Below are 72,089 nucleotides of genomic sequence, written 5' to 3' on the forward strand. Positions count from 1 at the left end.
TACCAAAAAAATTTGTTTTACTTTTACATTTTCTGTAAATCTACCAGTTTTGTAATTCTTTTTCTTATCGATCTCAATTTTTTCTTTTTGACAGGTTAATTTTGTAAAAATTCTTCTCCTAGCAATGATGACTTTCCATATGTTCATTTGGTGGATGATAAATTTTGTCAATCTTCTGTCTCAGGTACTAAACTCATACGCAAATCATACAAATATACAATTTCAACATTATAAAATGTATTATTTTTCTCTTTTTCATGTAAATAGAAAAGAATCCAGCATCACTATCACTATTAAGTTTAAATGATTTTTTTAATCATATGAAAAAAAGGGAAGAGGTATTGTGCACGGCCGTGCACAAACATACAGATAGCCTTCAGATGGTGAAAGGGTGCACATACCATAGTCCATCATCCCAATACATCATTGTGTGCACAATGATGTATGACCATGCATAAAATCTTTTTCTAAAAACGAAGCTACAAAATTTGTTGAAAATAAGCCTTTTGAAGAAGAAGAAAGTTTAATGGCTGAATATGAAATGGAACGAATGACAATTATATGATGAATTGAATCATAATTCGGCTCCTCTTCAACTACTACTCACTCCAATTAGCCTTCATCCAGAGACATGCACGCGTTCCAACACTTGGGTGTATGCAACCCTAGGTAGATGGTATGCAGTCTCAGGTGTGCTTGTTTCTGATTCGAGGCTAGTTAAAGCGTCAGTCATTGGAGAAGATCCGGATCCTAGTTTTAATGGGACATCAAGTTTGAGCATGTAGTCAGCCAAAGATCGTCTACTATCTTGTGGGTAGAATAAATAAAACCCACTTAAAAGCATTTCCTTTGGAAAATACAAACCGCATAGATTATGTGAACTTTCACAGGCCTTATAACTCAATCAACTATCAGAAAAATAGTTTTTACTTTTCATTTCCTATTTTATTTATAGGGAGAAAATCACTTTCCTGATATTTGTGATTCCCTTTTATTATTAGGTTGGTCTTAATTTTGAGATGGATATGTCTACATGCATGATTATTTATGTTAATTTTAACAGTTATAATATAATCAATTGCAACACTATAATTCAGTATATAAACAAAAAAAAACAAGAAGAAAATTGGTTTTTATTATTTTTCACTTCAATCTATTTGGTTAGTTTTGGCCCATCTCATTGGTTCAATCGGATAAACAAGACCAATATAGGATTAGGTCGATCCGGTTTCAATTTTTCTGATTGGGCTTTTTTGGTTCAGCCTCTAAATTGACACTCCTACATGAAATGAACCTAGGGTTGTTGTGTCAATTTCAACTGTTACGTATGAAGGGACAATGGATTGGGCATTTGTCATATATTGAGATCAAAATCTCATATAGCTCAAGGTGCATGCATTAATAATGATTTTTTTTCATAGCCTTTCGTTTTTTTTCGTAGAATTTTCATAACCTTTTCAATATTAATCAAAATGGACTTGTTGATTGTGTCATATTTTCATGTGATGTTTTGAAATTGTATTTTTTCCACAAGAGCCAAAGGTGATGTTTATAGTTTGTCTACAAAATTTTAAGAACAAACTACGCATGCTACATGGCAAGAGATCCAAAAGCTCCTAAAGGTTATCATCAGTCAACACAATACCAAATGATTGGGTGAGTGAATGGAATCAATACGATATCGATAAAAGGTATGATTGTCAAAACAATAGTAAGATATCGATAACCATTTAATATGACCAATAGAGACCAATATCAATACCTAAAATCATAGAACACCGTCAAGAAACATCTGAGTCTTATTGTTTCACATATTACATGAATTCTTATTGCAATAATCTTCGTCACCACCACCGCCTTTACTATCATAGGAAGTCGATCGACATGATCATGGCTGTGGTTATCATCACCATCTTATTTGAAGTGATTTCCATCATATAATTAATTTCAATAAATAGATTACCATATCACACAATCACAATGACTCTTTTTTTTTTTTTTTTGGGGGGGGGGGGTAAGTAACTATGATTACCAACTTATAACAACTTGTACCTAGAGTCAACATATCATCAAAACAGCTGGAGCTTAGCTAAAACCCTCATGCATGTATATTTGCATGGTTCATATATATAAATTGTCACATGATTCAATTCATGGACCCACTGATCAGTGATCACCCAACCCATGCACCCCATTCATGCATGCATGCATGGACTACGAAAGGTAACTACATCTTTTTCCCTTTTTCTTTCATAATTAGTGCAAGTTGAGGAAAGGAATTAATGGTGCAAATTAAAGGTAAAATATGTTTAGCCCAAACTCCTATCTCGTCCCCCAGGCCAGTGTGGGTTCTTAATATAGGTTGCAATAAAGATTAGAGCTATATAGGTTTCAGGCAAATATTCTTTTTGATGGTGATGTTCTGTTGAGCCATATATGCTTGTATTGTCTTAATCTATATCTATTTAACCCATTTATCCAATTATTGTAATGTCATAGTCATCACCCAAAAAATATGTTTTAATTTTACAGCTGCACTCAATTTAGTAAGTGCGAGAAAGCGTCTCTTGACATGGTGATGGCTCAATAGACTGTTGGCCTAAGTCCAAGGGAGAGGTCGTTCGACTCTTTCCCCATCAGATGCTTGATATGCTTGATGTAAGGCAGAAATGATTTAGATTGTCCTATTGGTAAAATCGATCATTCAAAAATAATGGAAGGGAGAAGAAGGTTACCTTCAAACTCATTGTCACAAGGTCTCCATGTGGGCTTAACCCTTCAATGATTTGTTCTTCCCTTCACGACAACAATTGGTGCTGCTCTGTCGATTGTTTGCATAGCGACGGAATCACCTTCTTCACAGATGAATTATAGAAAATGAGGTATAAAAATTTTCCTTTTTGGGGAGAGAGAGAAACGGAGAAGGAGAGGGAGTTCTCTCTTCTAACGAGAGAGTTCCTTGATTAAAATCACAAAAAAAATGAGATTAATCGTAACAATAAGAAAGAGAGGTGAAAGCTTCCCAAACTGGACCAACCATTCCCTTCCCTTATCATGACTAGGTTCATTTTGTTACCAAAAACATTTTAGAATCATTTCAACCAATCAAAAGTGGTTGGGAATAAGACAAATGGGAGTTTGAATTTAAAATTTAAACTCGAACGTCCATAACTAGTCAATAAGGTGGGCCTACTTTGATGGACAAATATCCACCAACACTTTATGGCCCCTCCCCCTCTCACAGCCACCCCCCCCCCCACCCCATGCTTGCCCTTTTTTGAGTTGGGACAGTAACCCCTAATGGCCTATGACATCCGCTAAGCAAGGATTGACCTAAAAAACAAGAAAAAATTAAGTGCATAAGTGTTTGTATGCCTGAACTCTTGAGACATTTGTAACAAGATTGGAGAAAACTTGCTCTTACAACATGTAAATATCCAACCCAATAGCCCAAGCTATTTGATGGAGAGTCATAGGAAAATGGGGGTACAAAAGGTCTCTAGGTAACCAATGTGCGATTATTCTCTCAATACATCTTATATCGTCTATATTTTTAGCTGGGCATTCAAGACTTGTGTCACTCTCTCTCCCTCTCCTTTGGAAATGACCCCATGCCCTTTGCATCCCAGTCCTCCCCCCCCCCCCCCACCGGATGAACTAGTAACTCTAGAAAAAGCTAGCGGTATGCCCAACCCTATCCCATTTTCTATATATATATATATATATATATCTCTGAAGGTGAGAGATAATTAATATATATATATATATATTTTTTCCAATATTTGAGATAGAGAAAGTGTGTTCAATGGTTGTTAGCAGATTAAGATAGATACACAAAATATATATGAAACTTCAAAATGCCTAAGACTACGCAATCTCAAGTAGAAAATTAACTATGCAATTCCACAAAGTTTACAAAAAGAAAACTCTAAATTATATGAATCATGTTTGCCGTTGGACAGATATTAATATTAATGGGGCTTGTGAAAGAAGTCCTTTGATGAATCAAATATGTAGTAAGAAATAATTTTATAAAGAATTTACTATCATTCCCCTACACTTGGCTTATATTTACTAAAACTTTCCTACCTTTTACTTTTTTTTCTAACTCGCTTGTAGCTAGTCTACTTGAAACCGGAGACTAAGAGTTTGAGTAGCCGATCCGGAATGAGAGGGCACATCCACCATTAATACTCTCCTACTTTTGAATTTTTACATTTCTTTCTCCCCTGCTCTTTTTAAATAGCCATATTGCCCCTCTTTTACAGTTGTAATGTATCAAACTTTTTTCAAATTGATTGATTCAAATATGTTTTTACTAATTCAAGAAAACAGCCAACTGGCTTGTCCTTCCATTATATTATTTTTTATTTTTTGATAACAATAACTATTGTCCTTCCATTATTACTTGGTTCAAATGTTGCTTTGTTGGTTGAAACTCAAGTTCCTCCTTGACTCCAATATCGTTCTTTTTTATTTTATTTTTTTGATTTCTTTTGAATTTTCTGTAAATGCATTAGCATTAAGTCACTTAAAGATATTGTTTATTTATTTTAATTATTTTTCTTTTTTATTTTGACTCATCCATCATCAAGAATATTGTTGAAAAATAATAAAAATATTGAATATGTATCATTCTCAATCAATACCAATAAAGATCACTTAATTTGGACAATCCAGTACTAATTACCTGAACCATACCCTTAATTCGTTTGCGTCATCTTTCCACAACGTCATTTCTTATCCAATCAATCTGGAAAAAGTTTAATAAGATACAGATGAAAAGGAAGAGTAATTTAGGTATTTAAAAAGAATAGAAAAGAAAAAAAAAATGTAAAAATAAAAAAATAGAGGAGAAAAAAAAATAGAAGAATTTATAAATAGAGGCCAAGAGGAGTAATAGTAAATTTCCCATCTTTTATTTCTTTGAACACCTCTTATTTAGACTAGTGATCAATGCACCAATCTTTATCAAAAAAAAATAAAAAATCAATGCACCAATATGTATGTGATGATATTACCTTAGTGACCCTCCATGAAGTTCAAATGACGATAGAAAAACCCTATCAAGAAATGTAAAGAGAGAAATAGGAGGGGTATGCAGAGTACACTCTGTACAACTTAGGAAGAAAGTTTTCTGGTCTATTGACCAGCTAACTGACATCATGATCTGAAGCATTAGACTACTCAAATGATATAAAATCCCAATCCAATTGGGAATTGCTTTGAAACTACCCTTTTCTTTTCCCTGTTTTGCCCTTGAATCTTCATGGTCTGTTGATCAGCGAGCCTATTCACTAAAACTAACTATGACATAAAATCATGAAACCTGAAACTTGAAACTCTGCTTGAAAGCTTGAATCTTAAGCCATGAAGCATGAACTTTACAACCTCATTAAAACATGTAAAATAATAAATCTTAAGATTTTTTTTTTCCGCTAAATATCATTTGTATTTAAAAAATAAATGGAAAGAATATACAGAACCAAACTAAAACAAAAGAAAAAAACCAATACTCAAATAATGCGATTTGTCCCTTCCTACTTCGGCATTGCCATCACCAAGATAAGGAAGCTCGCCAAAAAAAACTTAGAAAGAAACCCCAAACTGACGGGTGTTACATAATACAGAATCTAGATTTGCTCAAGTAATCAGACTCAAGGTCTCCCCACACCAAGACAGGGAAGAAACTATTAAACTGTGAACTAATGGACTTTGACGCTAGCTTTGCCAAGGAGTCTGCAAGTGGATTTCCTTCCCTGAAACAATGGGAAAAATTTTCACTTGATCGAACCTAAGTACTGAAGCATGGATGTCCATTGTTAGCAAACAAACCATGGAACCAACCTCCACTAAAGAAAAATTGTGATCACAATCGAATCACATTCCACCCACAGGCCATAGTTTCTTGAACTCCTTTTCCCTAGCCAATTATAATCCAACAATTAAAGCCATCCACTCGGCTTCAAAGTTAGTTTTGACACCGACCAAATTGCACTAATGCTAGTATGATCGCACCACATTGACCCACTCCATGAACTAGGAACAAATGAAAGATTGAGGAAACATGGACACTTGACACCGAGCAAATTGCACTAATGCTAGTATGATCGCACCACATTGACCCACTCCATGAACTAGGAACAAATGAAAGATTGAGGAAACATGGACACTACCGTTGGGGTACAATGTCTTGTATTTCGTCGCATTTTAATCCAGGGAGTATTGATACAGGCCTCTCAAATAACAACATTAGGGTTTTTCGCTATATTTTTATATTAAGGTTCTCTTTCTCTGTAAGCAATCTGAGAGAGGCGTGAAGACGAGTACTATAACTCTATTCTCCATTGATAATGAAGTAGACTTTTATCTTACCGAGGATGTAAACAATCTTGTCGAACATCATAAATCTATGTGTATTATTTATTTTTGTTTTTTCCATTATTTTCTTACATCGTTTTAGGATTGTGTCTCAATGACTACAATTGAAGATAGAGGACTAATTAATTTTAAGGGGGAAAAGAAGAGTAGAAAAATCCATGAACAACAAGATTGTCCTCGATGGCTAATTATGATAAACCTAAACCACTTAATTAATTTTAAGTGAGAGGGAGAGAGAGAGACGTTACTATATATCAGCTGTACCATGGGATTAACACCCATAAAAAAAAGAAAGCAAGAAAATTATTAGGATATGATATCCGATTTATCATTTAGAACAACTAAAAAAATCACTTAATAAATCATTTATAATATTTATTAGCTACCTATGACTTATCACATCTAAAAATAGAGCTCTATATTATAAAATCTGTCCTATCTTGTTCTGTCCCATTTATCTGAGACAAAGATTAACCATCCAACAATTAAGGTTCTTAATTTTTAATCTTAGCAGTCAAAAACATTGAATCTTATACATTACAATTCAACCAGGTGGGACCTCCATTGGAAGATTATGAAACAATCAGCAACCGACAGTCGGTCTAGTCAGCCACCTTTTAAGATCTTGGGATTAGGAATTCTAAATGGGATTAGATTAATTACCCCATGGTCAATTAAGCTTATCAATTTGTCTCTCTTTATGAAAAGGGTTCTCTTCTCAAGAGTAAGAGAGATTCTACTTTGGACCTTCCAAACAATCTAATGAGATGACCCATTACACCTACAAATTGTTAATCCATCTTGAATATATAGATATCAAAACCAACCAAGTCTGTCCGGTTGAACCACAAAATTAACCCCTAAACTTGTCTATAAGAAAAGGTTAAGTCGGGTTGCACAATGACCCACCTTTTGATTAATTGAGTGAGTTAGTAGGTATGTACAACCTTCACCAAATATTTGACAAAATCTATTTAGGGTGTCATGCATGTTGCACGATCGTGTACAAAATCTTTTGCCTGATTATAATCTAGTTGTAAGTTGTAACCCACCTAGATTGTAATCTTTGTTTCTTGCCCTTTTAGTGTAACATACTAATTTATTTTAACTTTTTCCAATAAAGATAAATCCGATTATTTCAAATAAAAACTGTATTAAATACCTATCAATTTTTTGAAAAGCCTTTTACCCCTGCATGAAATACTGCACAAGTACTAACATTAAGAGTGCGGACCTTAGCACAACCGTAAGGTTGCTTCATGGAGACCTAGTGGTGGTTGCAGTTTCGAATCGTAGAAACAACTTCTCCATGCAATGGCATGAGCCTTGTGCATTGGGTTTTTTTTTTTTATTTACTAACAACGGGTATCCATGCCTTTGGCCTGATTAGTCCCGCAAGTCCATACTGACCCCACAACAGCATGGACCGGGTCATACCGGGGTTGAATGCGAACCATTCAACTTTCACTGAAAACAATGAAGAGCACTAAACACCCCCGTGTCAGTGGTCCAATGTGTGGCCTTATGCATTGGGTAATTCTTTTTATAATTAGCACATATAGCTTTTGGGAATAAATCAAAAGACAATTAAAAGAAGATTACAACTCCTTAATTCACCACTATGGTGACAATAAATTGATCCCTAAAAAAGGAGAAACTAAATTGAACTCCATGCTCCATATATAAGATAGATATAGTGTGGATTTTTTTTCTTTTTTTCTTCCTTTTTATAGTGTGGATTCAACAATGATATAACCTCACTAACCAAAACAAAATAAGTGTAGGAATGAGTTGTGACCTCAAGATTTTCTTCAACTTTGATTGTTTTCCCTCCATTTATTCAAAATGAGCTTCAGGCATATGTGCTTGGTAGACCAAGATATCACTTTTCGTATGATAGTTTTTCTTTTAATGTTTGAGAATTTGATTCTTCTTTTTGTTTCAGTTTTTGGTTATTTCCTAAATTTGTATCTATTCATTATTTTTTAATAAAAATGTTTCTTTAGCGAAAAAAAAAGTGTAGGAAAGAGTTTCACTCTCCACTCCTTCAATTGTTCTCATCCATTTGGCTTTCCAAGAATGAATTCGTTTTCAAAAAAGTTAGTTGGACTCGACTGAAGTTATTCACATAGCTCAAACTTATTATCAAGAGTACTATTGAAGAGTGTGTGGTTCTGAGTTCGAGTCCTATTTCCTTCTTACGATCACTCATGTGGGGGTGTTTAGTGCTCTTCACTGCTTTCGATGAAAGTTAAATGGTTCTCATTTAGCTTCAGTATTACTCGATCCATGCAGTGTCAATATAATGCTACAAGACTAGTCAGACCGAAGGTTTACCCGTCGTTGGCAGAGAGAGAGAGAAAGAGAGACGATTCAGCCCCAACCCCAACCCTGCCCAATTTCAACATTTGTTCTCCACCTCCTCAATGTTTCGTTAAGATCAACTCTAATGCATCTTTCAACAAGTGAGACCTTTGTAGTTTGGGTTATATCATAAGAGATCACTTCAGATGCACTATTTTGCGAGTCCTAAAATGGTCTTCATGCTCTCTATCTTGATTTATTGTGGAAAACTCGGAAGTGATACAAATTCTCTTAAATCGTACCAACAGAGTCCCATTGGAGATCTCCACAATCATTGATGATATTCGTTATATTAGTGCTACCCCTATTGAGTGCTCTATTAATCAAATTCTTAGGGCAATTAATGGCATTATTAACTCCCTTGCAAGGATAGGCTTGTTATAGGGAAATTAGTGTCAGAATATTGAGAGAGCAAACCTAAGTGTCGCATTTGTATAGGAGAAACTTTCAATCTAGCTATCACCTACATAGAATCATCATAAACTTGTAATAGAAATTATTAGAAAATTGGTGGGTTGAGTCGTGTCACTTGACACTGTTCTTAAGATCATAGATGCCCCTTATGGTGCAACCGGGAATAATGCAAATCAGCCTCCAAGATAAAATAGCCCAATAGCTCCCCCAATAATCGTGCACTCGACTACTGGACCCATTCAAATGCTATAGAGTTGTGCTCAAACTAGAAAACAAAACACTCACACAATGGACATGTTAAAAAATCTAACAAATATTTAAAAGAAGTAAAATTAGGAACACACACTTGAATGACTCTCAAGGACTTGTTCCTTGTCTTGCAAATGCTAAATCTCCTCTTTATTTATAAGACATTTGAGAAAATGAATTAAAGGAATTTAAGAAGATGAATTAAGAAGATACTTTATTATAAGAAGACTTTAAAACTAAAGGAAAAAACTGTGACCATATAAATCTTTAACAATTGAAGAGATAATGAGCCTTAAAGAAGAGAATAAAATGTCTCCAAAACTGAATTTACAAGCATAAAATGAGGAATAAAACTTGTAAAAGTTATTTTGTATTTAAACAACTATTTAAAGCTATTTTAAATCTTCAATTGTTTTAAATACTTGTTTTAAAACCAACACTTATCCATCTGGAGGAGGACAATTTGGCCTAAATGCATTCCTTGACTTCTCCAACTCTGTAAAATTGAAACCTTAGTTTATAATTAATCTTCTTTGCAATTAAATCGTTCCTTATCAAAAAAATTAAAAATAAATAAATATATAAAAGATTTAGTCAATAAAATGCACATTGTCGTAAACATTAAAAGAAAAATTATCAATACAAAAAGTGATATCTTGGTCTACCAAGCACATATTCCTGAAGCTCATTTTGAATAAATGAAGGGAAAGTAATCGAAATTGAAGAAAATCCTGATGTCACAACTCTTTCCTACACTTATTTTGTTTTGGTTACAGAGGTTGCATCATTGTTGAATCCACACTATATCTATCTTATATATGGAGCACGGAGTTCAATTCAGTTTTGCCTTTTTAGGGAATAATTTATTATCACCATAGTGGTGAATTAAGGAGTTGTAACCTTCTTTTAATTGTCTCTTAATTTATTCCTAAAAGCTATTTAATGTACTATTTAATAAAAGAACTACCTAGTGCAGAAGCTAGAAGCTGTGATTTGAAACTACAACCACCATTAGGTCACTATGGAGCAACCTTACTTTTGTGTTGAGGTCCACCTTCTGAATGTTAGTACATATTGCAGTATTTAATGTAGGGGTAAAAGGCTTTTCAAAAAGTTGATAGTTATTTAATGCAGCTTTTATGTGAAATGATAGGATTTACACTTACTTTAATTAAAAAAAATATATATATATATGTTACACTAAGAGGGCAAGAAATAAAGATTACAATCAAAGTGGGTTACTTCTTACAACTAGATTAGGCAAAAGATTTTGTGCATTCCACAATCTTGATGATATTCGTTATATTAGAGCTACCCCTATTGAGGGTTCTATTAATCATATTCCTAGGGCAGTTAAGGGCATTATTGACCCCCTACAAGGAGAGGCTTGTCCATCTAGTATTAGACAGTTTGGCCTCAATCCATTTCTTGGTTTATAATTAATCTTCTTTGCAATTAAATCATTCCTTATCAATAATAATAACAATAATAATAATAATAATAATAATAATAATAATAATAATAAAATGCACATTGTCATAAACTTTGAACAAAATTAACAACTAATAGGGAAACAAACTTCCCATGTTGCATAGTGTGCGTCAAACATTTTTGGGTTGTTGAGTCTTTTTACAAGAGAAGAGAATAATTAAAAGGAAAAATGTTGCACTTTTATTTTTTATTTTTATTATGGGTAAATCCACTGGTTGATTTCCATTCAATTGTGTGTTTGACCTGTACTTGGCTTGGAAGGGAATACATTTGGTCAACCATCAAATGTGAATATCTACTGGTTGATTTCCATTCAATACTGGTTGATTTCCATTCAATTAAATCATTCCTTATGGGCTTTGATCCGTAGGGCCTATTAATTTAGAGAATATCTACTGCTAAAGGCTTGACTTTGTCCAAATGGGACTTATGATACCAACCATCAAATATTACCTACTTAAATTATTTTCCTTTTTTTCTAAAGATAGATGTGAATTTTTTTTTTTTTAATTAATGCTTTAGAGAGGCTAGGTGACCTCAGCTCAGATCAATTAATGGAACAATAATAATTCAAGAGAATCTTTATATTGAAACTAGTCTGAAGAAATAAGATCTCATCAACTTTTATTAATTAATTATAGTTTTTTTTTAAAACATTTAATATTCGAAATGTGGGAAGAGCATTGAATGCCATTTCTCTACATGGAAAGGACACCCAAAGTTTCGCCATGAATGATGCAAACTCATAAGGGAAGACCTTCCCAATGGTATTATTTAATTCCTCTTAATCTCTTATGGCTAAGGTTTGGAGTAAAGCATCTCATCAAGCAATAAATTTAAAAGAAATTATTTGCCAATTTGTAATGGGCTTGGTTTTTATTAATATTTTTTCTTTTAAATATGAGCAAAAAATGCTATCTGCTTGCATAGTTATGACATAGTCATTGTATCAATACATAGACCAATGAAAGATCGTACAAAAATATCTTTAATATATAAAATAATAGATAATGCAGTCATTTTGCATTCATCTATGCATAGATGTAGACACAGGCAAATGGGTAGCTTTACTTTTCATTAAATATAGATCAAAGCAAGCAAGCTGAGTTAAGCCTCGCCGAGGTCATAGAGTCGAAAGAATTCAAAGCTGAGTTCATCCTGATAATAATAAACAAAGTGGCATGGGTGGGCTGAGTGGAGCTAGGCAGAGCCCAACCCAAAGTAATTTGGTTTCCAAGTCAAATTGTCGGCAACCCCTCAACTTGATGAAAGTCAAATCGTAATCTACCTATCTATTTACATTTTTACCTAAGAAGACCTATTCAATATATACATATCCTTTTAGGGTTCCAATGTGATCTCTTTGATTGTTAAAAATAAATTTCCACCAAAAAATTGTTTGAAAAAGTTTAGCTTTTCAACCATTTCGCAATCACATGAAAGTGTAATTATTTATGGGGAGATGTTTCCCTGAAAGGAGGCATGGCTTCTACATTGACATGGGGTCAATGAAAATGTATGTAGAAATATTAATAAGGTAAGATCTTTCATTTTTCATGAGAGGTGGCACGATAATTTTACCTGCCTTTGCATCTAGTTATAGAGGTCACGTTGCCTTCTAGGCTTCTGTCCTTTTATTTCTATTAATTTTTTTCAAGGCAAGAAAACGCTACCTCCTACCATAGGTACACGCGAGTGGACATGTACGAGCATCTTTAGTGAGATCTTTTTGCATCCCCTGAGTCTAGGCATAGGCGCGTAGACACAAATCAAGAGGTAGTGTTTTTTCTTCATTTTTCTAAACTGTCACATCAATATTTAATATGAAAAGTTTCAATGACTGAAATATATTCTGTAAATGTAAAAATAGATAAAACACTTCTAATTCCTTTTCTTTTTTCACCAATAGAGGGAAATAGTTAGGTGTCAAATTTAGGTGATCCACCTAAACCATATGACATACCATATATTGAGTTTTTCGTTTGTATTTTCAATCATCTAACATCTTTTAAAGATATTTTTGATTTTTATTTTTAAGTATTTTTTGCATTCAAACTTGGTTCCAACTCACAATTCTTCCAAAGAGTACTGCAATTTTGGAGCCTTGGTTTATTCCATGAATCTTTCAGTCAACGGTTCTACTTAAAAATTTTGTGTTAGAGAGAGAGAGATGTGTGTAAAATAAATAGCAAATTGCATTAAAGAAAGAAACTAGAAAACAGTAGATCCACAATTAAAAATTGCAAGTTGCAATAGATTTTTTTTTGATAAGAACAAGTTGCAATAGAGAAAAGAATATGGAGTAATGGAACATGAATGGGTCATGTACAAATAACAATATGAAAATGGAGCTTGCGTGTTCTCTACTTCAATGGGAGAAAAAAAAAAGGAGGTATCCACCTCATTCCAGCCTTCTCCAGCTATGCTTACACTTTTTCCTGTCCTTTTTTGTCTCCCAATCTCTTTTCCATCTCTAAAGTTGAACTGTTTCTCTAATTTCCATCCAATGGGAATATGAGAGAGAGAGAGAGAGAGAGAGAGAGAGAAAAGAAGAAGAAAACAAGCATTACTTGCATATGGGCCTACCATGATACATCTTAAAAATCAAACCAGTTTACAAGACCACTTATTATCCACAAGATTTCACCTAAGCATTTACACTTTTTGTCTTCTTTCAGACATTTTCTTTATCTTTTCTTGTTGGGACTCTTTTCTCAGCCTTTGCTTCAATTCTCAAAAATCCTGTAGCCATAAATTTTACATATATATTGTGTCACAGACTGCAATATTCCCATTAAAATGAAGAGAACTCAAGTCTAAACCTACAAGAATTTAAGATGTGATGGGTGGTCAAAGCATTTCCAGTTGTGAAATGGGTCAGGAGAAACACCAGCACACTCAACATAGAAAAAGCTTTTTTGCTTGGATATGGATATAAATTATAAAAAAACTCTTCAAGGTAGAAAGATATATATGAGATGAAGTGGTCATAAACTTTACCGGCTCATATTTTTAAGGACTATATTTATTTAGTAGAATAATAGCATTTGAAAATTTTAAATTTGTTTAGTAGAATAATAAATATTTAAGGATTTTAAATTTAAACATGAACAAAGCCTTACCCCAAGTTGCAACCACTTGGGAACTGGGATTGGTTTTTGATTGTCCATACAAAATAGTTTTTATTTTTTTTATGATCAATAATAAGCAGGTTGATTGGTTGTTGTACTTGAAGACTGAGGTTAACATGCCGTTCGCTTTCTTGGAGTAGCGGCTCAATCAGTGAAGGGTTTTGATGACAGAAGTAATGTTTCAATAATAACATCAGGACAGAACTAGCATGCGCAGCCTTTTCCCATAATATATATCTCAGGATTATCCTACAATATTTGACCAAGGAAATTGAACTGGCATATACAGCTTTCTTATCATGTTTCATCAGCCCTCTTCATTGCTTCATATTTGCTTCATTTCATGTTTGTCAGATTTGGGGGTGGCAATTATTGACCAGGCAAGCCTAGTCAAGTCACAGACAAAGAAATGGATTGTACACTTCTTTTTCTTTTTTCAAGACATGGGTTGTACTCTCAGGTTTCACCTGCTTAGCTAAATTATTAAATGGGTTGGACTCAAGCATGAATCTTAGAATTAATGGCCTATAGTGTTGTGGAGTTGCAAACACTGATATATGAGAGAAAATCCCTTTGTGATTTAGCAATTTTCATGAGTTTTGGAGTCGCAAAAATTACCACCTTTGTGATTTCAGCAATTTGCATGATATTTAGAGTTTCAGAAATTATTGTAAATCCCTAACTGTACTTGATTCTTCGTGAGCTCCTCAAGGGTTTCAATGGGAGTTCTGGAGTTGCAGGTACTGATATATAAGATTTATTAAGTGGCATATTGATATGTGATGACATCCCTTTAGTGTCAACCATTTGTTTCTTTTTCTGCATATGCAACACAAGTTCTTCATTTCGATACGTAAGACTTATAAATGAGTATCCATTGAGAAAGAGAAATGCTTGGAGAGATCAAAGTTGTAAAGTTCAATTCACCAATTCAGCTCTCTCCAACATTTGCTGAATAGAAATCGAACGAAGAGTATGAAAGGTGATTCAATCTGCCATTTCCTTCATTAATTCTTCGTCCACATGAAAGGTTTGAAATGGAGCTTGTCAATATTTTGGGGTATTTGGGTAGAAGAAGAATAAAAAGGTAAAATGGTCCTTCAACTTACTTTCTTTTTGTTAAAGGCTAAAATGATCTTTTGTGTTTCACAACTAACAGCATACCAACACCGTCAAACGTAGGGTAGGGGGCATAATTGCTGAAAATACTTGGATATAGATGTAACAAGCCAATAGTACAAGGGAGGGGGGGTATAATTTCCCTTAAATTCAAAGCAAAACTAGGTCGATCTATACGCCCATCATGCCTACCAAAGCAATTTGTCATGGCCTTAGACCTTTCTAAACAATCGCGCCGGCACTTAGCATTAAGTCAACCTTATTATGCTCCTTAAAAGACTTGGGAAGAGAAGTAGTGAACACGAGAAAGTCTAAGTGAAAGAATTTATATTACACTTGAAAGTTTTGAGTACAATGCTTGGTGTCTTAGCCAAATGAGGCCAATCCTATTTATAAGCAATCAAGGTCTCAAAGAATGCTTAAGATGCTTACATTTGTCTTCCATCCAATGGCTAGGAATGTTCTAGCCAATGAGATTAGAAACTTCCCACCCCCTTAGTGGAGAACTCTAGGATTCTCCTATTATCAATGTTATGTACAAGTAACATCTAGACCCTTCCTTGCTTCTAGAAGTTCTCTAGAAGTCTCTTTACACTACCTCATATGATGGTAAAAAGGTCTAGAGAAAGAACTTCTCCACAAGTATTTAAACTTCCTACACTTTGGTAGAAAGTTCTAAAAACTTACCTAGCCCAATGAACTGGGTTGTGAGCTTGGCCCGTGACAAATTGCTGCCTTATTGGCCTTCCCATGCTCCATTTAGTTGCATGAGAAGTGAAATTTTCAAACTAAAAAAAAAATTTTGTAATCAGTACCCAACATTGATTGTGTGAACCACTTAAATTTCTTATCATAGCTAAACAAGGCCAAAGTTTTCCTCCACCAATGTAGAGGAGGAAGAATCTTCTCACCACTAATGACAACAACATATCACTAACTCCCAACTTCTAGCGTTCGGGATCAAAACTAACTCCCAACGTTACCAATGCCCATAATGAAAGAATTCTTTATTCACCATGGGTGAAGGGAAACTCGGTTGACAAGCTCAAGCTATTCAAGGGATCAAGTATCTCTACGCGCTTTGTGTTACTTCAATATACCTGTTACGGATATACGGGATGTCAACATATACAGCTGTGATTGATCATGTCGTATGTGTTTGTGGGTTCGTTCTTGAATTTTATTTGCAGCGGGAGGGGGGAGACTTAAGCCATTGTTTCATTGCAAAAATAGCACAAGTGCCCAAATTACAACAATACAAAAAGAATTAGACACAAAAGAAACACTCAAATCAGCCTCTAGTAGTCCATCACATGTTCTGCCGAGATCATTTCCACCCAACTGAGCACTCCCGGAGAAACTCCTACTATACAATTTGCTATATTTGTTAGTCATCCACCTATTTACATCAAAACCAGTCGTGACAATGCCTCAGCAGATCCAAAACCTTTAATAAGCTGAAACCCTCACCAATCACATGCCAAAGCATGCTGTCATCTCTGAAATGTCACTTCAGCTCACAATGCATTTCCACACATTTCTTGTGCTCGACTAATATCAGAACACATCAGCAACTGTTGGGTGTTCTTCATCCTTGTCATCCAGACGTGTCATTCCATCACCACGAAAGCCCTAGTGTCTTGCTTCTTGCTCCCATTTTTGAAAACACACATCTTCACAAGGACAAACCACAGCCTGGGTTTGGGATATGGAACCAGTATTTGCCCCAACTGGACAAAAGGTGCAATTCAGCCACGCATCGTCACCTATGCAAATATCACCCCTGACTAACTGAATCTCTCAAGCTCTCATCTGGTAGGGTCCATGAGGAAAGGTGCCCACCTGAATCCCCACTCAACAACTGCTTCTTATCACTTGTAAGATGTAGGGCAGTCACCGGATACTTATGGTACTTAAGTACCCTGCGGAGGACCAACCTGTATTCTGGCACTTTACCATTTGGCCCTAGCCCTCCCATTCCATGGGTAGTCGATTTGCTCTGGGTACTTGTCTCATCAGAGCAATGCACCATATGCCAAACCTTGACAGCCCCACTCTGATGTCCTGTAATGTACCAGTTTGTGTCTTGCCAGTCTGAAAATGCAGCACTCGTCACAGAGAGGATGAAATCAGATGGAAGCTGGGAGGTATTGACAACTGCAAGGCAGTCACAGTTGATGCTCCATACAGCAAGCAAAACTCCAGCTGCTGTCACAATCTCTCCTGTCAGGTCATTAACATATATTGCTGAAACCGGTGCAGGGAACTCAGGAAGCTGCTTCACAAAGACCAAGGTGCTGAGATCCCACAAAATAATACTGCAGTCATCTGACCCACTCAGTATCAGCATATAAGGCTGGCTGACATAAACGCATGTGATCTTTGCTGTATGAGCACAGAGTGGCCGCTCCAAATTTAACCGTCGAAGACTACGGGGTCCATCCTCACTGATTCTCCAAACTGAAACCAATCCATCATCAGCTCCAGTAACAAGAATCCGGCCATCATGACTGACACCTGCACACTGAATCTGATGACCCCCATGAAGACTCTCATGTGTAGAGAGGAGTCTATCTTGATCATAGCTCATAAACCTCAAGCTACAATCTGGGAAACCCCATGCAACGTATTTGGCATATGTTCTGGGTTTAAGCAATTGATTTGTCCCAGCAAGAAGGATCTTCTCATGGAAAGTGACTATCTGAGTAATTGGGGATGAACTTTTACGGATTTCATGTGGAACAAGATGGTTACAGTGCCGAAGTGGATGAGGGGGAAGCTTCCTATCAACCCTTCTCTTCACATGAGGTTTGAGAAATAATTGCTTGGGTGTCTGGCCAAAGTGGTTGATCTGTGCAAGTATAGAGGCTTTCATAGCAGGGTCTGTAACGGAGTCTATGTCCACACTCCCTTCATATGTGTAATGATAGAAGACATTCACAGCCTCTTCAGCTGCCTGTGAATTATTTAGGGGTTAGAAATGCAAAAGGATGACAAAAAAAAAAAAAAAGGGTTAAGTATTAACCTTATCAGCTACTACAAGATGAACAGGAAAAAAGAAATGAAAGATGCCAAAAACTAAATTAGTTGCAGAGAGAAGACCAACCAGAGAGGGAGGGGGGGAGAGAGAGAGAAGGTAATAACAGTAGATGGAATAAAATGCATGTAGAAAACAATTGAAGAAAATGGGGGCAAATATCTAACATGTTGATCGGCTTTATATCGACCTCCTAGGTCTGGAACCTGACCCATTCCTAATTACTCGATTGAATGTACATATTGAGGGTCTGAAAGACGGCTAATAGTTCAGTCAGTGTCATAGCTAATTCGTCTTTTATTTTTATCAGGATCAAATCTAATTCTGATGTCATTTCACATCAAAATAACTAATAACTGGACCAGTAGAAAAGCAAGCCACAACTTCACTCGCGACTATCCAAGTGGTGTGGAGTTGGTACTTGGTACATGTTAACTAAGAAATTAAACAAGAACACAAAAGAACTGTTTCCACAGTATATATCATATAAATGATTATGTAAATTTTTTAGTCGGATGATGACACCAAAAGATAAGAATGCCCATACAAACCTTTCCTCTCTGCTTATATCCAAAGATGAGGTCTATCCAGTGATGCAGATGTTCTGAAACATAATCTGATTCCAATGCTTCCCGGTGCTTTCTGATGAATTCTCTGGCACTGCCTTTAGCCCATGGGGGCAACACAACATCACCAACCTGAAACAAAACCAAGTGAGATTTTCAGTTAAATAGGACACAAACTAAGTTCAGCAAGTAACAGTGGTTGAAATAGGGAACAAATATGAGTGGAGAGTAATGCAGCAATTGGATATTGTCACAAGTCAGGCTACCTTCTCTCCTGATTGTTTCTCTCCCAATTCAAGATTAAACCGATTTTCAAGGAACTCTGGCATATAGAACAATTCTGGAATCAGTTCTTTCACATCCGATGTGTTACCATTCCCAGCTGCACTTAACCACGTGTCTCTTAGATTATTGAAAAGGCGATCTGCATGGTCAAACTGACCACCCTGTAGCTTCTGATTCTCCGCACTAAATGGTGGTAGCCGTACAAGATAGAAGAGAACAATTCCAGCGCTAGAGTAATGTGAACCATAATGAAACTTGGGGACATCTGGGTCATCCCAGCTCTCGTATCTGAGATTAAAAAGGAAATGACCAAAGGAGATCATACAGTTGCATAAATCATATCTAGAACAAAAGCATAGAGAACATGCAAGTGAACTAAATTGATACACTAAAACAGCAATAGCAAGCAACTTGCCTACGAAAATGAGAAGAGAAAGAAAATAAAACTAAATATAAAGAGCCCATTTAACACTGCATTGTATGTCCAAAACAAGGTTTTGGAGGGGGGGAGGAGGGAATGGAATGCTAATGAAAACCAACCTTTTCTTAAATTCGTCCTCCCGCTCATCTGTTTGGCATCCCATTGGTTTGTCCATCTTACGGTATGTGGTAGGATCAGACAAGTCAAGAGTCTCACTCTCATAGTCTGCCAGAACCCATGGAAACACTGGATACTGGGTGAGATCACTATATCCACGTCCTGCCAGAGTGTTGAGGTGCATGAGGTACTGGAAATTGCTAATCTCTCCATTTTGCCACCTCTTCGAGAAGGATTTAGCCATAATATTGAAAAGACGGCTTCCCTCATTCCCTTCCTGTTTTGACGATCCAGAAATAGTTGTGTCCAACCTGTCAACACAAATGCACATTATAACTTTAATATAATCTTAGGTTCCATAATCTAAAACATTGAAAAATACTAAAGAAATCCAACATTAGTGCCATTAACAACCATGATAGGAATTACAGCTAAGAACATGGTTCATGTCATTAATAGCAGCAATTAGCAGCTAAATGATGATACAACACAAAGATGAGAAATTCTACCAAGGTAGTTATAAATTTTTTTCTTTTTCCTTTTTTTGATTAGATACCCTTAAAAAGTTTCTGCCACCATTTTCCCTGGTTGTTAAATCGCTCAGCTCAGCTGATTCGCTGGGTTGTTCACAGAAACTGTCAACCACTGGCCTAAGCATTCATAGCTCACAAACTATTCGACTAGTGAACAGACCATCAGGTATGATCAATCAAACCGTTTATTCGGGGGTCATCTAGTCCATAATCAAGATCAAAGTATTTTTTTAAGCATGGCTGTGAAACATGGTTTGGCACACGTGGGCATGCATGGTGGCTCGAGGATGGCTTGTCGTGGGTCCATGCCTCTTTCTAGAAAACCATGAAAAGCATAAGAGCTACCGCCTCACCCCCCCCCCTGGTGGCATGGCTCCTAGCATGGCATTGTAACAGGCCACAACCAAGGCTTTGTGGGCATCGTGGCTGTCACTAGCGAGGCACTGTGTGCAGGGATGGCCTGGCTGCTCATGCACAACAGCACAGGCATTCCATGGGCAGATACCACGGTCGGGCACTCGAAGTCAAAGTGGCCAAAGAGCATTTCCCTCATAGGTTTCACTATTGACCTATGGCCAACGGAAGGTGCTGCCATGGCCCGCTGCTGCGCAGCAAATGCTTTGGTTTATTATACTACTAACACCCTGTGCAACAGTGGCACATGAGCTTGAGCGAGGGGGCTATCTCGTGTCTTGCATGCGGATCTGCCTACCGTTGGCAGGGCTTAGGTTCAACCCACCTTGGGCGTGTCTGTGTGGTGCTTCCTACTAACCAACAATGGTGACACTACATGGGAGTGTGTGTCATAGGCTTGGCAAAACTTCGGTTCCATCGTGCCATTCAAGTGCGGCTGTTACTACACCTCGTGCATAGTCATGATGGTTCGATTGGTGTTGCCTTGAGTTGGAGCAATGCTAACAATGGGCTACACAACGAGGGACAGTTGGCTGAACGGGCTAGGTTGAGTGAACCTCGGAACATAGTTATTAAGGCGTTGATAAAGCGACGCCTAGGCGCTAATGCGCAACAGAGAGGATAAGGCAGTAAGCCGCTTTATGTTGGGTATGAAAGGTGACCGCCTTATGCTATAAGGCGCTATGAGGCGGCTAAGGCGACGCCTTATGGACCTTTTTAGAAAAATTTGTTTTTACAGCTTATTTATGAATATTCCAAAATAGACTTCATGATTGGCAGGTGCATAATGTTTGATGCACATAAGATACACTGGATCAAACTCGAATAACTTAAAACTCTACCCAAAAAACACAATATTCCCTCAAAACCCCAAATTGCTCCATAGCCGACGGTGAAGCACTCCAACGGCCCCTCCTTCTATTCTTCTCCGGTGACAACTATTCTTCTCCGGCCCTCCGGCAAATGTTCCTTCCCCTCTCTCCAGGTATGTTGTTTATTTTTTTATTTTTCTATTTTTTCTCATCTTCTTTGTGAGTTTTTTTTTTTTTTCTCTTCTTTCTCCTCCCTTCTTTCTTCTTCTTTCATCTTCATCTGTTCATCATAGTCTTATGACTCTCAACTCTCAAGTCTTAACAGTTTTTTTTTTCTTACCTATGGTGAGACAGTGAGAGTCGTAAGACTCTTGCTGAGTGCTGACGCTGTGTGTTTCTCTTTCCTCTTGCGTCAGTTGTGTGTTTTTCATACCCAGCAGTTGAACATTATTGGGATTGATCAAAGTAGGGCCCTTACATATTAGTAACGAATGAATACTACAGAAATAATGGTTATCTTTTCCCTTTAGGGCAGGAGAAAAGGCTTCTGTAGTTCTGTTAATGAGAACTAAGATCCTTTCCTTATGTCTCATTTCCTGATAATTGATTCAAATTATTAGCTCTTAATTTCTCCATTCTTATGCAAATTCAGAGGGCTTTTCATATTCCCGTTTGGGTAAAAAAAACCTTCTTTCTACCATCGCTGGAGCTATGAAAGTTTCTGGGTCTGAGATTTTATTCCAGAAGCCCTGGTGAGGGTCTTGTTGCTGTGGTTTTGCTTTACAATCGAAGTTACTCATCTTGAGGCCAGATTGGGTAGGCATTCCACTCTTCTACTGGTTATTGTTGAGACTTCTACAAATATTCTGTCAAATTTCCATAGGCAATACTCGTGGCATTAAAAGCTTGAGTAGGACAAGTTTTAAGTCTGGTGGTTTAGTTTTGGAACTCCACAGAATCCATCCTATTCAGTCTTCACTCATGCACATCAAGTATTTTTTCTTTTTCTTATTCTGTATTCAACTGGATTCTGATTTTCTGATGTTAATGTCTCCATGATTGATGATTGATGATTGATGAAGATAAACTTAGTTTATTCACTTTGTTGATTTGTTTCCTTGACGAATATCTTGCATTGGTATGAAGTATGAACCTTTAATATTTATTTAGCATATGAGTAATAAGATTCAACTAGGATTTGAGTTAAATATAATGGTTTTATAAAAAAAAATTACATAGGATCACTTTAGTCAATAAGGCGACGCTTTATGCCCGCCTTATTGCTAAGGCGCTCTGAAACACCCTCAAACGCCTCCGCCGCCTTACCGCCTTAATAACTAAGCCTTGAAAAGGATTGTTCCATCAATTGCTGTGAAACCAGGTTGAGTGAATATCAAGATGGCTTGAGCAGCCTTAGGCTTGCCATGGTCAAGCATTGGCTAAAGTGCCAGGCAGATTGAATCCACTAAAGATTTATTGGTAACACAGCCTGCAATCGTGCCACACTCACAATAAATGAGAAACGAAACTTCGAACTTCATTTATTAGTCAACTATGTATAGCAGTGAGTTTACAACAACTACTCAGCCTTATCCCAACTAAATGGGATCGGAAACCTGTAGGGTTTGTTGTTATTCTAATTTCTTCCCTAGCAGAAAATCCGCCTACTCGGCTTCTTGTATTTAAAGTGATTCGTGTATCTACTCCAATAATACTATTGTTCCGTACCATTATGAAAGAAGATCCGGGTAAGATATGCACTTCTTCGGGAATTAAAAAAAAAACGAATTGCAAGCAACCTCACTGATGTGATGTAGCTGGTAAGTACTGCCCGGGGAGTGATCTTCGACTCCAGTCCTAGAGCTTTGAAGTAGAGCACTTTCTCAATTGTGAGCCGGAAAGTGTGCCTAAAGCAAGTTGGTACGGTCTAGGGCTTCCGATTCAAAGGCTATGAGAAGGAGTGGGCACTTGGATGCTGTGTACCGCATCCTCAGATATTTAATGTCTTCTCCGGTAAAAGAACTTATGTATGCTAGGAACAATCACTTGAGGATAGAAGGTTATTCTGATGCTGATTGGGCTGAATCCATCTCTGACAGACGATCTACGTCAGGCTATTGCACATATGTGGATGGTAATTTGATTACATGGAGGAGCAAGAAATAGTCAGTTGTAGCTAGTGCAAAGGTAGAATATAGGGCAATGACTCATGGAGTTTGTGAACTTATTTGGTTGCGGCAGTTGATTCTTGAGTTAGGGTATGACACTGAAGGACCTATCGACTCTACCGTGATAACAAAGCAGTTATAAGCATAGTCCATAACCCAATGTAGCATGATAGGACAAAGCACATTGAAGTAGACCGGCATTTCATGAAAGAGAAGATCGACTTTGGCAACATTTGCACACCCTTTGTTAAGATAGGTGATCAATTGGTAGACATCTTCACCAAAGGACTCATTCCTCACCAGTCACCAGTTCAATACCCTCTTATGCAAGCTGGGAATGTATGACATTTATTCTCCATCTTGAGGGGGAGTGTTAGAATTTATGTATTAGGGGTTTTTTAGGAACTATTTTATATTATGTTGTCCTAAGTTGTATTTTCCTTTTTCCCGTTTACCTCCCTAGGGAGGACTATGTAATTTCCTTATTTTGGTTTGAACATAATATATGTGGAAAGAGCTCATTGCTCTCCCACAATTTTCCCTCATCTCACTCTTTCTTCTCTCAACTCCTCTCCCTCTTCTTCCTTCCTCTCCTCTCTTTATCCTACATCTCTAACCCTAGTCTCTCTAACTTCCGATTGTTATAACATGATAGAATTATTAATGAAGGCTAGCAATGGGGAAAGATGATATGAGCTGTTAGAAAACAAACCAAAACAGCAAGAACCATAGAGAAGAAACTGCATATTCAGTCTATTTACCAGAAATAGGATCTAGGAAAAACTTATGATGTGGCATAATTGCTTCTCTCAAGTACACATACCATTGTTCATATAACGGATTTCTACAAAATCACCTACCATGTAACCTTCAACTTAATTCATCTAAGCTCAATTTGTATATATACCCCCATGGTTTAAAATCACATAGCTGCTTCTTCAGAAGCACCTACCAAGAAACTTCATCTTAATCCAACTAGGCTCAAGTTGTATGTAAACCCCCATGGGCAAGGCCTATATTTCTACATTCCTTCTTCACTAATCTGAGCATACAACCACAACAACAGCAGAGCCTTTTCCTAGGCTAAACGGGTCGGCCAAATGGATCCTTGCTCTCCAATCAGCTTTATTCGAACTCATACCTGATACGAGGCCTAAGCTTGGCATGTCCTTCCTCACCACTTAATTTAGGCATGTCCCTGGCTCTTTTAGTTCCTTCAATCTGAATCAAATGACTCCATACTCGAGCATCCCAAAGCCTCCGTTGAACATGGCCATGCCACTTCAAACGACTCTCATGTAGCTTATCATGAATCAAAGCTACTCCCAACCCAGCTCTAGTATGGTCATTCCTTACTTTATTCTTCCTAGTGTTGCCAGACATCTATCTCAACATCCTCATCTCCGCTACACAGTTTATTTGTATGACATTTCTTAACTGCCCAACATTCCTCACCGTACATCATAGCTAGTCGTATGACAGTCCTATAAAACTTTCCTTTAAGATTTATAAGAATATGCTGCTCACACAACACTCTGGATGCACCTCTCCACTTCATCCATCCAATTTCCGGGCTACATAATCCTCTACATCATAAACTTTATTTACAACTGAACCAACATATCTAAGATAATCACTGTGAGGAATCTCCCTCTCCTCAATCTTCACCACCTCCTTCCGTCCTAGTGATGCAATAATGAGGACACATGAAAGGAGATGGAAGATGGGTGTCGACCAGGGCAATTAGGGGTTGCCCAAGCAGCCCATGATCTTAGTTGATGGGGTTTTCTTGTCTAGTAGCTGATCTGGTTCAGTTGACTGATCCAATTTAATTGTCTTACTTGTTAAAGTAGTTTAGTTTCCTTTTTCAGCTAGCTTCTCATTTCAGTAGTTACTAATTTTCAGTTTTAGTACTGTAATAGGTATAATTTTAGTAAGTATTAGATCTAATTTGTAGTCCCTCTGCCATCAACATTATAAATAAAGCATAGGAGACCTACAAGGCTCCCACGATTTTTATATAACAAAACATTGCTGCTGTCGTTGCTTCTCTGCAAGAAACTTCTGTTTGTCTGATCAAAGAGACGGGTTGGTGTTCGATCCAACAACTCCTTGCAGTGTGAAGCCCAGGAGGAACTTCTTCTTCAAGTGATCATCTTCTCTTCCAAGCTTTATCAAGTGCTCTGTTGCTGATCATCAAACCAGGTAATCAAACCCCAGTCTGTCCAGAATTTTCACTGACTTCCTAGTTGAGTACCTGCTCCCTGCAGCACTTCCAGCCGTAGGTTTTGGCTAAAATTCTGGTAGATCCTTCCTACCTACCCAAGTGAAACTCGACCCTGGTTTGTGCTCTGTTTCTAAACAGCCAATTTTGAGATATTGAAAATCTCTTGATTTTTGTCCTGTGGTGATTTTACAGACCAGGAACCAGAACCGACAGAACTAATTTGTTTTCTTCTGTTTCTATGGATGTTTGTTCATGATTTATGATCCGTCATAACCCTATTCCTATATCTGATATAGTCCTTTAGCTAGTTCTATGTTCTGATCTCATAAACTCCAGTTTCTGAATTCGAAACTCTAATTACAGATCTACTTCTTGCTTAGTTCTGATCTGTTTATTGTGCTATTCTACCATGGTTATTTGGTTGTTCTTTGGTCACAAAATCCTGCAGTTGTGAGCTTGGTTGACGTGTCCTTCTTAGTTGTACGTTAAGTGGTATCAAAGCATGGCAGAGAACAACCCTCCTGCTGATATGATGGGTGCAATGATGTAGACGTTACAGAAGTTGACAGCAGGACAGAAGACTTTCGAAGAAAGTTCGAAGAAAGCTGCTGGCCAAGGAAACTCAATACCAACAGCCTACTCATGGTACTCATTGCAGAGTACATGAACAAATTTGATGCACTTTATTCTCGCACCGGCATTAGTGAAAGGCAATTATTTTCTCAGTTTCGACTGAGATTGCATGCTGAAATTTTATAGAGGGATTGGTATTGCTGATGTGTGTATAGTGAGAGATTGCTTTAAAAAGGCTCTTCGTGCAGAGGAACTCACAGCACCGGCAAGTAGAAGGTTTAATTATCAAGCTGAGGAGGTCCTAGTGTTGCTAAAGTTACACACCATATACTCCGTCTTGTTCTATTTAAAACCTTTTGATTCCAAGGTTGATCTCTATAACTCCAACTTGGCGTTAATCTTTGCTTTTGTTTCACCCACCAAAACAATATCATCAGCAAAAACCATACCACATGGAACCTCATCTTATATGCCTCTGGTTAAAATGTCCATGATAAGCACAAACAAATAAGGGCTTAAGGTTGATCCTTGATATAACCCAATTGTAATTGAGAATTCACTACCTTGACAACTCACAATTCTTACGCTAATCACCACACTATCATACATATCTTTAATTATGTCCACATATTTATATGAAACCCTTCTCTTTTCTAGGATATGTCAGATTAACTCTCTAAGGATTGTGTCGAAGGCTTTTTCAGTTCAATAAAGAACATATGGAGATCCTTCTCGCCCTCTCTATATCTTTTAAGGAGTCTTCTCAATAAGAAAATAGCCTCCATCAGATCTTCCTGGCATAAAACCAAATTTGCTCCCCAAAATAATAGTTTCCTTCCTTTGGTGGGTTTTTAGAATTGGGGCTGAAGCGAAGAAAACGGGAGTGTGCATATGCGCACTCCTGTGAAGCCATAAAACGTGAGCGCCTAGCGCGATACGCAATCAAACTACTGCGCTAACGTGCTTCAACCCTAAACAAGCAACGGCCTTACTCTACTATTTACTCTAAAGAGGGGGACAAGCGAATAAAACCCCTAACTACAAAAGAAAGGCTATTTGATATCCTTTTTCCAAGCCCAAGTACTCTGACCCTCGATTACGGAAGACCAATGTTGGAAGGGGAACTAATTCCAGATATCGATTAACTGCAAACCCTCTCCTACAGCTTCATTGTATGATGCATTTGTTTTATGTCTCTAAAGCTATTGCAGCTTTGAATATCACATTTATTCTTGTAAATCAAGACTACAATGCTTCTCCTCCATTCATTTGGCGTTTTCTTTGTGGTCATAATCTTGTTAAACATCTCGGTTGGCCAAGATACACCACAAATATAAGAATAGGTAACTACCATATATATAAAAATACAGACTCCTATAGAGTAGAAACTGTAGTAAGCTAGGTAACTACCTCAAAGAAAGAAACCAATCTCCCACGTAATCCTACTTCGCATAAAAATAAAGATTACAAGATAACCCCAAATAAACAAATAAACCCCTAAATATTTTATGGGGCCCAAAACCCAATCTAGACCCAGCTCATCTCCATCTAAGCTTACTAATGGGTTCAAGCCGATCTACAGAAGTGCTACTGCATCATTTGTGCACTTTGTTTGAACTATTCTCGAGACATCATGCTCAAGACAAAATGACATATGACATGATGACATAAAATCAACAAAAAAACACATTGGGCACTACCACTTGTTTGTAGGAATCACAAAGACATCAATACCTTAGCAGCAGTTACCGCAAATTCTGTTTTGTATTAAGAGTTACAACTACAAATCAGGAAGCACTCAATCTAGTACTCATGCATTCAACAAAAAGCTATCAAACATGGGATACAAACAACAGGATACTTAATCAAACAAGCATATGTATTTCAACATAGATCCCAATATCTTGCTCCATAGATATGCCCAAAAATAATTCATTGCATAATCAAGGATAAAAAGAATAAAAAGAAAAACAAGGAACAGTAAACAAACAAAATGGAAATACTACTTGGACTTGAAATACATACATGTTGTTCCTTGGAAGATTCATGGCAACCAAATTTTTAAACACTTCCTCTCTCTCTTTTTTGTGGAAAACCAGAAGATCATTACACCCATCCATACTGAATATTTCAACAGCAACAGGACGCAGCTGGTAATCACGTTTCAAAATCTCATGAACATTATCAAGTTTCCACATACGCCAAGGATGCGGCAGATTGCCACTAGTACACACTTTCTCTTTTCCCCAAGCACCACCATTGTATGCCCATGCCCTAGCCCCAGCCCAAGACCTTGCCGTGGTACTCCACAAAGAAGGTGATTTTGGCTCGAACTCCATACTGCCAGTAACATCCTTTTTCACACCCAAAGCCTGATCAATCACAGAGAGTCCATCTTCACATTCCTTCTCACAGATGCACTCAGAATCATCAATATAGAAATTCTCAATAACGTATAAACATAGCTCCCCAATAAGAAAAACGCCATCATGCTTATCAAGACCAACAACACGCTCACAATTATATCTGAACCGTATCTTTTCAAGAGGTTCCAGATAAGGTCTAATAAGATATTCACCACTATCAAGCAACTCCTTTTCCAATTTGTCCTCTGCAACTTTTGTATCATCAATTTTCACAGAAGAAGTCTGCCCTGGAGAACCAAGATCAGATTTCCCATGAATGCCATCAGTTATTGGGATAGAAACAGTACTGGATTTAACACCAAACTCACCAGCAGAGTAAAGACTTCCGTCATTTATATTGCTAGTAAGGTCTTCATTCCACTCAACCCTAGCAGAAGCTTCATCCTCTTCTTTAACATCATCTGTTTCTTTAAAAAGAGACTCACTGTCAACACCACCATCAAAGGATTTCTCTTTGGAACCATGGGATAAAAGATGAAAGAATGAATCAGAATCAGTTTCAGAAGCCTCCATGCTGTTTTCATTTTTCCCTTTAGACTGTTCAGCTTCTGCCAACTCGAACTGTTCATTGAGAACATTTTGAATTGTAGCAATTTTCAATTTGCAACGCTCAAGCTTTTTGCGCATCCTGTATGGCCCTTCAATAGGACAAAGCTGCAATTCAGGTTCTTCAGAAAAGGTGGATTTTCTCATGGGGAATATTCCTCTCTCGTGCACTAGTCGTTGGAGATGGGTTTGCCACTCACTCTCAGCATTGAGAACCCAACCATATTTATCCTGACGAACAGCTCTCAGCTCAGTTGCCATTGCATCACGAACCAACTCAAGCGCATAACGCCGCTCATTCACCTGATCCCAGTGTTTTTGATCAATTTTCAAAGAATTGCGTGATCTTCGTCCTATCTCTCTTTTACGACGACCCTCCATCCCTTTTATCCTCACCCCAGGAAACTTTGCCGATCCAGCGATGTACTGCACCCACATAATAGCAGCACATTGCTCCAACAACTTATTAACCATCTGACCTGAACTTTGAAGCCATTCAAAGAATACAGATGAACTTCCAGTTAACAATTTATCAAAACCACCATGTAGAACATCGAGATGCTGTCCTTGGTTAGGTTTAGATACAAGCAACTCCTCTAGTGCAGCACGTCGATGTACCAGCATGTATTTGAAAATATCCACTACAATGTTCTGTGCATTTTGTCTTCTGTCTTGCAGAAGAGAGATTAAATTTATACAAAGACAACAATTTAGATCAGTATCTAGGTTGCTGGGACAGAATATAATTCGTTTGTGAGCAACTAATAACTGCAAGACAGTACAGATATCAATTCCAGACTCTTGTGAAGAGCTTGAAGATAAACTCTTCTTTGATTCCATTTGCAAGCCTAAGCATGAAAGAAGGTCATCCTCTCCAATTGTGGTCAAGAACAAGGGGAGGAAACAGTACATGATCATGCGGTTCATATTTTTCAGAAGTGCATGAATATATGTATCAAGCTGCCTGCTTGCTCTAGTTATCGGGAGCAGCCCTTTTCCCGTTGGGGCTGCTTCTTCAATCCTACCATCTTTGTTTGCTAATTGTAACATGGATAACAAGAACTCCAGAGTTCGCAGTATGCCACCTGGCTCAGGAAAAGCACCCATATATACACGATCCACTATCATCCAGCACAATGCATCTAAATTCACAGACCACCTATTCTTATCCAGTTTTTTCTCATCTTCCTCATCATCACGCAACAGACACCCTTCAAGGAAGTTCATCAATCTACTTAGGCAAAGACCTTGAAAAACTAAAACAGTTTCCGCATCAACATACAGAGGAACAGTTTCTAAAATGCTCTCTATGACAGGTGCAGCTTTCACCTGTTCAGTCACAATATCAGCTAGAACTTTTGCCATAAAATCTAAAACAGCAGTAGCTCCTGCAGAACAAGGACCACCACCATAACCAGACTCGTCCATTTCAAGTAGAAGTTTTGGATTTACAGATAGAAATGTGTTTGCAGCAGATGAACCTTGAGAACTGGATTTTAAATCTTGAGATGCATCATTTTCACCCATAGACACAGAAGAACCAATGGATGGAGTAGCAACTACTGGAGATTTTCCTTCGCTATTGCCAGTGCTGCCAATCCAAGAAGCCAAAGCAATCACCGGGGCTGAAGAGGGTGTGAGTGGAACTTTGGAAGTAGATTTTTCAGACAAAATGGGAGAATCAAGTATGTTAAAAGATAAAGAAGAAGCTGAATCTGCCATCCCATTTACATTCGGGAAAGTATATTCATTAATGCTGGAAGTAACTGTAGACATCTGATCAACACTTTCACCATCAAAACCATGTACAGTCTGGCCATCTTCTCGAATGAATTGCGTGCTTGACTCCCTCTGAGAAACAGTTGTTTTCCCCTCTGTTTTATCACCAAGCAAATAATTTTCAGGCTCAGGAATACCCTCAGAACTTGTACTTACCTGTCCTGGTTGAAAGCTTCCAACACTAATGGAAGTTTTCACAGATTGCTCCAGTTCAGGAGGCAAGCTGGAGAATGTATGCTGAGAACTGTGGGTGTCATCTGAATCATTCAAATTCTTCTCTTCTATTCCTAGAGATAGGTCTTTCGCCATCTTCACCGCACAAGCAGCCCTACAAGCAGACAAAGTATATGTTTAGTCCACATTTCTTCCCAACAAACTTAAGGAATCCACAAACAACTGTAAGTAATTCGTAACTCACACCTTACACAAGAGAAATACAGATCAATACAACTTTCAAGAAATTCTGCCCGTCTGCATACAGCAGAGAAAGGAGAGCACATTTTTGCCAGATCAACCATGAATCTCAGGACTGCAGTGGCAGCAGCAGGGGCTGCTGCCTCCCCACCCATTAAACGTGCCGCATAGGTCTTATGCATCAAAGCTTCACCCTGAAGTTCCCCTGCCATGTCTGTTGTTCCTTCTACAAGCTCTGCCACAAGGCTACCACTCAGTGAATGGTTACCAGTTTCATGAGCAAGCATAGCCTGCACACTCAACCTATCAAATGTCGACTTTGACATAGCAATCACAGATTCCAAAAGCTCCACAAACTTCAGTTCTCCATAACTTCCATCACTTGGCATAAGGGCATGGAAGTCAAGCATGCGGACTTCAGGTACTCTTGGATAGACAGGCTTGCCAAATATTAGACAGAATAGGATGTAGTATATTTCTGGGGAATCATAGAAGCTTGGAAGCACACATGCCAGATTCTGATAACCTCCAATACTCCGAAATTTAAGTGAAAATGTAGGAGAAGAAGCAAGACAAACACCAAGAAGAGTCATGATCCACTTCATACTGGTAGGGTGAACAGATTCATCAAGAAAATATGTTATCAACTTGGATGAAACAATCTTATGCCATGGCTCAAGCAACTCTTCTGAATTTAGGGTCACTTGTAAATCAATAAGCATTTCCAGTAACATATTTCGTACAATAACATGCTTTCCCATTGACTCTCGAATGATTTGATGGTGTTGTTTCAATTCAGGTGGATCAAAAGTCATAATCACAAACCTGACCACATGCTCCAGTTCAGAAGTCAAAAGGCCATCCTCCAATATAACCCCAAGCAATACAGTTAGTTTCTCTAGCACGGGAACTTCCACATCACCCCTCTGTAAGGTCACCAGTAAATGCTGGACAAGGTTCATTCGGCGTAAGACTGTAAGGTTATGACTCCTGTACCAATGCATGGATACAAGACGCTCAAGAAATCCAAGTAGGGCAATCTGAATTGGAACAGGGGCCATCACCCATAAGGTCCAGTCCAACAGGACATGCTCAACCATATCTGCATTTGAGAGAACAATGCAGTTTGATGGTTCTGAGGACAAATCAGCATTTTCAAGCTCTGAAATATGACTAAATGAATCTTTTTGCACAGAAAAGTCATCAAGATCACCATGAGATCCAACTGATGAGAATTCATCAGGAAATTTTGACAAATTCAGATCCTCATAGTTGTTGGCATCATGAATGGCTCCAGCAGGGGAAGGAATTGTATGCGTCTCCTGCAACTTCTGTGGTTCAGAAAATGAAGCCTCGCACGCAGCAATCTGACAAAAGATCTCAAGACACTGCATGTCAAACAATGACATTCTACGGTGCAGAAAGAGTGCAAGCAAATGGTACCCTCTGTAGGCTTGCATATCTCGCACATTCTGAGGACTTTGATGAAGTGCACAAGCAAGTAAGGACAGGGACATGTGCAGCATATCCCGGGTTTCAGAAGCCTCAATAACAGCCAGTACAACAGCCATTCCACCAACAGTCTGGATGGTATCCCCAATCACACATTGTCTGCAGATATAAATATCTCCATGTAGACGACCAAATCGGGGTATACCTGAAAATTAAAACGGGAGCTTTAGTACGAACTTGACTTCCTGAGTAAAAAGAAAAGGAAGTTGAGATTTTACAAACCCCCAATAGGAGAAGCAGCAGCTGATAATGGATCAACAAGGTTTAGCAAGGATAGAGTCCCAGATGTTTGAAGAGCTTCTGAAGATGTTCCATTAAATGCAAATATAAGCTTCTTCCCAGAGAGCTGTGATGAGAGGTTCACAAGTCTCTCCAGATCCCAAACAATTCCACTGCCATCTGCCTTAGGGTTCCCCTGTTTACTGGTGTTGTCAACTTTTTGTGCATTGGACACTAAAGGATATTCAGCATCCAATGCATCCAATATTGCCATATTACCCCCACCACAGGCCTGGTTAGGAACAAACTGCAAAAGATCTGTATCTTGGAACAGCCCTCTATATCCTCTACCAAGAATATACATGAAGCATATACTACCTGAAGTCAGCACATCCTCAAAAAGATAGCAACAGCAGAGTCTCCAGGACAACTGACAAACTTTTGCACAAGTAGCAGGTGTCCCAATGGTTACCTGCAAGGACTTCCCAAATGGAGATGGTGAATATCCCAGCTTTCCAGTGTGCCTCAGTTTTCCATTAACATACACATATGCTACACTAGCTTGGAAAAGTCCAGCCAATGCATTAGGCTTACTATGAACAACAGCAAGGTGATACCACCTTCCTTCCTCAAGGTCTAACCCAGAAAAAGACAAAGAGCTGGAGCTGCTAGTGGCAAGAGTTAGAACACCATCATCCTGAAGGTAAAGTTCTGCATAGAACGTATTTTCATCATCCACAGCACCTACTGAAAACAACCGGAGAACATGGGCCCCAAGCTTTTGCGTGCTAGAGGGATTCCACCTTTTAGAAGCACCAGCTTTGAACGGTTGATCTGGATCCTTTGCTTGAGGTTTCAAGAGATTATGGTACTGAAACCAGCAGACAAAGGAATAACCAGCAGCAGGGGGCCATGATCTTTCCCCTAAAGATGCTTGAATGGAAGAATGCCCGACCTTGCTCATGTCCATCACTACAAATGGTGCGAGAGAAACATTTTCTGAAGTATCTTCCAAGTGAACTAATCTCTCCATCATGTCAACAAGAATATGACCTGAATTCATCATTCTCATTTGCAGAATATATCTGACAAGCACACGGAGCTCCAATGATGACAACCTATTCCAAAAAGTGTGATTTCCAGTTACAGTTTTCATAGCAACTACAAAGAGATTGTCTAGTACACAAATCGATTAGGATAGCCACCATGCCTAATGACACAGTTAACACTCACAACCTTCCATGTGGTGCGATGTGAGTAATTCTATGTGATAAAGGGACCACACAATCATCTTACAGGAAAATAAACCCCCCAAAATGTGAAAGGGAAGTGGTATATAGTTTTATTCAAAGTTCCATAAATTATGAAATTTCCACAAGGAAATGAATATAAAAACTACAAAATGGTCCCTCTGTAATTTGAGGCATTTGAGCAACCTCCTCACACGTTGGGCTGAAATTTTACCAATGATATGGGTGTGGGATCCTGTATCCCATGTACCCAACAATTTCCTGCCATGTGGCAGAGTCTGACACATTATAATATTATATGCCACAATTCCTTGTGACATTTAGTTTTCCGACCAACAGAAGTAAAATAAACAAAATTAGCTACCTGTAAGCACCTAGAACTTGCACGATTTGCAATGCATGGCTAAGTAATGGTGATGAGCTAGCAAGAAATGGGCGGATTGTCTCCAATAGAAGTCCCACGCAACCTAAATGCATGCAAATAGAAAATAATAAGAGGATTATTTACATTAGAGAAGGATAAAATAGAGTCACAAAATTCTCCATCTCGTACCTACAGAAGTCAGGCTTTCCTGATTGAAGGGGCCAGCTTGAGCAAGTTTTTCAATGAAGCTTAGTACTTCTATCTGCACCTTTGGAGTAAAATATAACAACGAGCGGATCAGGATGCTGATGGCACTAGCATTGTATACACTCTCCTTGTAAGGAATAAAAGAACCTGATGAAGCACTTAAAAGAAAAGATACAGACCCAGCTTCAACCAAATCAGATGATGGAGCACTCTGTGCTGTTGGCACACTGGATGGTGGAAGTACCATTTCAAGTGCAAGTTCCAGCAGCAACTGGATGACTTGCTTTTCACAATCCACACAAAGTAACCCAGATTCAGACAGAAGATCATAAAATGTCTGAGATGATAAAACTGTGTGCAACCTTGTCCTATTGACAGCATTACCACACACTCCAGCTGTCATAACCCGTAACAGAAATGTGAAAAGCTTCATCTGAACCAGTAACAAAGATTGACCATCTGTCTGTGCTTCATCACTCTGGAAACTATGAAGTGTGGTAAGTAGAAGAGAAAATCCAGTGGCTTCCCCAAAGACCCTTTGAACCAAATTATTTACTCCCAGAATGCGCCATAAGGCTCCGAAAGTGTCACATTTTGCGTCAGTTTGAAGCTTGTACTGGGTACCAGAAACACTTGTAACCATACCACTCTTTAGAACTTCAACCAGCGAACCTAATTCTTCTGGATGAGCCTGGTGAAAATGAGAGGCCAATCATCCATCGGTAGAATAAATATGCTCAAGAATCAAGATATACAGTACATGTGTGTGTATGTGTGTGTAAAGTGTGAACACATTTGGTCTGTGCAAACTTGCTGCTCAAGACTGGACACTTAAGATCAATTCATAAAAAAGGAACTCCGAAGTCAATCTTCGCAATTTCTATTACATCAATCTATTGGGAATAAGACCAATAAAAGAAAATTCTTCGGAAACACTGTCATCCCTCTGAATTTCAAACCTATTCTGTATAAGCAGTGAAACACAGAAAACAATTTAATTGACCACAAACCTGTGCAACATCTTCAATAATCAAACAGGATAGGGTCCGGAGAACCCCAGGTCGGTGAATATCAGACACTAAAAATGGGAGAATAATGGTGACACCATTAGATGATCGAAATGACGATTGATTGGCTTCTGCTTTCTTCAATAAGGAGACCATACAGTCCCATGCAACAGCTATTGTATTCTCAGTCTCAAAAAGAGGAAACTTCGCAGAAACAGATTCCATTAGCTTGGGAGAAGAAATTATAGCATCCTTGCTATCCATTTGTTGCTTGAAGCTGCTTGAACCAGACTTCTTCTCCAGTGGATTAGTGCTCTTATTTTGCTTCTCTGAGCGGGAAAGAAACCTGTGTTGCTTCAGGTCATCTAAGATAACTTCCAGAACACCAACTTCTCGCAAAACCTTCTTATACTGCTGATCAAATGATAGAAGTTTCACAAAGAAAGAGAGAATGGTATGCTTTAATTCAGATGTTATTGGTTGCTGCAACAGGCAGCAAAGTGAAAGTAATTCTTGTTCAGGAATGCAATTCACTACAGTCACTGCATATTCTAGAATTTTCAAGATTATCTCCTGCAACGATGGAGGAAACTCGGTCATATTCAGGATGAAAAGAGGCACCGTGCGCAACTGCTGGCACAACATATAGTTCTCAAGATGGCTTGAGAAGATCTTAAACATTCTATTTAATACCTCTGCCCTAAGTTCAGTGCTATCCGCTTTAAGAAAAATATCCTGTAACATTTGAATTGCTTCAAGGTCTTTAATTTTAGCATTTCTTTTTTCCCACATTTCATCAGATGATGTCCGAGTTCTAACATGGCCACCGGCCTTGTTAGGAGAAGATTTGGCACCTTTGCCTCCAGCAGGTATATTAGGTTCAGATGGACCAGTTTGTGCTAGATTAACAAGCACATCGAGCAGCCTGGCCAGTGCTGGTGAAGTAGCCCAACCTTTTCCTGTGAAATCCTTTCTTCCAACAGAATCAGATGCCAAGGAACCATCTGAAGCAGAGTTTTCCTTGGAAGCAAATTGGGACTGGATAGACTCAGAGTCCTGATTCTTCTGCAAGTTCGACAGTACTAACGCAAATTGAACAAGAAAATGATAGCCATGGGCATTATGAATATCCTCCCTGAGACTGATTCCCCCAGCCTCTACAAAAAAAAATTAAATAAATAAATTGAGCCCAAGTTAGCAGTTATTCTAAACCATACTACTTTCATACAAGTTCACATAATTAGATGCACCGAGTGTATAAGATAGTATGGGCACAGGTAGTCATGCAAGGAAATGGAATTTGATACAGATACATGACAATGTTTATCTTTATCATTAAAAATTCATTACTTTAAAAGACACAATGTGAGAAGATAAATTTGCAATTACCAGGTCTATATGACAACTCCACACATTCAAGTAGTAAGTCCACAATGCCCAAAGTATATGCAGAGTCACCATATTCAGGATTGAAATCCTTGACAGCCATTAAAAGAACTTTTATCTGGTCAAAACACCAGGAAACCATGAGATAAGAAATATGTCTTATAGATGAAAAAGATACTGGGTCAAATTATGAGACACGACCCAGAACAGCTTCTATAATAATAAGTAAGCCACCACTCTTGACAATAAATTCTAGAATATACATATCCAGGACAAACTAACCACATTATAAACAGGAAATAACAAAGTCTCCAACAATTTGTTTAACCAAATATATATTATATATAGAGAGCACAAGTAACGAAGACATCAAGTGCCTAATCTAGCAAAAAATATGAGAAAATCTCCATGACATTGTGCAGACATCTTGAACCTTTCAACCAAAGCTGCCAAGCCCCCTTCAACCACAAAATTAATGTAGTTCTCTCTAACCGCAAGTTTCAAACCTGTACAACAAGAGAGTAATTCTCATAGTTGTCAAGGAGTCGCCTAGGTGTCTAGGCTCTTTCTCGGGTCCAAGGCAATAGCACGCCTTGTTGAAACTTCACAAGTGTACATTGATTTATGTTTATTGCTTTGTTTTTCAATGAATATGCATATACTATATCCTATAATTTGTTTATTATACGTTGATTTTCTCATATTAGGTCATTACTCGCATAATTATATCATATTGCGTTGATATAGTTTATGTTGCATATATATAAAATTATCCTTGTTAAATTACATATATGTATTGCACGCTTGCCTAAGGCAATGCTTAGGCGGGAGAAAAAACATCTCAAACAAGGTAAACCTGAATTTATCCAAAGTTCAATATCAAAACTTGAAACTCATAAAAATTAGGTGTGAATGCATGCATACTGACATAAAATTTAGGGCTAATTACCATCACTCCTCTAGATTTTCCCTATATTTGCTCAAATTCCCCTATCCCAAACCTCGTTTCTGATTTCCCCAGAAAAAAAAAAAAAGGATAAGGATAGAGACTAGAAAGACGATCCAATCTCCTCGTCGCTTTCTATCTGAATCCTTCCCCTGAGCCGATAGTCCACTGGTAATTCTTAGGGTCAGGTACAACAATGGGAGATAGGAATTGAGATTGTTGAGAGCGCCTATGAGCAGACTTCATCGATGCGAAACATTCTATCGCATGTGCCAATCTCACCTGTTAATTTAAAATTCCCAAATTACCGCTTGCCCCTCCCCCTCCCCTCCGGCAGCCCCTCCCCCGACACCCTCTACATCTCCACCCCATGGCCACACCCCCACCCCCACAGCCCAACCTCCACACCCCACCCTCTCCCCCAGCCCTGCCCCACTTCTCTACCTCTCCTCTCCCTCCTGCCCACCCTCGCCCTCCCCCAGATGCAACCAACCCACCAAAACGCTCCCATCAACCAACTGTCCTAGCCCCTTCCAGATACACCGTCAACCACATCGCTCATGGAGGAGAAGACTCCGTGTAAAGCTCTAGAGATCGAGACTACCCCGAAGCATCCGTGGGGGGTTAGGACAGCCCATGGCACTGCTAGGTCGGAGCACTTTAGTGATGACATGACCACTACTTAAGAGATAGGCCCCACACTCACAACGGCGAGCAAAGGTGTTGAGGCTCTTGGCTGCGTCATGATCAAGGAAGTTAGCAATCCAGAAAATCAGGCATCACGAGGAAAGGCCAAATCTTCTTAATCAGTACCTCTCCAAAAGCATGAACTGAAACAAAAAGAGAAGTATTTTTGGGATCTTTGAGCTCCTTTTAGTCATATGGTAATCTTTGTATGCATTCATATCCTCTGAACCTATGAACACTTCCCTTATTATGCACTTCTTCTTCTTCTATGTTTCTCTCTTCCTCTCACTTCCTTCATTTTTCACCTTTTTGCTGAAGGTAATAGCAAAGAACCCTAAAATAGTTTTATCCAGAGACATTCTAATATAGAGCATGGGTAAGATGAGGAGCTTCAAAATGAAAGCCCCTCTCCAATGCTCAGCTCCATCTGTTTTTCACTGTTTGGTTGCCCTTTAACTCATCCGTTAATTTAACAATGCCTTTTTTACGGGAAGTTATTTAGAAAAGAGGAAATCAGAAACACACAATTCATCCTCCATTGTGGATGGTATAAGTTCTTGGGAGTGAAAAATAATTGATATATGCTCTATGGCAATTCAATTATCATTTTGAATTTGCAGGAGGAATCCTGATCCCTAAAAAGCAAAAACATTATAATGTATTGGTATCATAGTTGTCGAGGTGTCACCTTATATTGTATTGGTATCATAGTTGTCTAGTTGTCGCCTGGGCAACGCCTTGGCACCTTGGTACCTTGGTCGAATGGGTCAGGCGCCTTGCTGGTGCCGCCTTGTGTCCAAGCCCCCTCTAGCACTTTAGGTCTCCTAGACACCATAACATCTATGCTTGGTATTGCAAACATCCTTAATCTATCTTTCTCACACTAGGCCAGACATAGCGTATGCTATAAACCTGAGTAGTCAGTACATGCATGATCCCCACTCTATGCACTTGGCAGTAGTGTATCGAATCTTGATGTATTTAAAGTCTACTCCTGGAAAAGGTTTTCTCTTTTCTCCACATGATCATTTGCGTATTAAATCCCTTACTGATGCGCATTGGGCTAGTTCTCCAGTCTATTTCTAGGTATTTTACTCTTCTTGGTGGTAATCTTGTCACTTGGAGGAGCAAGAAATAGGCAGTGGTCACTCAATCCACTGCAGAGGCTGAAATTCGGGCTGTAGTCCATGTTATTTATGAACTCCTTAGGCTCCAGGGGCTTCTTTAGGATCTTGGTGTTTCGGTTCAACTTCCAATGCAACTATATTGTGACAGTAAATCAGCCATAGCATTGCTCACAATCCGGTCCAGCATGATCCATAGTTATCAAGGCATCGCCTAGCCTAAGTGATAAAGCGGTTCAGCCTGGACTAGTGCCTTGATCACCTAGTCAACACCTTGATGCCTTGTTGATGTCGCCTTGAATTTTTGCTACATCCATCGCCTTTGTCGTTTTGCTGCTTTGTTAATTATGGCATGATCGAACGAAGCATGTGGAAATAGATCTATTTATCAAAGAGAATTGATAACAAGGAATTATTTGTGTTCTGTTTGTTAAATCTAAGGAGTAGTTAGCGGATGTTTTTACTAAAGGTCTTCATAATAAACTTTTTCATCCAATTGTTTGCAAGTTGGGGCATGTGTAATATCTATGCACCAACTTGCATGGTTCAAGATCTCGGCGAGATCCAAGGAATTATTTGCGTTCTGTTTGTTAAATCTAAGGAGTAGTTAGCGGATGTTTTTACTAAAGGTCTTCATAATAAACTTTTTCATCCAATTGTTTGCAAGTTGGGGCATGTGTAATATCTATGCACCAACTTGCATGGTTCAAGATCTCGGCGAGATCCAAGGAATTATTTGCGTTCTGTTTGTTAAATCTAAGGAGTAGTTAGCGGATGTTTTTACTAAAGGTCTTCATAATAAACTTTTTCATCCAATTGTTTGCAAGTTGGGGCATGTGTAATATCCATGCACCAACTTGCATGGTTCAATATCTCGCTAATATCTCATTTTTTTAAGAAGGCAAGACGAGATGCATGGCGAGATATAAATTGTACAAAAACTCGATCGAGATCTCCAGCGAGAACTCGCCAAATATTGCCAAGATCTCACCAAATCTCGCTAAGATCTCGCCTCTCACTTTTTTGAAGAAAAAACACTAAGAAGCAAGAATTTTTGTGCTTTTTCTTGAGGATCCCCATTCCTACACTCATTAAAGCTTAAAGAGTAGAGAATATTACCTCCTCATCCACATTTGGGGTTACTTTTCTTATATATGATGTCTTTTAAATTCTTATAATTATGTTGTGTCATATGTTGATTGTGGAATGTGGATTGTGGAAGAGAGCATACTAGCCTAAGGTCCGAAGAGTCGAAGACTACTTACATAGAGTACGAAGTGAAAGTACAATTTTAGGTTTGTTTTAAAAACTGATGTTTCCATTGTGTTTAGAAGGCCTAAAATAGGGTAAATGCCAACTTTCAGGGGCTACAAAGACCATATAGCCACCGAGACCAACCACCGAGTTGATCAGGAAAAAATACATGATCTCGGCAAATCTAGCAAGATCTCTCTTTTTTGGATTAGTGAGATGGGGGGCAAGAGCAAGATCTTAAACCTTGCCAACTTGAGGGGGAGTGTTGTAATATGGATACAAGGGTTAATTAGTCATTAAGGGTATTCTTGTACTTGTACCTATTCTAGAATATTTTTTGTTCATTATAAATATAGATGGGCCGCTCTTAGCCTTATTCCATTAGTTTTTATCACTAACTACTCAACTATGGTTTACAAGGACCCAAGTATCTAATTTGGTGAGGAACAACACTTAAGGTGGTTTAAAAACAAAAGCCATTAAATTTTTCTCCAAGGAAAAAGTTCCTATAAGCATTTTCATAGAACTTTGCTCTAATCAATTGCAAACAAAATATCTCAACTTGAATTGGAAGACCAAAGTAAAATTGTAAGGTCCAAGAACCAAATCAGATAACATCCGTAGTTCACAAAAGGATCCAAAGATGAGATTGGATCATTGGATAAGTATCAAATCTTAAAATTGTCAGATTTGAAAAACACACACAGATAGAGACAAAACAACAAACCAGATGATGATTGTGTATATACTTTGCTGTGCTTCCATTGTCATTGACCAAAAGAAGACCAAGTATCTGCAACAATAATTGAAGAAGAGTGAGATAAAACATTGAGCATCCGTGCATCTTTGCACTTCAGATTGTATTGTTACCAAACAACTATCTGAATATTGATGTAATGTTTATGTCCACCAAAAAAAAAAAAATGGTGTAATGTAACCACCTGCATGGCATGTCGATGAAGCTGAATCGTATGCAAGGGAACAAGGCCCTGTTTAAATCGAGAAAAAACGATCAAAGAGCCAGTAGCAACCATCTCAAATAATAAATGAAGTGAATCATCTTCAATTAAACTCTGTGCAGCAGAAGGATGGCTCGCCAATGCTTTCATAATATGTACAATACTTCCCTCAACCTGCATACAAAAGTTCAAAGGTTCTCAGTTAGCAAAACGCATATCTTTGTCTTATTCTCTTTACCATCTAATGGAAGTCATCAATGACATATTTCATACAACTGCATTTACTTCAAAGTGTGTGTTTGTGTGCAAGTGATTCTATATAATCTTTATGGTTTATGTAAATTATAAATTACTTGCAAGGGCCCTAATATTTAGTACAAGTATTAATGTGAACTCATCTGACCTATCAAACAAATTGTGTTGGTGAACTCTTCTGCGGTTTTTGATTCAGTCAATTTAGGATTGCCACATCATCCCAATCAGTATGGAGGCTTGGGAGTCTTTTTTCTAACCGTTTTATTTCTGTTTTTAGCATTATAAAGCAATGTAAAGGCTTAATAGCCTCCCCACGATTTGATTGAATTAATGGATTGGTGGAGGTTGGTGCCTCTCCTTTCTCTCCCCTCTCTTACCCCCAACAAATAGTGTTTTCCCCCTTTAACCTCATCCTGCGATCTCTCTAAAACAACAACAACATCATTCAAAACCTTATCCCAACTTAATGGGGTCGGCTACATGGAGATTCCAAGCAAGGACAAGTGCAAGATTCCATGCAAAAAGATTGACAGGTTATGGCAAATTATAATAAGTGCTGGCTGTCAACCTGACACACCACTACAAATCAGCCACAGGCTTATAAGGACAGGCTATAATAAGGTACCGGCTGTCTACTATACAACTTAGGATGCATATCTGCTTGAGCTAAATAAGCAAAATAACAGAGCATTTGATGCAAACGGTCAAAAGAACGAAAGCTACCTCAAGCCGGCGGACTTGTCCTATATCTCCATCATAACCTTTTTCAAATAGATTTTCTTCGGAGCTGTCAGCTAAGTGTCTTTGATTGGCCTCATCAGGACTAAGAAGAGCATTGAGAATATGAATAAGGCAGCATAGGATCCCAGAATCAAGAAGAGACTGTTTATCAATTGGCTGTTAACAAGACAATGTAAATCAAGTTGGAAAAGCAAGAAAGATCAATATTATTTATTAAAAAGCGAGATTGTAAAATCCATTCCCTCTGCCTGCATAGAGTGCCAATGTAAATAATCTCATGCAATGAGATAAAAGCAGAACACAGCAAATCTGCAGTTATACTGCAGCACAGCTTCCCGGATGATGACGTCTAGATTGTATTTCTAGAAAAGAACCCATGGTTTGTCTGCCACATGGCAGAATAGGTGGAGCTCAAATTTTCTGGACAAGGTCTCTACACCTTCCTTAACTTGTCATAACCTTCATCCCAAAACACTAGGTGTCAAAATCAATAGGGCAATTTTTATCAAAACTTGGGCAAATAGGAGAAGGGTTTCAGCACATTGTGGGCCACATGATTGAGTTTGTCTTTGAAAGCAACAGATGGCTAATCCACATGGGCCTTAATCTATACAAGTCCAACATTGCCACATAAGGCCATCCACTGTTTAATGGCTGAAAATGCAGGGGAGAAAACCTAGTAGATAGTGGACCATATGATTGAGATAAGCCACAAACTTTGACTTGTAGGTTATGCAAGGTGAGCTCTATCTATCCAACGGTTGGACACCACGTGACAGGACCATGCCAACTGTCAAGAAATACAATCTAAACATGCTTGTCTAAAGAAACTTCTGCCATGTCTTTGATTTTTATCTTCAACTCTCAAAAGTGTTTTTCTTTTTTGGGGGGGTATTAATTTGAACAATCAATGGAACAGATACATAGCGCTGTTTTTCATACCGTAACAGTGTAAAGGAATGAATTTTAATCAATGACCAAACAAATTATGAATATAAAGAACGCAATATAACAAATAACGAGAAGATGGGACATTCAAAATAAGAGAGCATGTAAGAAATATAAGTTTGAAATGTCAACAATTTTCATAAGATCTTTTCTTTTCCATGGGCAACCACAGAAAGGAGCCTTCAGCATAACAAGCCAATTTATACCTTACTCACAATTGCAAGCAATGAGAAAAGAAAATGTCCGCAATCACATGAACCTTACTCATGAGAGGGTCAAAGCACCCATTTACAACACATAAAATAACCTCAAGCCTGTTGTACATGATAACCCTCCACAAAATGGATAGGTTCATTGGTCACATTCTCAGTTCACAAAAGCAGAAAATAGATGTTATTGAAAAACACACTTCTTGCTTGACCTTCTCTTGACCTGCCTATATTGAGATCTAGAACAGACCTAGGGAAATGTTGGGTCTTTCTTAGCATTACCATGTTTTGGAACACGGTGAAGTCAAGGGACATTCGAAAACATTCGCCATTTCACAAAAGTCGGGAATACTGAGAAGAGATATGAACGAAATAAATCAGTAAACAATGTCCTTCTAGTTAAAGAAGTCAATAAATATATACCCCTGATACAAGAACTTCAATCGCATGTAACAAATTCGAACCAGGACTGATGCCATCCTGCACAAGAGTATCATTGAATATTAATTCAAAAAACACTTTTTTTTTTCAGAACATCAGAGACAAGTAGGGAAAATCATAAAAACACACCTTCATAATGTCCGTGAAAAACCTCATAACTTTCACCACATCCAATGATCTTGTCTTGCTAATGATTTTCAACTTCTCAATATCTGTAACAAATGCTCTTCCAACAACGAAGGAGAAAATGTGTGTCTCAATTAACCTGAGAGTTGTCAGCAATCAGTTGGTCAACTAGATATGCCCACAATAAGAAAGAAAGACAACAATAAAGGTTACAATAAGCAAGAAAGACAGCAATAAGCCATCCCATTACTAGCACCATTACAACAAGGAAGCTCATTCAAATCTTTAAAAAATGCAAGACAAAAATATAGGTTATGAGAGCCCCTTCCAAGAGAAAGATTGAAGAAAATGTTTTCTGCTTGTCATCTACATTGCCAACAACCCAGTGTTTCACAAGAGGACCAAACACATTGAAGTTGATTGTCACTTTGTGAGGGGTGTCGTAATGAGGAAGATGATTGACACTCCATTCATTTTTCCGCAAATCAATTGAGTGATACGTTTACCAAGCCTCTGTTTAGTCCTGCTTTCAAGAAAAGTTGTTCCAAGCTAGGCATGGGTGATCTATATGCTCCAACTTGAGGGGGAATGTTAAAATGTACTGCAAGGTGTTCTTATCTTGTCATGGTTTTATTTTATTAATTTTAATCTACCACAAGGACATAGGGGTATGATTGTCCTGGCGGCTTTGTAATTGGTTGTTAACCAATTAATCTATTATATAATTTATGAGGGCTGTCGATAGGGATATTCTATTCCTCTCTCTATCGTCAGTCTATACTTCCCCTTCTCTGTATCTCTTTTGTAGTTCTCTTCTCTCTTCTTTCTTCTTTTCCCTCTTTTCCTTGTTCACTATTGCAGATACTGTTTTCTATTGTCTGATTTGATACAGTTTTCTTACAGCCTAATCAGTGGCATGCAAAGTTCATTTTATCCTATTTTTCTTCTTCTTTTAAATTCCTTAAGGGGCATAAGAGTCCCAAGTAAGAAAGGATACATGTAAAGTCCCATAAAAGATCTGTAGCACAAATCACTCTATACCGAAAGAGCTAACTACCAAATAAGAAAATCATTAGCATGTTTCTCAATTGTGTTCATCACCCTGGGGGAGCTGTGTCTACCGAGGAATAGCATATAAAGAGGGATTTACACAGAACAAGTGTCTCTCTCAGTTTTGAATATAACTGACGGGTTATGACAGCCAAGCACTCCATTCTTCATGTTCAACGTATGAAGGGCCTATGTGTAAAATAATGATACTTTACGCTTTCATCCTTAAATTTTTAATAACTACCAACATATTATGGAGAAAAATAAACTGTATTTAGGGCTTAAAATTCACCAATGGGAAGACACCACACAGAGCATTCTTATTCTTCAAGTTCATAATGCCAGATGATAGAGAGAGAATCCCTCTTGCTTCACCTAACCCCCCCCACCCCTTTTCCCACCTTTTTCCCCTGGGTTTATAAGCACCTTTACAATATGGCGACTGACCATCTTGAGCCTCAAGAGCCGCCTTCTCACTCAGGCACCACCTATGCGATGCCTAGACAACTATGATTCCACTCATGTCTCTAACTAAGGTTTTCATGCATGTATAGAGGGAGGGAATATATAGAATACTTTTAACGAGTGATCCCGAAAGCTTTGAACATACAAGACAAATATAGAACGATGAGTTTGAGAAAAAAAAAAAGGAATAAAGGGACTGAACAAACATATAATTACATATGGTACCATGGAACTAAATCTCAGACATCTTGTCCGAAAGTTTGGCAGTTTCGGTGGTTTTGGTGGACCCCAAGACAACCTGGTTTGTGGGAAATTTTCGAAAAAAAACCTGGTTTTGGTGGTTTCGGCCCAAATCCCGGGCCAAAACCTGTCAGAAACCCGAGATTTAGTTCCTTGTATGGTACAGAATCCTGGTAATGTCTTTTTCAACCCTTACCAATGGATGTATAATATTAGCATACATAAACACATTTATGTATTTATGTATTTATGTATTTATGTATTTATGTATGCATGAGTGTACGTGTGATGGCTGAAGGTAACACTGCTCCACAAGAAGGATCACTTTTCCAGATACAGCGGTGTATGAAACAAAGAGTCAATGAAGCAAGGGAAGAATCATTTACATACATGCTAACTACTTGAGCTACATTAGAGTGCTGCTTCACTAGTCTACAGAAAACATCTATAGCCATGTCCAAAGCCATTTCTTTCTCCTGTAAAGAAGATTAACAAGCCATTAGCATCCACAATATTTGTAAGAAGTCATAATAGCAGAAAAAAGTTGTTAACAATCAACATGTCCAAAGAAAAACCTTTTCAGAGCTGGACGAGCGGAACTCTTCCCAAAATCTTTTGAAGTCCAACTCCAATTCATGTTTGTCTCTGCTTCCATGAAAACATCAAACACTTGACAACATAAGGCATCTGTAATGAGCATTTAAGAAAAATGACTCCAACAGAAAATTAAGTCCATGGTTACTCTTGCATGGTAAGAAAGAAAGCGATAAATAACAGAAGGTACATCCAACTAAATTCATAAGAATTGTACAAACAACTAAAACATGTCAGAACCTTTGAATTCAGTGACAAGATACTAATTTGTAGAAGGAACAAAACAAATTATAAGTTCGCCAAGTAAAACGAACATAATTGGAAACAATCATGCACACCAGGAAAAGAGTTCAAACTTCACGTCCTAAACAAATAAAACAGACCACAACCAGATCGTTACCTAATGATCTGGAGAACATGGCATGTACGAAAATCTGTTGGTGCCTCCAACTCTGAGCAGAATAGAAGGAATAACACCATGGGAAGATTGTCCAGAATGAACACATAGTCCAATCAAAGAGCCATGATGAAAGATCTACTATAACTCAATGAGGTGAATGCACCTGAAGTCATTTTTTCCAAAAATAAGCCAAAAGGTTCAAATCCAATGACCCTTAATTCTCATCTATCCCACTAACTTAACTACTTCCTGAGAATCATTGAGAAGTCCTCATTTCAAAAGACAAAAGGGCCATTCTTTAGTTTAATGTGGGAAGAGAAGATGAAGAAAATGGCATGGCCTAAATCTTCCATCAAACATCCCTACCCAAGATCACAAGAACAAGAATAGGACGCCAATACCATAAAATCAATATGGAAGCCAATGTTCATCAACCTCATTCTCACACAACCTTTTCGGAACCATTTCAGCTCAGCCATCCATCAGCCTCATTATGCCCAGGACCAAGAAAATTGCAATCAACGAAGACTTGGAAACATTATGCAGGTAAAATCTATAACTATGTACGGGAAAATTTCTTAATTTAATTGCCAATACAGCACCACTGATTCTTAAAAGAACTTGAAGAACATAAATGATTTATAGCCACCTTTATCCTACAAAAATCCTGACATATAATTGTTGCTCTACTCTTGTCAGGACAACAACTAAATGCCCAAAATATAGCCTATGAACTTGTCAATCAAAGAAAAGATCATCTTCATGGGAAATGTGTTAAGAGTTAATAAGGATACTTTAGGACATGCCCATTATACTGTAATTTGATGTGATGTTTTTACCTTTTACCTTTTACCTCTTGGCTATCTTATATTAGCATGGGGGTAACCAGGTAAGGATGTAATTTCTCTTTCTAAGTTAAGTGAATCAATATAGGGGAGAGAAGAGTATTCTTTCCCACAAGTTTTAATGCAACTTGTTTCTCTCCTCGTTCTTATCCCTTCTTCCTTACTTCCTTTCAATTCCTAAAATCCAACTTGGTATCAGAGCTCCACGGTTTGAGAGTCGTATTCCAATTTTTTCTTCCCTACTTCCTCTCTTTGGAATCCTAGGGCACAAAGGGTTCCAAGGAAGAGGTTACTATGTGAATCGATTGAAGTATGAGATAGGTCTTGAATGAAGCCTACAAGAAGACCTCATGTGATTGTACGAACTCCCTTGAAGCACAACTCGACATCAACACTATTCTAGGATCACCACCAGCCCTATTCTAGGGTTACCACCTCCCTCGCTCCAGTTGTTGGGGCTGGGGTATGGCTCCCAAGAATAGCCCAAGGGTCCTCTACATTTGCCATATGATCTCCATCGTTTAAACAAGAAACTGCTAGAGCTCACTCACTTCTTTGTGGACTGCCAGGTCCAGCCAGTATCGATTTCTCTCTTTTTTGCATTTCAATGCAATGTGTGATGTTTTCAGCAATGAAATGGTTGTGCAATCCCTCATATGGATTCTATAAGTTGCCATGAGATGTTACTCTTTGAAGGGTGTGTTTTGAGTCAAGTTTTCCTCAGATTTGGTGCATGTTTCCATTTACTAGGACATTTTTTGTGTTGGGACTATGTAGTTGGGTTGAGTGTGTACTCCCCACTTGGTTTGGACATTTTTCCGATATTGTTGAGTGTATTCCTACACTATGTCTGAGGTCAGTGGACCTACGGAAGCTTCGACTAGTGCTTCAGTTCCAAGTCCATTCAGATAGAGTTTGAGAATCCCGACACCTAGATCTCCATTGTGATGTTGGAAAACACCAACTACTTGGACTGGGCTCACTCCATGAAGCTCCCTCCAGAGTTGGGGGAAACTTGGATATATTACCGGCACCTTCAAGATCCTCCTTCCAATTCTCCTATGTATCAAAAATATGAGACCAGAAACTCTATTGTTATGACTTGGCTTATCTTCTCTATGAAGCCCAAGATTGGGAGGAAGTTTATGAGAAAGGAAACTGCCAAGGATATTTGGGACAGTGTTTCCAAAACTTTTGACAAAGTTGGTGACTTGGCGTAGGTCTACCAACTTCTTCAGAAAATTATCACAATAAGGCAGGTGATAGGACAATTTTTTAGTACTATAATACTATTGTTGGTCCTGGGAGGAGTATGACCACTATACAGACCTCCAACTTTCTAATCCATATGAGCTAAGGTGTACCGCACACTTGAGAAGGAGTGTATTCTCATTCTGCTTGGTGGCTAACTATAAACCAATCCGGATATAGATCTTAGGTCAGTCTCCTCTCCCCTCCTTAGATGAGGTCTATGGTTAATTGCTGAGTGAGGAGACCCAACAAGTGGCGATAGAACTGGTATCATCCCTTGAGCGGTCTACTCTTACTTCTAGCTCTCACAGGGATTGGTGTGGTCGTGGCAGAGGCCTTGGACCTACCCGTGGGAAAGACAAAAATAGGCTTTATTGTGATCACTATGGGAAACCTGGACACACAAGAGAGAGGTGTTGGGTACTTCATGGTCATCCCATTGGTATGCATGGTGGTTCTACTGGTATGCGTGATGGTAGGAGGAGAGTGGAGCTCAAGCACAAAGTGTGATGGCTAGGCCTAACCTAGGGCGTATCCAACTGGCCCATCGTCAAATCACAGTTCCCTTACTAAAAATGACATTGCAGCATTTCACAGGGTTATGTCTCAACTGGGTAGCTCTTCTTCTACATTCACAGCATCAGACACTTCAACTTCCACCTCGCAGGTCTCCACATCTGCCCCTTCCACTACTACTCCTTGGGTTATTGACTATGGCGCCACCGATTATATGAGATATGCCCAGTATGTCCTAGAGTTATGATTCCTATTCTATTTGTTCTGATCGAGATAAGGTTAGGGTCGTCGATAGCTCCCTTTCCTCCATTTCTGGTAAGGGCAATGTACATGTTACCTCTTCTATTTCATTTGACTCCGTACTTCATGTTCCTAATTTTGCCATTAATCTCTTGTTTGTTAGCCACCTCACTAAATCCTTGTATTGTTCCATCATTTTTTCCCTCTCATTATCTATTTCAAGATTTATTGACAACGAGGATTATTGACAGAGGACGTGAGGAGAAATGACTTTACCTTCTTGAACCGCACACACCTTTTTTGTTTGTGGCTCAATCCTCTGTGTGTGGACTGAGTGATAGCAGTATTATTGATTTTGTGATGTTTGGTATCAATGTTAAGGCCAACCCTCTTTTGTTTTTTATGAAAAAACAGTCACCATATGTATTTTCTTCTTTTTCTTCCTCTTATGTTTTTTAGAGTGAACCATGTATGCCTGCTAAACATTGTCGTTCTTTTTATCCTTATCATGATAATAGATCCACTGTTTTTATTTTTATTTTTCATATTGTGCATTTTGATGTTTGGGGACCCTCTCCCACTACTTCTTTATTTGGTTATCATTATTTTGTTTTCTTTATTGATGATTATTCCTAATCCACTGGGACTTTTTATGAAACATAAGAATGATGTATTTGATGCCTTCAAAATTTTCTATATGTTGATTTGTATTCAATTTGATACTCAAATCAAAATTGTCCGTACTGATAAAGGGGGAGAATACATGTATGATGGACTTCAAGACTTTTTTACCGATAATGGCATTATCCATCAGCTTGCTTGTGTTGACACACCAACAGAATGGGGTAGCTTAGAGGAAAAATTGCCACTTGTAGGAACTTGGAAGTCATTAGGAGTCTATTATTTTGCATGCAAGTCCCTAAGACCTTTTAGTCTGATGCCCTTCTTGCTGCTACCTTCCTCATCAATCGTATGCCCACTAAACTCCTTGGTTTCAAATCCCCTTTGGAGACCTTGTCTCCATAGGTTCCTACTTTCTAAAGCGTTTGGGTTTGTATGTTATGTCCATGTCAACAAGTCTGCTCGGACTAAACTTGATCCCAAGGCCCTCAAATACATTTTCCTTAGGTACTCCTCTACAAAAGGCTATAAGTGCCATCACCCTTCTTCTCGCAGGCGGCTTCTCTCCAAAGATGTCACATTCTTTGAATCTATTCCTTTCTTTACTTCTCATCAACATCCTTTTCAGGGGGAGAACAGAGGGAGTCAAGAGGCTACTATTTTCATCCCTTTTCTTCCACCCTTACCTATTTCTCCATTTTTGCTTGATGTAGGGAAACACAAAGTGGAGGTTGTTGATATTTTGCAATCATTCTGGAGTTGGTTCTACTAAGGAGAAGGAGTTACTTGTGTATAAAATTAGGGAAAAGAATACCATTTATTATGCTAAGAGTCCTCTTTAATCCACATCCTGAGCTCCACCTTCCTCGGTCAGATGACATCCCTCCTCCATCTTCTGAGTTAGATCTTCCCATTCCTATTCAAAAGGGAAACGGAGATTGACCTAATCCCATAGCCAAGTTTGTTTTCTATGATGTTATATCTCCTAAATGTATTTCTTTTATTGTTGCCTTTTCCTCCATTTCCATTCCCAAGGATGTCACTGAAGCCATGTCTAACCCAAAGTGATAGAAACCAATGTCTGAGGAACTGATGGCACTTGAGAAGAACAATACTTGGAAATAGTTGATCCTCCCAGTTGGATGCAGATTGATCTATATAATCAAGCACAGATCAGATGGTGTTGTTGAGAGATACAAGACCAGGTTGGTAGACAAAGGGTACAGTCAGGTGTACAGCATTGACTATACCAAGAGAATTATGCTCCTATGGCTAAACAAAACCCAATTAGTGTTCTATTATCATTGGTGGCTAATAGGGATTGGCCATTGTATCAGTTGGATGTAAGAATGATTTCCTCTATGATGACTTAGAAGAGGAAGCATAAATGCAAACTCCACCCGGCTTCAAGTTTCCTTCAGTTGAAGTGAAAGTGTGTCTCCTCCAAAAGGCATTATATGTTCTCAGACAGTCTCCCAAGGCTTGGTTTGAGGGGTCTAAACATGCCATTATGAATAATGGGTATTATTCTCACAGCCATGCTGACCACACTTCATTTGCCCAGCAAGGTAATGGCACTATCACAGCCCTCATTGTCTATGAGGATGACATTATGGTGACTGGGAATGACAGGGTTGAGATAATGAGACTGAGTCCTATTTGGCCCAACAGTCTGAGATTAAAGATCTTGGACCTTTGAAATATTTCTTGAGAATTGAAGTGTCAAGATCTAAAAAGGAGATAAACATCTACCAAATTGAAATTTGTGTTGGACAACAACAGCTTTTATTGTCTTTTTATTGGGCTCCTCTTGTCCATAGTGTTCCCCTATTAAGGGTTGACTTGTGGCTTCCCTTGGATGCCTATTCTTAGGAATAGGCCTGATTGGGCTTGTGTCCTATCGTATATCTTTCTTCTTTTTTTAATAAAGGCTATTTACTTATCAAAAAAAAACATGTTGGATTGCAAACCAGCAAACTATCCTATTGAACAAAATCACTAGCTTAGAGAAGATTGTGGTTCACTCGTTATTAATGCAGGAAATGCAGAGATTAGTGAGGAAGCTGATCTACCTTTCTTTGAATCGCCCCGACATCACCTATACAATTCGTGTGGTGAGCCAGGTTATGCATGCTCTCAAGAGTAGGCACTTGGATGTTGCATACCACATCCTCATATACTTGAAGTCCACCCCCAAGACAGAACTATTGCATGCCAGGAAAAACCATTTGAGGATAGAGGGCTACACTAATGCATATTGTACTGGTTTACTTCAAACAAACAATCTACATCAGGCTATTGTATGGGTGTAACCTGGTCACATAGAGGAGTAATAAACAACCTATGGTGGCCAGATTTAGTGCAAAGGCAGAGTTTAGGGCTATGGCTCATAAAGTTTGTGAACTACTATGGTTAAAAATGTTGGTTCAAGAATTGGCATTTGATATTGAGGCACCTATGAGACTTTATTGTGATAACAAGAGTGCCATAAGTATAGCCCACAACCCTATGCAACATGACAGGATAAAGCATATTGAAGTTGATAGGAATTTCATCAAAGAGAAGATTGACTCCGGCTACGTATGCACTCTTTCGTGAGAACTGGTGATTGGCTAGCCGACATCTTTATCAAAGGCCTTATTCCTCATTAATTCAATACCCTTCTATGCAAGCTGGGAATGTATGAAATTTATTCTCCAGCTAGAGGGGGAGTGTTAATAAGGGTACTTTAGGCACATGCGCACTATATTGTAATTTGATTTAATGTGTTTTTAACATTTACCTTTTCCCTCCCTTGGCTATCTTATATTAGCATGGGGGCAAGGATGTAATTTTTCTTTCTCAGTTTAGTGAATCAATATAGGGAGAGAAGTGTCTCTCCCACAAGTTCTACCGCAATTTCTTTCTCTCCTCCCCCTTCCTTCTTCCTTACTTCCTTTCAACTCCTAAATTCCAACTAAATGGCTAGTTGAACAATCAACACACAAGCACAATCTACATCATTATAAAGTGCAAAAGAACAAAGATATAGGTTCTCCTATTGGTCAAGTGTTACTGGGTGAGTAAGTCAAGCATGGTAAAGTAAATATTCAAATATGATTACAAAGTAAGATGATCAAATGAGAAAATAAATTTTAAGAAATAAGAAGAGTTTCACATAATTATATAGCCTTTGATTGGACCGTATCCCTATATAACATTAACAGGGCATATAAAACTCATGAAGAGCCAAGGAGGGTACCTGACAGTGTAAAGTCACTAGTTCTACAAGTGAAAGAAGGTTTTTTTTTTTTTAATATTTAAATTAGTGACAGATAATGACAGATAATTTATGTTAACCATTAACCTATTATCCACCTGTTCTGTGAAATTACTTATTTCTCCACAAACCTCTTAAATTACCTCCTGTTACTAAAGTAAGTAGCACATCCAACGGGGGGAAAAGAAGTAGCATTTCGATACAAATAAATCCATGTCTCAGAATTCGAGAATGAAACTCAATCTAGCAGACTCCAGAGGACTATCACAAGTCTAAATATCACACCTTTCGTGATGCCGCCACATAATGCACCTTGGCTAAGCTCTAAAGAACCCCATTCTATTTTTTTCTTTTTTTCTTAAACCAACTCTTTAACAAGGACTTTTTGATAGCAAAAGATGTTGTAGGATTGAGAACCAAAATCCCATTTCTCATTCAGTTAGTCCATTCTCTCCTCAAACTAAATTATTTCCCATCTAACAATTATTCTTAAAACAGCAACAAATTCCAATGGAGTTTTTCATCACATAACGTACCAAACAGAAAATCCGCCTTACCTGCTTCAATTTTTATGTCCGCTATGGTCTAAACTTATTAAATTATGTTCTCATTGCTCATCTTGAACGCTTGAAAAATAAACCGAAAAGCAGACAAAGAAATTGAAAAAAAAAAAACGTATATCCTCAAGAAAAATTACATCTTTGCATGGAAAAAAAGAAAATGTGCACCAAAAATAAATAAATAGAACCTTGAAGGAGATCCAGCAAAGGCATTTCTCGGCGACCCAAAACCTTCTGCGCCGGCGGCAAAGGGTGAAGACGACGATGCAGTAGAATGTGGAGAAAGTCCGACCTTCTCCTTTAAGTCCTTAAGCAATGAAGACCATTTCATCGTTTTCCGAGACGACTGAAACATGTGAGAATGTCATCCGAAGAAGCTCCTCCTCCGGAGATCCATCTCCAATTAAAGAAACCCTAGATCAGGCCCTCCTTGCACGATCTAGAAATTATCTCAAATCTAAAAATCTGACTCTGCTATCTCTAAATCTCCCCCGCCAAAGAATCAACAAAAAATCCGTAGATTCTGCAAAAGAAATGTTTCAACTTAGTCGACTAACAGATCGTTCGATTGAACTGATCGACAAGAAGCTCGATCTGATTGTTCGTTTTTTAATTTGCTTTCTCTGATTGTTTCTTTTTTTATTTTGCAATCTAAAACGCGACTTCCGTTGTGATTTGAGAAAGAAGAAGGCTAAGAATAGTTTCTCGGGTCGGCTCTTCCCAGACTTAGCCTCGAAGGCTCGAACGTTGCTTCTATATCAAACTCTTCACAGTTCAGACCTTCCCTGCCACGTCAGCATGGGATCCACTCATCATGGATCTTCCACGTGGCTTTACGTGATGGAACACTAGACGTGTGAGCCTCTCTCTCATGTTTATGTGCTCAATTGCTCATGGGGTCTCACCGGTTCTCACGTCCCGCTGTCCTAATTCCGGCACGAACTCTTTTTCAAATTTTTTAAAAAATAATTACTTGTGAAAATACTATTTTAGCCTTTCTTTATAGTTTAATGACCAAGGCAATAAGGAAATGGTACAATTTACACCTAGTCTTCCTGGCCAAGGTTTAGCTTCAAGTGGTCCATTGTCATTCTTTCCTTACGTGAGAGACTCCTTCCATGTTTTTCCATTTGGAGGGATGAATTGTTAACATGAAAAATGTGCTAACAATATGTGAGATTGCTCCATTGCGATTTAGTTGTCAAATTTTCACGATAGTACCTATTGCATGCTGGTGGTATATATGTACTCATGGCATAATTGCACTATTATGTTTTTTATTTAGAGAGGAATGTATTTGTTAATCTTACTATTATGTTCAGATGAGAAAACCACTATATGACCAAGATCCATGACATGTATTGGCCACATAGCTGTATTTTTTTATTTTTTATAATCAAATAAGTCTATTTACAATAGCTTATATGTCCTTTTCATAGCTTACTTATTTAACAAAATACATTCCTCTCTAAATAAAAATACCAGTGATTTTGGGCCAGAGGAGGGGTTATGATCATTCTAGTAAATTGCCCTAAATTTTATAGAGGAAATAAAAAATAAAAATTGAAGTTTATAATAAAAGTAATGTAAAAATTTTACCAAATGGCCTTCGATGCCAAGCAATAACATAATTATCTCTTTATATTGAATATACTTTATCATTATTGTAATTTTAAGGTTGTCATAACATTCAAACAAAAAAAAAATTAACTCGTTTAATATTAAAAAATTGCAACATTAATTTTTGAGACAGTAGCCATTATAATAAAAATAAATGTTTTATTATTAATTTTTTTACCCCAATTATATGGAAAATAACAAAATAATCCTTTAATAACTCTAAGAAGTTTGCCCTTACACAATACCTCCACTTATAAGCGCAACCTCAAAAAGCCCTATGAATTATTTTTTAAAGTTAGTTAATATCTTGTTATTTTATTTTATTGATACAAGTTAAGATCAGGTGATTTAGTAAGGTTTTTTTTTTTTATTGAAACATATGATATTATGACAACACCATATCAACTAACTTTATAATCATGCATTTATAGTTTACAATATAATGTTTTATGAATAACTCTTGGACACCAGATAGATACTCTCTCTATTTATTAAATGATAATGCCTTGGACTATCATGCGTCATAAAATTAGTAATAGTGTATTTTTTCATTGAAAATGGAAACTCCAAAAAAAAAAAAACAAACATGAAACCTAATGCAGAGTTTGGTATGCATATTCTTGGAGTTCATTCCAAGAAATCATACCAAATGCTAACTTTATTTCAAAAAGTTCACTACATAATTCAAATGCTTTTCAAGTATAGTTGTAGCTAATTCTCTTCAAGGATGGGATGCTTGGGATCCATGAAATATTAAGGTTAAGGAGATGAGATGATAAATATACATTAAATAAATAGTGGGTCCATATTTTAAGATCATGGGTGAAAGACTAAGGCTGCATACAATTCCTTACCTTTAACCCAATTATGATATGCTCGAACTCAGGAATACTTGCGAACCATATACTTTTATGAATTTTTCATATAATACTTCTACCGTTTGTTGGTCAAAAGAAAATAAAGTAGTTAGTAAAAATCTTATCAAAAGAGAAAGTAGCAAAATAAGAGAGAAAATAGAAAGTACAATAAGAAAAGAGGAAGGAGCATGCTAGAGAGGGAGGATACCACTAATTTGGTACGGCAATTGGTTGAGCCAAATTGTTTCATTTGCTTAGTTAGCTAGAGAGGGAGGATACCACTAATTTGATACAACAATTGGTTGAGACAAATTGTGTTTGATTTTGGATTGATGATTATTTATTGTCTATGCTTCTTGAATATATAGTTGACATTGGAGCTTTTGTGTTTGTAATAGCTTAAAAGTGAGTTTTTGTTAGAATTTTAATAGAACATTCATGAATCACCCATTGAACGAGGTACACAATATGGCAAACAGAATTCCATTCCTAAATTAATTATGGACAGCATGAATCAGTAGAATCAAGAATTAGGAGTGTTACTAAACATAGCCAATAATTCATAATGAGATGCTTTCAAATAACTTGGCGCTCAAAATATGGCAAGATTAGATATACAGAGATTTGGATAAAATAAAATAAAATAAATAAAAAAATTTATAGAGAACATTTCAAGTTGATAGGTAGACAACCAACTAACCCATCAAATCCTCCAAGTTTTATGTGAAAGGTAACATTTGATCATATGAAAATTTAGTGAACCTCAAGGGGTGGCCGAGTTGGCAAGGGGCTTTTGCCTTAGGATAGCGGATGGTTCTGAGTTCAATTCTTTTTATATTTTTTGGGACAACTTATAAGGGTTTGTTTAGCGTTCTTCGCTATTTTCGGCGAAAAGTTGAAGGTTCTCATACCCGTTAACCAAAAAAAAAAATGAAAGCTTAATGGGGAGAAATACAATAATAAAAATATATATTCTTGTAATATTTTAGTTAGAAACCCACTAATTGAACCATTTATTAGTTTCAAGTTGACAGGATACCTCCCCATTACTGAAAACAAAAAGAAACCAATGAAAATTTTACTGATTCAGACATTGGAATGAAGAAACGTGAAAGGTGGGATACTAGATTAGGTCAAGCTACACTAGCCCATATATCGCGCTTATATATGTAGTTTCTTTTCATCAAAGCAATGAGTGTCATCATGATTCATAATAAGCTTTCAGAAGAAGAGTTCAATCAGAACAAGAGAGACTTGGTTAATTGGTTAAAATGGACCTTCTCCACTTTGTCAACCCTAGAGTGCCATCATGATTCATGAACTAATATGTCATTCTCATATAAGAATTAAATCTCAATACGCCATGTAGCCCTTTTATTATTTTAAAGAAAAAAAAAAACACTACCCATCTGTATTCTCTACGTTCAGACACGGGAGACTGAAAACTAGAATGACACGTCTAGTGTTTATGCGTAGAGAGTGCAGAAAGATAGTGTTCTTTCTTCCTTTTTTTTAGTTAGCTGCAAATTATTTATTGTGAACTCCTCATTTGACTTATCCCACTTGGAATGTTGACCCTTTACCTCAAATTACTTTTATAATTTACATCTTTATGGGGATAAAATAGGTCAGGTGTTTCCATTATGTCACTATGACGGTATGATCACCTAGCACTTAAAACTCAACAACCCTGCGCAATTTAAGTTTTAATTCCTTGGACCATTTTACTCTTATATCTTAGTGGATTAATGCAGATTGGATTAATATCAGGATTGATCTCAGTTGATATTGATCTGATCCAAAAGATCCTGATCAATCTAATTCAATTTTTAAAACCAGGATTGAACCGGGTCGGACAGTTAAACTTGCCTTAATTATCATCCCCACAAGCTGGCTGACCTCATATTCAACCATCTCAAATACTCGAACTATGGTTTTAGGTAGGACCGTAGGGATCCGAAGTCCAAACGCGTAAAGCCAGTGAATATGGAGCGAAGCTCCGAGTAGGGACACAGATGTCATTAAATGAAATGTTTTGCCCATCTCTAGCTTTTCAATTTTGGAGGCTTCGGCCCCAGGCGGCCGGGTCCCCAATAGAGTCTGCTCTCCCGCCAATCTTAAGTTGATTAGATTTGTTTTACGCTTCTTTTTCTTTAATTTTACGACGGAAAGTGGGGGGAGCACATTTAGGTCGGTCATCGGTCCCACCATCTCCCGAAAAAGTTTGATTCTTTTGAGTGCTTGTGGTCCCCACACAATTTCGTTCAAAACGTGAAGAGCTCGCGACTCGAGGGGACGCGGCATCAAGGGCAGGGGAATATAGAGGTCGCCCCACCTTTGGCCTTCTTTTTGGATCTTCAAGACCCATTCTAAAAGCAATTATTTTTCCTCTTTTCCTTTCTTGTCCTTTTAGAGCTTTGTTTAGGGTTTCTAGGGATGTGAATGGATCCTTGGAAAATTCAAATTTGATTTGGATTCATATTGGTTTAGGCATATTCAGAATTATTTGGATTCAAAATCCGAATTATCGAAAAAATTATTATTCGATTCGAATAACAATCAATAATAACAAAAAAAAGAAAAATAATCAAGCCGATCTAGCATAGGAAATGCCCAGACACGATGGGCATGAAATGACCATGCTGCCCCTCTCTGCAATGTGCTAAAGATGTTCTTATTCACCGTCTCATTGGCCTATGTGTCTTGCATTTCCTACGCTTTATCGATAGGGTTTTTTCTCCCAATAAAAAATTAGTTAATTAATGATTTTGAGGGTTCTTGAAGTTTAGACAGTAAAAGAGAAAAGACAAATTATAGACGTGGATTGAGACCAAATTGTTTCCGTAAGGGGAAGGAAAGTTTGGGTTACACAAGTCATTGATGTAAATAGATAGTCAAAAATTCAAATTCGATACACATGTCTATCTGTGAAGAGGTATTCGCATATGATCAAGGAATATCCAGATCCAATCACATCCAATCCGTATTCAATTTGTATTCGATCTTTTACATTTCTAATTTTATGCGGTTCAACTTTGCCATCAATCTGATGAAGATGTCACAATTCCTGAAGTATTGTTTTATATTATTTGTTTGAATCAAAAAATTTCCATATCCTCTTGTTCTGGTTTTATTTCAACACGAATCAAACGGTTAAAGTGCAAAGCTTCATATAATGATATTTCCTTTGGGTAAGTGTTTTCTGTCCAAGAGCTTTCCCCTTTTCTAGACATAGGGTGCCCCCCCCCCCTAAGAGGGTTACGTTGGTTATTGTGCACCCCTATGTCTGTGGTGTTGGGGCTCTCTCGAACAAAAAATTTTGTTCCATTTTCTTTTATGAAAAAAAAGATGAGCTTCATTTGATCATTGAATTGTAGACTTTTGAGTTTTCCTTTATAAAATTACCTGGTGTATATTTCACTTAACAAAATTATACAAGATTGAACTTAAATTTACAAAATTACCCACTATAGTGCCTCTCCCTCTCCTACCTACATAGTTTGACACTTTTACTTGATCGCTGTCACTGCCATCCCGTACCTCCCTTCCCTACAACCCCACCCCGCCTCCGCACGACTCCCCCACCTTCCATTTTCCTTGCGACCATCCCCTTTGTTCAGCTCCTCCCTTTCCCGTAACCCCACCTTTTCATTCCCTGCTAACTCATCCTTGCCCCCGCTTACTCGATGGTAGACCCAATAATCACACTACAATCCCACCCAATGCTTCATCTCATATTCAACTACCATGCCCCTGCAATGCAATCATCCAAACAATCCGGCCTCAAGTTGGAAATCTTAAGGACGAGACAAATAAGAGTTTCATTGAGTTCAGTGGACACCATTCCTGTTTCAAAGAACTTAGAAATAAATCAAATAAGTTTACCTTCAAATCCCAATATTTTTGAAAAATTATAGTGGAAACCTCTCAAATTTTGGAACTTAAGATGACTCATAGCAAAGCACATCTCCTCAGCAAATGGGGGGTTGCTTAACATATTATTGGTTACTATTGTAATAATTGATGGAACTACATCTAAAACTGTGTAGAGGGAGGAATCATCAACACCATCACATTTGATGGGGGAGAAGTAGGGCAGGGGAAGGGCAAAATAACAAGATGTTACACATATGATAGAGGAGAATTGAACAAGAGACTTTCCCTGGACTTAGGCCAGCGCTCTAGTGAACGGGCAGCCACAACAATGTCAAGAGGTGCTTCCCCATGATATGGTTATTTAGTCGAATGTTCTACTAAAAAAAAAAAAAGGGTTATCTAGGCTCTCTTTGGTATGATTTATATTTGTTATTTATGAAATCGGATCCTTTCCAATGCCATTAGAGGCTCAATGCAAATTCGACAACTAGGAGGACCAGGGCATACATCTCAACAAGGGAAAAATTTGGTTGCTACTCGAGTTATAATAACCCTTGTTGATAGCTAAGGAAATAAAATAATTCACTTTCCCCTAGGGTTCACAAATATCCTCTGTTTTAGTATTTTCTAATATATAATTTAAGATTCTATTCATTTAGCTGCCACAAGTAGCTGCAACCGCTACTATAACACCCTGGCCCGATGAACATTGGCAAAATATTGTTTTATTTGCCTCATGGGCTTCAAACAATTAAAACACATTGTGCTATGTTAAGAAGGCTATAGGTTTTCAACTAGTACAATCTCCCCCTAAACGATATATGATTAAAGTTTCAGGATCCCAAATCCCTAGTATTTGTCGTATTCTTGATGGAAACACTTCACCAATTTCTCATATAATTTCAGTACAATTGTTGTATTCTTAGATATCAAAGGATAATATTTGTACCAAAATTGATGGAGTCGAGAGACTCGAGACCTTACGCCAACATCACCAAAATTTCATTCCCACAATACACGGGCACATACTTTCAAGTCCTCTTTGTTGTAGGATGCACTGGGCTTCTAGCGGTACTTGAGGGATCGGAATCGGATATTATTATTTAGTTGAATGACAAATACTGTTGAGTAAACCACATCAGGGATCGAACTCCTCTGCGATCAGCGAATCTGGCAGAGGCGACTTCGAATGTCAACAGGTGGACGGTTAGATTTGGGAGCCCCCTCTTCTTCTTCTCCTTCCTTCCTCTCTTCTAAATATTAAATTCCAACCCTTGCGTCTACCTCTTCGTTCTCCCCATTACTCCTAAAACTCTTATACCCAAACAGCAATGGCAATGTGGCACGGCGCTCGCACGTCAGACCATCCTTGTTTTCCCATATTAGGAGTTGGGAGTGACGAAAAACTCCTTTGATTTAAAGATAGTGGGATTGATTCGTTTGTGAGTAATTTACTATCACTCTCCTACATTTAGCCTGTATTTACTAAAACTCCCTTGCTTTTTTATTTTTACATCTCTTTCTCCTCTGCTCTTTTTAAATACCCAGATTACTCTTCCTTTCACTTGTAACCTATTACACTTTTTTCAAATTGATTGGTTCAAAACATGGTATGAATCAAACTACTAACACTTTACCAAAAAACCAAACAACTACCAAGTTTTGTCTCATCCAATCATCAAGGATATTATAAATTCAAAAAAGAATAATTTTGTGTTCGATTTATATTGGTATCAAATGTTCCAATTGGGTATCACATGTTTTTTTTTCTTAATCTTTAGATTGGCTGAGATCAATACTAATTTAATACCGATAAAAAAATGGCTTGCTAAATTTATGATGATGAGTGAGATAAAAAATAATAATAATAATAAATAAACAACATCCCTTATGATTGGATGAGACAAAACTTGTAAATGATTTGGTTCAAACCATGTTTTAAACTTATCAATTTAAAAAATATATAATAGTTTTTATTTAAAATATACGGTTAACATAGGTATTTAAAAAGAGCAAGGAAGGGAGAGACGTAAAAATTAAAAAATAAGGGAGTATTGGTAACAAAACGTAAAAAATAGGAGAATTTTAATAAATATAGTGTTGGGGAGTGATAGTAAATTCCATTTGTTCATTCATTCAAAGAGGAAGAACCGAAGAAGAAGAGAGAGAAGGAACTTCCACATTGCAGATTGCTCATATAGAGATTACTCTCTATACTGAAGTGCCCGTCTGGAGGGTAAAGTATCCTCTCCAAGAACAACGACCCTTCGTCTAGAGAACCCTCCCAGCCCTTGGATGGTCGTCGGAAGGGGAGTTGGACGGGGCAGTCGTTGGAGAGGAGCCGGGTTGTTGGCTCATAGGCTTTTTACATTGCACGGAGTTCACACTTTTGGAGTTTCGACGTTTACTCATACTCCACAAAGAAGTTACTCCTGCAATAGCTATTGACAGTTCTCCATCCTGCTCGGTTTAGGCCCTTATACACAGAATTTCAAGTCGCCATGGCTGATTTCCAGACCTCTACGCATCGAGCCAAGTGGATTTTCACTCCAGCCGATCTTGTAATGCAATCTCCTATCATCCTCATTTCAATTTTATGATTTCTGTTCTCAGCAGTTTCAGTTCTTTGTTAATATAGGAAAGGATAAAAGTTTTGAAAAATAAAGGATATTTTTTTTTTTTGGGCGCACCTTTTGGTAGAGCTTGACGTTAGTGTTTCACATCTTCGAGCGGTAATTTTCAGTTAATATGATTAAACTTAAAAAAATTATCTTTGTTCATTCTAATTTGAAATTCAACCGTGAATTTGAATTTAGATGGAAAAATACAAAGCTACGAATCAAAGAGCTAGAAAAACCCTGGAGCAGGTACTGCATTCACCTGGGTTCTTGTTATTCCTTTATTTTTCTTGTTAGTTTTACTTAATTTTACTTGTCACCGTGTTTCCTGTCTTATGTTTATTCAGTTTGGACTATTTATTTGCTCACTATAACCATAAGCTATTTTTCAGTAAATGCTTATTTTGATGAAGCTTATTTGTGCATTTTCTACCCCCAATTTTTTGAAATTTCTATGGGTGTACTTTTATTGCATTCTCTTCATTATAGAAATTGCTCATATTCTTTCCTATTTGCTGGATGGGTTTCTGAGTAAGAGTACATTACTGATACAGATGTTTCTTATATGTTTTGGAGAAATTTTATTTACTGTGTTTAGCTTAGGGTTGTGAACAAGCCAAGTCTTAACCAGCTCGTCTCAGGCTCGGGCTTGTGATGAGCCTTGATCTTTACCTTAGGCTTGGCTCCTTGATCTGTCTATCTGAATGATTCAGCTCAACCGTCAACAAGCAACTAATCTTAAATTCAAGGTTCATACCTAAATAATTTGTAGAGAAGATTTGAGATTTTGATAAATGATCTAAACTCCCAGATTGTTGAAAGGTTTTGAAAATGCCAAATTAGGGGAAGAAACAACAGTCCCTAGATCCATGGCCTTTCTTGTGATGATATAGTTAATAGAAAATCTAGAAGTTGGGTGAAAATGCAGAGAGAAACTTTCCACATTTCTTCATGTGGGAGGAGGAAGAGAATCTTATCAAAGCTCTGTGTGGAGATATTCCACTCTTTGTTTTTTCACCCTTAGTTTTGAAGATATTCACTGCAATAGATATGCGTAGATTGGGTCTGAGACTCCATACATATTGGGGAGGATGATAGCATAAGGGCTAGGCTTTCATTCTCTTGTTTATATTCCTCTTAATTTCAAAAAGAGTCCTAATGAGTTCTTAAAATGAACATTGGATGCAGCTACTATAATCAACAAACATGAGTGTGCAACTCGCCTGCAACAATATATGTGATATTGAAAGTGGCCAAGCCTAGAATGAGCTGAATCAAAGCTATCTTGAATCATGCTTATTGAATAAAATGGACTGGCATTAGGCTGAGGCTCATTTTGTGAGGTGTGAATTAAGATCAACCTTAGCTTATGGCAATCTGAGCTCATGAATCAGCTTTTGTAAACTATATTTGAAAGGCCCAGTTAAATCATCTTATATAAGTACTCCCTGATAGAATCTGAAATTAAGGCATTTCTGATAGAAACCCAAGCTGGGGGTATTGGGACCATGGTTCGAAATTTTGGTCGAAATATACCAAATTATTTATGTTTTGACGTTGGTTGAAATGAAATGAGTGTCAACCCAGTAGACATGCAAAATTTTGTTCGGTTGAATCTCAACCCTACTATCACAACATGCTAGACACCGTAGGGAAGGCTGGGGAGCGAGTGAAGGGGCCCATTACTTCGCTTGACACTCCCTAGAACCCCTTTTAGTTATTACTGCAAATATTTTCGTGGTCTTCCCCACCGTATAGCTTACATATGTTTTCTATTGCTTCTGAAGTATGGAGCAACACGTATGGAAGTAGATATTGATGGGTCATTGTCTTATCCACAAGCTCAAATTGATGCAAAAGATAATGGTAAATGTGGTTTTAAATTTTGAGACTTTTTCCCCTAGTTTAAGATGAATATTTCCTAAAATTTCTAATACGATTTAACATATTTGCACCTAGCTGAGAAGCACTCCCTTCCAAAGGCACTTAATATTGAGGAAGAGCAACTTATGCGGGTGTTCTATGAGCATAAGATTCAAGAAGTATGTGGAGCCTTTGGATTTCCACATAAAATTCAGGTGTGTGATTTTTCCTTATAAATCAGAGACCATATAATTGGGCTTCATCATCCTTCCTTGAAGTAAAATTGGCCTTGCAGGCGACAGCAATCACATACTTTAAAAGGTTTTATTTGCAATGGTCCGTCATGGAGCATCACCCAAAGCACATAATGTAAGATTTGATTTTGGTATTTTTCATTTTCTTGGAATTTTTATTCTTTAAAACACAGACAATGACAATGATTGCACAGACTACTGTGAAAGCATGATGATCATGCACTAGAACCAATATTTGTAAATATACGTGCAAACAAAACAAGATCTTAAAACGACATCTAAGATTGGGAAGACACTGGATGCACTTATACATGAATATGTGCTAGAGTTTGTTTTTTCTCAGGCTATCGCCTATCTCTCATTGGCGACCTACTGGGGATTGCCCTTACATGTTACATTACTATTCCTTATTGTTGTTCAACATTTCATTCATGAAACTGAAAATGACTTTTTAGTTGTGCAGGTTAACCTGCATTTATGCATCATGTAAAATAGAAGAAAACCATGTATCTGCAGAGGAGCTTGGTAAGGGGATTCAACAGGATCATCAAATGATTCTCAATAATGAGATGATAGTTCTACAGGCATGGATATGCTTCACATGCTGCTGTTATGTCTCTTTTGCTGATTTTTTAATCATTGTCTTAATGAAGTTTTTGGTTATTTTATATTTCTGGTTGAGATGCAGAGCCTGGGATTTGATCTTATTGTTTATGCACCATATCGGTCACTTGAAGGTTTTGTTGATGATATGGAGGTCAGTTAGGGCATTATTCATTTAGTGGATGACTGCATTTGCGCTAGTTTATATGGTTGGTGTCCTAATGGAGGAATCCTATCATGGGGTTCACTCAAGGTTTAAGATCTTGCCCTAGCCCCCATCTCGCTGATCCAAAGAAGAGAGATCGAGATCTCGCCGTGATCATATATTTTTTCCCGGTTGACTTGGTGGTTGGTCTTGGTGGCCATATGGTCTTTGTAGCCCCTGAAACTTGGTTTTTACCCTATTTTAGGCCTTCCAAACACTATGAAAACATCATTTTTTTTAAATCAAACCTAAAATGGTACTTTGATTTCGTACCCTATGTAAGTAATCTCCGACTCTTCAGACCCTGGCTAGTATGGTCTATTCCACATTCCACAATAAACTCATGACACAACAGAATCATAGGGATTTAAAAGACATCATAGATAATTACTTAATTGCTTAACAATTAACATCAATGACTGATGAGTCACATTCACATACGTTGAAAATTAAAGTAACTCCAAATGTGGATGATGAGGTAATATTCTCTACTCTTTAAGCTTCAATGAGTAGGAATGGAGATCCTCAAGAAAAAGCACCAAAATCCTTGCTCCTTAGTGTTTTTTCTTCAAAAAAGTAGAGAGAGAGAGGCGAGATATAGATGAGATTTGGCGAGATCTTGGTGAGATTTGGCGAGATCTTGGCAAGATTTGGCAAGATCTCGAGATCTCGATTGAGTTTTTGTACAATTTATAATCGCACATCTCGTCTCGCCTTTTTGAAAAAAACGAGATATTAGCGGAGATCTTAAATCATGGGTTCACCCTGTGGTATTTTCACACAACAAAAGATATTTCTAAGAGGAAAACTGTAGATTCTCCTATTGCAGTAGGATTTTCTTTTGATTAGTTATTTGTTCACATAACGTGTCTATTCATCAACTTCCATTGTACTTTTTCTGCATTCTGTAATATCTTCGGTGGTTCATAAGGAGTTTTGCCAAGCAAAGGACGACCAGCTGCAAAAGTTGAAGGTAATTGTTGCTTTCATTCTCCATATTGTTGTTTCTAAATTATTGTCCTTTATGTTATGCTTTGCTCTTCTCATGTGTTTGGGTTTTTTTTTTTTTTTTTTTTTTTTCATTTATCCTTTGGGGGTTATTTTGGAGTCACATTCTGCATACCAAAGGCTCTGCTAACGAGCTGAAGACCTTTGCATATGCAAAGCCATATTTAATTTGAACTTGTATGTGAGCCAAGTAAAATGTGTGTCATATATTCCACCATCCAAACAACCGTAAGAAGATAAAATATATAGACAAAACCACCTAAGCTGCATCTACAAATGAAGATGCGAGCTAGGTCAACTAGTAGGGTCTATGGCTTGTCATGGTAGAAACCTTGGGTTGAGTCTCACATTCATCCTCCTCTTTTCCTGTATTTTACCCATAGTTCAGAAACTTGTTTCGGTAGGCCATTTCGAAATGCACCGAAGCGGGCGAAATTTCGCCGAAACAACATAGTTTTTACCAGACTGTTTCGGTTGGCCATTTTGCTGGCAAACGTCTATAATAGACTCTGATACTTCGGGGAAACCTTTTTCTTATCCTTTATAAACATATGCAAACCTTAATATAGCAAAAAAAGGTCACACAAAGTGGTGGTTTCGATTTGCACTAGGTTGGCAATATTTGTCTTGAACCCTATTTTTTTGGGTGAATAATAATTCATGACCAAAGAGGAAAAAAGAATATGTAGAAATCTCAAAAGGGAAAGGGAGAGACGAGGGCAAGGGAGAAGAAAAATATGGGGGAGATACAACAAGCCGCAAGGGTAACGGAAGTAAAAAGTTGCTGGGGTTGAAGGATGGAAGGGGGAAGACCCCAGGATCATAGTTATCAAGGAGAGAAGGCGACCAAGGCGATGGTGGATGATAAAAAATCAAGGTGACACCAACAAGGCGATGCCTTGATAACTATGTCAATGAGACAATAGTGAATCTGTTCCTTGGGGAATCCCTTACAGGGCCGGGAGGGGCAATAGTAGCAAGCTTGGAGCTATCATCAAAGAAGATGATTTTCCAAATATGATTGAGAGACTTCCATCTACGAAGATTTCGCTCCATCCAAATGTGGTTGATAGAAGCACAAAAGGCAAGTTTGCTAGTGACATGACCTCTAAACGTCATGTCAACCCTGATCCATTACCCTTGAAGGGGAGGACTCTTCTCATAGAGGGCCAGCAGCAGCAGCAGCAGCAGCAGCGAAGGACAAGTTTCCAAACATGTCAATCCATATACATCGCCTTGAACCCTATTTTATACCATTGTTTTAGTACTAGAAGACAGAAAAGGCAAGTGAAACAAGTAAATTATGCAACCATGAATGAAGAAACATAATATTCATCAATTATGAAGTTTGTTCTCACTACTTGATAGCTAATTCTTCCAACCCTAGCTTAGTGATTGAGTGCTTTTTCAACCCTAGCTTCAATGGAATTACTCTGATTTGCAACTGGCATCTATTGACCTAGTAGAAATTGCATCCTCCCCTCACTCTCAAATAGAAGAGAAGGGTGCTTTCGCATTCAACCATTTCGGGCATAAGGGCTATAGTCAAAGTACATGAGACGTCCCAACTCCCAACAATACAGGTGAGCATGGTGATAAATGAGTACAAAGTGGACCCCCTTAGGCCATCCTAATGGCAAAAATCTTTATAGTTGTCATAACATCTAGGAGAACCAAGGTGTTGGAGGGGGTCCAGACGCAAAGAGACACCACCTAGGAAACCAAGGTGTCTAGATGCCTAGGCGACACCTTGACAACCATGGATATTTGTAACTATGATGTGGAGGATCGAGTCCACTCATGGACCAATGGTGTTGACGTGCATAATAAATGCATGCCACGTCAAGTGTGCCAGAAGAAATGCTCAAAGTCCTCCATTGCTGCCCTGTAAATGTCCTCATCTACATACTAGAGGTAAGTAATCCTAGTGCATGAGTCATCATAATGTGAAGAACCAACCACTATGATTGGATGGTGTAGCCATCACATACGGCGGGTAGGCTAGGTAAGAGAAGAGGTCGTCCACAAAGGACGATCCAGTCTGTGACTGTGAGTGGACGTCATACTCAAAAGCTCTGGGAACGGATAAAAAAGACGTATGCTGCCCCACTCCAATGAAACCACTATGGCTGTCATCATATGCACTAAACTCCAAATGTCTCTCTCTTTGGGTTTGGCAAAGGATGGTGTGCCCACTTCCTTTGCTATCCCTTATACTCATTCCTTCGACAATGCTAGAGCATATAGTCAATTTGCTTATCTGGTCGGAACCAGAAACAAGGCACGTGAGGAGGATGGACATGCACTGTGGTCCATATCCTGTGTGGCATGATCAAACTAGGTCTCCCCGGTGCAAGGTTTAAGATCTTTACCTCACCCCTAATCTTGCTAAAGCCAAAAAAGGAGATCTGGCAAGATCTTGTATTTTTTTCCCGGTCGACTTGGTGGTTGGTCTCGGTGGCCATATGGTCTTTGTAGCCCCTAAAACTTTGCCATTTACCCTATTTTAGGCCTTATAAACATAGTGGAAACATCAGTTTTGTTAAAATCAAACCTAAAATGGTACTTTGACTTCATACCCTATGTAAGTAGCCTCCAACTTTTCAGACCCTAGGCTAGTATGCTCTATTCTACAATCCATATCCCACACATGACACATCTAATAGTTTAAGAAGTTAGAACTCAAATAATCAATTTAAAAAGTGTAAATAATCATAAGAATTTAAAAGACATTATAGATAATTACTTAATTGTTTAACATTTAACATTGATGATTGATGAGTCACATTCACATACATTGAAATAACATAAGATAAGCTACATAACTACATATGTATGGTACATATTACATAACACATGTAGATACATTACATGTAGTGTAGAAATGAAGTTTGGCAAGCAAAAGCACCAAAATCCCATCAACAACGTGTTTTTTCTTCAAAGTGTAGCGAGAAAGGCGAGTTCTGAGCTTTTTCTTGACGAGATGGGGTTGAGATTTGGCCTTTTTAACATGTGGTTTGGTTTGGTTCAAGCAAAACCAACTCGAACCAAGTTATTTGGCGAGATCTCAAGATCTCGGTCAAGATATGATTGATTTTGTGTATCGCATGTCATTTTGTCACGGAAAATCCAAAAATAGAGATATTAAGGAGATCTTAATGAGATCTTAAACCATGCCCCAGTGAATCGAATCAGCTCTGGGGTTACCTCTCGCTCCTCCTGTGCGTGGTCATACTGCTCTCAAAGTTCAACATGTCTATCATCACCCATCACCACCACCATCATCATCGTCAATGCCATCATCTCTACAAATAGACAGTGACCGTGTATGAGTGTGAACATTGGAATGGGACCAGTCAGGATCTTCCTCATCATCCCTACTAGGTGCGGGTTCAAATGGTCGGGATGTCTGTGAGTGTATGCTTTCCTCTATAGCCATAAAGTCCTCCACATTAGCAGCCATCTAATTGGCTATTTGGGGTCTATGCCTACTCCTAGCCTGATCACTGACTCACCTCTTTTTCATCATCCACTCCACTAAGGAATCCTCATCCCTGACTCCACCTTAAAAATAACTCTTTATATTTTTTTTTTCAAAAAAATATTGACCAATACAACAAAAGCAAATATGGTACAACATAATAAGCCTCGTATGAGCTTCAAAACACATTAAAGTTACTTTTATAATTTTTTATATATTTTTCAAACCAAAACAGAATATTTTTCTTTTCTTTTTTGAATATTTGAATATTTCATATTTTTGAAAATTTAAAAAATATTTACCAGCAGAAAAAATTCCAACTCTGTGAGGCCGTAGATCGGCCAAATGTGTCTTAACACACACACACACACACACACACACACACACACACACACACACATATATATATATATATATAATATATCTAAGCCCCATCTAGTTTATATCAACCGTATTTTTATTTTTCACATTTTTGGTGTAGGAAAGTGCATTTTTGAAACCATAAGAATAAAAAAATATATAAACAGAAAAAATTTCCGATACCGTGAGGTTGTAGATCGG

General features: G+C 37.9%; 2 protein-coding genes across 4 annotated transcripts in view; one reads left to right on the forward strand and one right to left on the reverse strand.

The window, feature by feature from the left end:
• Positions 1-16,348: 16,348 nt before the first annotated feature.
• LOC122065082 (protein SPIRRIG-like) lies at positions 16,349-55,865 on the reverse strand. 2 transcript variants are annotated; one of them, XM_042628872.1, is made up of 19 exons: positions 55,332-55,865; positions 47,433-47,502; positions 47,248-47,333; positions 45,106-45,241; positions 44,959-45,015; positions 43,361-43,534; positions 42,365-42,556; positions 42,151-42,216; positions 37,416-37,530; positions 36,030-37,183; positions 35,002-35,710; positions 34,813-34,915; positions 33,202-34,316; positions 31,474-33,124; positions 28,328-31,381; positions 19,578-19,886; positions 19,019-19,325; positions 18,738-18,884; positions 16,349-18,105 (listed from the first exon to the last, which is right to left on the reverse strand). In XM_042628872.1, exons 1-19 carry the CDS (start codon positions 55,496-55,498, stop codon positions 16,927-16,929), a joined length of 10,791 nt encoding a protein of 3,596 aa, XP_042484806.1. In that variant the 5' UTR covers positions 55,499-55,865; the 3' UTR covers positions 16,349-16,926. The 2 variants fall into 2 exon arrangements, with proteins under 2 accessions (XP_042484806.1, XP_042484807.1); XM_042628873.1 differs by lacking the exons at positions 47,248-47,333; positions 47,433-47,502; positions 55,332-55,865 and having other exon boundaries at positions 43,361-43,460.
• Positions 55,866-63,626: 7,761 nt separating this feature from the next.
• The window catches only part of LOC122065084 (cyclin-H1-1), an 18,575-nt gene continuing 10,112 nt past the window's right edge, over positions 63,627-72,089 (forward strand). For both annotated transcript variants that reach the window (XM_042628876.1, XM_042628877.1), the window contains exons 1-8: positions 63,627-64,057; positions 64,313-64,363; positions 65,902-65,980; positions 66,074-66,192; positions 66,273-66,346; positions 66,695-66,815; positions 66,920-66,988; positions 67,971-68,012. In XM_042628876.1, the coding sequence (XP_042484810.1) occupies positions 63,998-64,057; positions 64,313-64,363; positions 65,902-65,980; positions 66,074-66,192; positions 66,273-66,346; positions 66,695-66,815; positions 66,920-66,988; positions 67,971-68,012 (615 nt within the window). In that variant the 5' untranslated portion in view covers positions 63,627-63,997. The remainder of the gene's footprint in view (positions 64,058-64,312; positions 64,364-65,901; positions 65,981-66,073; positions 66,193-66,272; positions 66,347-66,694; positions 66,816-66,919; positions 66,989-67,970; positions 68,013-72,089) is intronic.

Source organism: Macadamia integrifolia, unplaced genomic scaffold, assembly GCF_013358625.1.
Source record: "Macadamia integrifolia cultivar HAES 741 unplaced genomic scaffold, SCU_Mint_v3 scaffold1877, whole genome shotgun sequence".
In the NCBI taxonomy this organism is placed as follows: domain Eukaryota; kingdom Viridiplantae; phylum Streptophyta; class Magnoliopsida; order Proteales; family Proteaceae; genus Macadamia; species Macadamia integrifolia.

Excerpts from the sequence above, each read along its gene's own strand:
- LOC122065082 (XM_042628872.1), bottom strand. The coding sequence starts at position 55,498 with ATGTTTCAGTCGTCTCGGAAAACGATGAAATGGTCTTCATTGCTTAAG. Across the intron at positions 35,711-36,029 it reads TTATTGAAGATGTTGCACAG|GCTCATCCAGAAGAATTAGG; the intron begins GTTTGTGGTCAA and ends CATTTTCACCAG. Across the intron at positions 34,916-35,001 it reads GGAAAGCCTGACTTCTGTAG|GTTGCGTGGGACTTCTATTG; the intron begins GTACGAGATGGA and ends GCATGCATTTAG.